At 44.4% G+C, this 66,307-nt stretch overlaps 4 protein-coding genes and 1 pseudogene across 7 annotated transcripts in view; 2 read left to right on the top strand and 3 right to left on the bottom strand.

Annotated features, from left to right (window-relative positions):
• The window catches only part of LOC144497046 (uncharacterized), a 780-nt gene extending 559 nt beyond the window's left edge, over positions 1 to 221 (bottom strand). Inside the window, exon 1 of the mRNA XM_078217773.1 lies at positions 1 to 221. This exon is cut by the window's left edge and continues 559 nt beyond it. Within this exon, the coding sequence (XP_078073899.1) occupies positions 1 to 221 (221 nt within the window).
• Positions 222 to 6,282: 6,061 nt separating this feature from the next.
• LOC144497011 (uncharacterized) lies at positions 6,283 to 15,011 on the bottom strand. 3 transcript variants are annotated; one of them, XM_078217694.1, is made up of 5 exons: positions 14,964 to 15,011; positions 12,499 to 13,977; positions 11,630 to 11,786; positions 11,381 to 11,539; positions 6,283 to 8,578 (listed from the first exon to the last, which is right to left on the bottom strand). In XM_078217694.1, exons 2-5 carry the CDS (start codon positions 13,531 to 13,533, stop codon positions 8,529 to 8,531), a joined length of 1,401 nt encoding a protein of 466 aa, XP_078073820.1. In that variant the 5' UTR covers positions 13,534 to 13,977; positions 14,964 to 15,011; the 3' UTR covers positions 6,283 to 8,528. The 3 variants fall into 3 exon arrangements, with proteins under 3 accessions (XP_078073820.1, XP_078073819.1, XP_078073818.1); XM_078217693.1 differs by having other exon boundaries at positions 6,290 to 7,369; XM_078217692.1 differs by having other exon boundaries at positions 6,290 to 11,539.
• Positions 15,012 to 16,549: 1,538 nt separating this feature from the next.
• On the bottom strand, positions 16,550 to 44,731 carry LOC144497721 (uncharacterized). Its single transcript, XM_078219162.1, has 6 exons — positions 44,710 to 44,731; positions 42,404 to 43,519; positions 41,524 to 41,674; positions 40,746 to 41,433; positions 26,700 to 26,827; positions 16,550 to 19,891 (listed from the first exon to the last, which is right to left on the bottom strand). Exons 2-6 carry the CDS (start codon positions 42,848 to 42,850, stop codon positions 18,903 to 18,905), a joined length of 2,403 nt encoding a protein of 800 aa, XP_078075288.1. The 5' UTR covers positions 42,851 to 43,519; positions 44,710 to 44,731; the 3' UTR covers positions 16,550 to 18,902.
• On the top strand, positions 26,366 to 33,770 carry LOC144497043 (uncharacterized). Of its 2 annotated transcripts, XR_013498500.1 has the most exons (3): positions 26,366 to 26,626; positions 27,309 to 30,676; positions 31,860 to 33,770. XR_013498500.1 is itself a non-coding variant. In XM_078217770.1 (2 exons), exon 2 carries the CDS (start codon positions 27,744 to 27,746, stop codon positions 28,533 to 28,535), a length of 792 nt encoding a protein of 263 aa, XP_078073896.1. In that variant the 5' UTR covers positions 26,366 to 26,626; positions 27,309 to 27,743; the 3' UTR covers positions 28,536 to 33,770. The 2 variants fall into 2 exon arrangements, 1 of the variants encoding a protein (XP_078073896.1); XM_078217770.1 differs by having other exon boundaries at positions 27,309 to 33,770.
• Positions 44,732 to 61,347: 16,616 nt separating the features above from the next.
• Positions 61,348 to 62,050, top strand: LOC144497720 (uncharacterized; annotated as a pseudogene).
• The last annotated feature ends 4,257 nt before the right edge of the window (positions 62,051 to 66,307 follow it).

Raw genomic sequence — 66,307 nt, 5'->3', positions numbered from 1 at the left:
GACTGCAAGAATGATTTGTTGCACACATCACACTTGAATGGTTTCTCCCCTGAGTGAATCCTCATATGCGTTTGGAGATTGGAGGATTGAGTGAAAGCTGCCTCACAGACATCACACCTGAAGGGTTTCTCCCCAGTGTGAATCCTCTGGTGTATCAGGAGGCTTGAAGATGTCACAAAAACTTTACAGCAAACCTCACACTTGAATCTTTTTCCTTCCATGTCGCAGTCCTGATCTTAGCAGTGTCTGGAGAAGGTAGGATTCTGTGGAGCCCACCTCAAACTTGAACAGCCTCTCCCCTGCAGGAATAAGTCAGTGGTTAATGAGGCTTGGGGAATGAGTGAAACTCTCACCACACTTGGAGCCCACTCACACTTCTTCCCAGTCTCGCACACCGATCATCCACAGCCGATCCTTCGGAAAGGTTGGTTCTGATGGAAGGTGCCACACCACTGACCAGTTTCAGATTTGACGATATGTCAAAGCTCTCCTGACCTGACCGATTTCCAGATGATGGTTTCACTGTCCAACTTTCTCTGTGCTGAGCAGTGCTGTGAAGGGACTGGATGTCTTCCCACAGTTGTGCAGTTGTTTCTTGGGTGCTAGTCAGGATCTATCTGCAGTGACTATCCTCTCTGTATTCTCTTGTGCAGTACGGTACCATCCTTCTGTAAAACAGGAAAAAGAAACATGATTTCCTCCAACTCCCTCTTCTCCTTTGCTGAAGGGGCTGACTCCACAGTTAGAGACTGTTCCACAGTGAGTGACAGTCTGCTAATACCCTGCTGGGGGAATCAGATGCAAGTATTTTCTTTTTTGTTACTTGACTGTCACACACCCCCTGTTTCCAGTAGGGACACTGGATCGTGACCAGGAGCAGACAACATGGCTACTTTCTTTCCTCTGCCCAGACCCCCATCTTCCCAGGCACCATGAGTGCAATGGAAAAGAGAGTCGGGTGGAGCGTAAAACATGCTTTAATTCACTATGAGCTTGAATTGTGCTGACACAGGCCAGTTTTATCCTTAGACTATTTCTTTAATGTACAGAAACTCAGAAGAAATGTTAATTCAATGGAGATTTTTAAATTTCTCCCCTTGTCTTCCAAAATTATTTGAAGAAAATACACTGGGCAGGAAATGCTTGAAGCTAACGAAAATCACACTTCAGTGCAGCTGAATGAAGGGTTCTGGTTTATCCTGGGAAATTAGATACACTGCACTCACTCAGACTGCACATCCCAAATTCAGCTATCAGACACAGCACTGGGCAAAACTATCAGATTGAAGCCGAGGTTTCTCGGAAATGCTGAGGCCTTCAGGTAAAGTATTTAAAGAAGACGTTCAAAGACATTTCAATAAATGTGTTTCTGCCTCTCTCAGATAATAACATCTCACGTTCTCATATTCAGTAATGAGACATCAACAAAACTCAGCCTGCAAATCAGAAGGGAAATGCTTCCAATAAATACACTCAATATCCAACACACAGCTCCAATCAAACAGCTCAGCACAAAGCACCGAGTAAACAGGTCTCTCAGCTGGATCTTCTCACACAGCATAAGGGCCATTTCCACACCTGATTCCCCACAGAATTGTCTGACTGCCTGAACATTAGTGTGGATATTATGCACTGTAATTATTATGAATTCTGCTTTTTCACTCACCATCTCATTTGGTTTTCAGTCCCTACAGGAAGTGAAGCAGCTGTGAAAGAGGAAGAGGAGGGAATGGGCAGAGTGGGTGGGCTCTCTGATTGACGTCTCTCACAGCCAATCCAAATATTTCTCGAGTAACATGAGTTTCCTGAAGCTTGGGAAACTGACCGGTGAAACGGAGGCGACTTTGAGCAGCAGATCAGGTGGGGATTTAAACTTGTCATTGTCCCATCTGAATAAAACCTTACTTATTGCAGCTGCTGTCTCAGTTCCCCCGGTAATGGCCTCTAGTGCTGTTATCGCTAGACTGTTAATCCAGAAACTCAATTAATGTTCTGGTGACCTAGGTTCGAATCCCGCCATGGCAGATGGTGGAATTTGAATTCAGTGAAAAATACCTGGAATTAAGAATCTACTGATCATGAAACTATCATCAATTGTCAGAAAAAAACCATCTGGTTCACTAATATTCTTAAGGGAAGGAAATCTGCTGCCCTTATGTGGTCTGGTCGGCATGTAATTCCAGATGAATTCCTCTGTGTTTGCTGCGAGACTGGTTTTGGTGGTGGTGCAAAAATTGAGCCTTCGGCTGAGAACTTCGATTTCATCTGGTTGAAGTGTGTAGTCTGACAAGTTGACAATGGACTTCCCTGCAGTGGTACTGTTTTCTACTGTGGTACCGGGGGAGGCTTGGTTGCTGCTGGTGGTGATGCTGAGTTTCTCAAGTTTCCTGTTCTTGGTGTGCATGTGGGTGGTGTAGTTCCTTTGTCTCATCTGCTTGGCAGACTTTTGCAGCTAGTCTGAGTGCTGAGCGCAAGTTGAGAATATGGATTCTATCTTGGTTTCCAGGCTGCGGCGTTTTCTGTAGAGCTGGTGTATGAGGTGGTTGAGGAGGGTGAGAAAGGTACGATGGCAAAGTCTCTCAGCATAGTCTGTGTTATAGGTTGACCTGAGTGGGTTTGTGATCTCCACATCATGTAATTCCAGAACTGAGTGGGTTTGTGATCTCCACATCATGTAATTCCAGAGCCACAGCAATGTGGTTGACTCTCAACTGCCCTCTGAACAAGGGCAACTAGGGATGGGCAATAAATGTTGATGTGGAGATGCCGGTGTTAGACTGGGGTAAACCCATTAAGAAGTCTCACAACACCAGGTTAAAGTCCAACAGGTTTATTTGGTAGCACAAGCCACTAGCTTTCGGAGCGCTGCCCCTTCATCAGGTGAGTGGGAGTTCTGTTCACAAACAGGGCATATAAAGACACAAACTCAATTTACAAAATAATGGTTGGAATGTGAGTCTTTACAGGTAATCAAGTCTTAAAGGTACAGACAATCTGAGTGGAGAGAGAGAGTATGTCACACTATCTGTAACCCCCACAACTTGACTGGGCTTGCATTATTAAGTGCTTCAAAAGATTAGTCATTGCACAAATATGGGGGTAGGGCCTGGGTGGGATTGTGGTCGGTGCAGACTCGATGGGCCGAATGGCCTCTTTCTGTACTGTAGGGTTTCTATGATTTCTATGAAATCAATTCTCGCCTCTCAGACTACCTGGATCCACTACAGTTTGCCACAACAGGTCCACAGCAGATGGCATTTCCCAGGTCCTGCACTCAACTCTGGAACACCTAGATGACAAGGAGACCTATGTCAGACTCTTATTTATTGACTACAGCTCAGCCTTCAACACTATTATTCCCACGAAACTCATCTCCAAACTCCCTGGCCTGGGCCTCAGCATCTCTCTCTGCGACTGGATCCTGAACTTCCTAACTCACAGACCACAATCAGTAAGAATAGACAGAACAACACCTCCACAATAATCCTCAACACCGGTGCCCCACAAGGCTGTGTTCTCAGTCCCCTACTATACTCCTTATACACCTATGACTGTGCAGCCAAATTCCACTCCAATTCGATTTTCAAGTTTGCTGACGACACCACCATAGTGGGTCGGATCTCAAAGAATGATGAGACAGGGTACAGGAATGAGATAGAGAATCTGGTTAACTGGTGCGGCAACAATAATCTCTCCCTCAATGTCAACAAAACGAGGGAGATTGTCATCGACTTCAGGAAACGTAAAAGAGAACATGCCCCTGTCTACATCAATGGGGATGAAGTAGAGAAGGTCGAGAGCTTCAAGTTTTTAGGTGTCCAGATCACCAACAATCTGTCCTGGTCCTCCCATGCCGACATTATAGTTAAAAAAGCCCAGCAATGCCTCTACTTTCTCAGAAGTCGAAGGAAATTTGGCACGTCAGCTACGACTCACCAACTTTTATAGATGTACCATAGAAAGCATTCGTTCTGGTTGTATCACAGCTTGGTATGGCTCCTGCTCTGCCCAAGACCACAAGGAACTACAAAAGATCGTGAATGTAGCCCAATCCATCACGCAAACCAGCTTTCCATCCATTAACTCTGTCTACACTTCCCACTGCCTCGGCAAAGCAACCAGCATAATTAAGGACCCCACACACCCCGGACATTCTTCCACCTTCTTCCGTCGGGAAAAAGATACAAAAGTCTGAGGTCACGTACCAACCGACTCAATAACAGCTTCTTCCCTGCTGCTGTCAGACTTTTGAATGGACTTACCTTGCATTAAGTTGATCTTTCTCTACACCCTAGCTATGACTGTAACACTACATTCTGCACTCTCTCGTTTCCTTCTCTATGAACGGTGTGTTTTGGCTGTATAATGCGCAAGAAACAATACTTTCCACTGTATGTTAATATATGTGACAATAATAAATCAAATCAAATTTTTAAAGATCACTGTACGGAGTCTGCACGTTCTCCCCATATCTGCATGGGTTTCCTCCAGGTGCTCCAGTTTCCTCTCATAGTCTGAAAGACGTGCTGGTGAGGTGCATTGGCCATGCTAAATTCTCCCTTAGTGTCGCCAAACAGGCGCCGGAGTGTGGCGACGAAGGGATTTCCACGGTAACTTCATTGCAGTGTGAATGTTAGTAAGCCTTCTTGTGACACTAATAAATAAACTTTAAACTTAAACTTTAAACAGATTCAGTGATGACCTATCACCAAAACTCAGCCTGTAAATGCTTCCAATAAACACTCTCCATATCCAACATACAGCTCAATCAAAAAGCTGAGTGCTCTGATTGACGTTGGTCACAGTCAGTCAGCGAGAGAGAAAACAAAACAGGCAAGTCAATCAGTGTGATTTTGACTTTGTGGGGGCAGGATATTAGTGGCACCGCGCTCCGCCCAGTTCTGCCCAGCGGCTTTTCCACGTAGACTTTCATCCAGTCGGCACTACATTCGTCGGCTGCATGTAGCCCTGGGCCTGCGCAGTGAGGAGCGGCAGTATGGAATCGGGGGAGAGCCAGCCCGCGGTGCCTGATGGGAGTTGTAGTTCTGCCGCGCGCAGCTGCGGTTGGCTCCGAGCGTTCGGGAGTTGGAATGTGAGGAAGCGCGAGCCCGAGCGGTTGAATCGAATTGAAAAGCAGAGATTGATCCTTGGTAGGAACCAGAGCGATAGCGGTGGGAAGATTCACCATTGCAGGAGATTCTCTGTATACAACTGAAGAGGAAAAAGTCACACAAGTCACAACTGTCCCACTGACTGGAGAACATAGAAGAGTTGCAGCAGAAGGATAGTGTGGTCGGTCATGTCAAAGGCTGCAGAAAGGTTGCTTATCTCTCCACAGAAAAAAAAATCAAACAATAATAACAATGGGGTCCATTTTTGGAGGAATAGAATTGAAAAGCAGAGAAGTGATGTTAAACTTGTCTCGAACCTTGTTTGGACCACAGTTGGGAGAGCTGTGCACAATTCAGATCAACATATTGAATAAAAAACAGAAAGGGACTGGAGGAGTTGCAAAAAGCGTTGATAAGGATGATATTGAGAGATTTTTTCCTTGTTATTTGTCACTGCTAGGTGAATCATAGAATCTGAACAGTGCAGAAGGAGGCCATTTGGCCTCAGGTCTGCACCGACTCTCCGACAGAGCATTCTATCCACGGCCAACCCTATATCGCTCCACATATTTACCCCGCTACCTCCCCTAACCGACACATCTTGTGACAGTAAGGGACAATCTAGCATGGCCAATCTACCACCCAATCTTTGGAGTGTGGGGGGGAAACCAGAGCACCCAGAGGAAACACACAATGACACAGGAGAATGTGACAGTCACCCATGGCCAGAATTGAACCTGGATCCCATACGTTGTGAGGCAGTACTGCTCACCACTGTGTCACCTCTGTAACTATCAGAAAAGGCTGAACAGGCCAGCACACTTTCTCTACAAATAGTTGAGAAGGAACATCATAAGAAATACTTAAAATTAAGAATTTGGGGTAAATGGAGAGATGTTCCCAGTTGCGTGAGGAGTCCAAGACTAGGGTTCCAGAAATATAAGTGGTCAATTATAAGTCCAATGAGGAATTCAGAAGAAACTTATTTCCCAAGAGAACTTCCTCCCACAGGGAATGGTTGAGGCAAATAGTTTTGATGTATGGGAAGCCAGGCAAGTTGATGGGAGAGTAAGGAATAGAAAGATCTGCTGATCAGCTGCGATAAAATACTTGATGTGGAGATGCCGGCATTGGACTTGAGTGGGCACAATAAGAAGTCTCACAACCAGGTTAAAGTCCAACAGGTTTATTTGGAATCATAAGCTTTTGGAGCGCTGCTCCTTCATCAGGTGAGTGGAGAGGTAGGTTTCACAAACACGTCATATATAGACAAAGACACAATAGCAAGATAATGGTTGGAATGTGAGTCTTTTCAGATAATCAAGTCAGGTACAGACAATGCGAGTGGAAAGGGGGATAATCACAGGTTAAAGAGGTGTGAATTGTCTCAAGCCAGGACAGTTAGCAGGATTTTGCAAGCCCAGGCCAAATGGTGGGTGTTACATGTAATGTGACATTAACCCAAGATCCCGGTTGAGGCCGTCCTCATGCATGCAGAACTTGGCTATCAGTTTCTGCCCAGCAATTCTGCGTTGTGTGTCTTGAAGGCCGCCTTGGAGAACGCTTACCAGAAGATCAGAGGCTGAATACCCTTGACTGCTAAAGTGTTTCCCGACTGGAAGGGAACACTCCTGCCTTGCGATTGTCCTGCGGTGTCCGTTCCTCGTTGTCGTAGCGTCTGCATGGTCTCGGCGACGTACCACGCCTCGGGACATTTTTTCCTGCAGCGTATGAGGTAGACAACGTTGGCCGAGTCGCATGAGTATGTACTGTGTACCTGGTGGGTGGTGTTCTCACGTGTAATGGTGGTAGCCATGTCGATGATCTGGCACATCTTGCAGAGGTTGCCGTGGCAGAGTTGTGTGGTGTCGTGGTTGCTGTTCTCCTGAAGGCTGGGTAGTTTGCTGCGAACAATGGTCTGTTTGAGGTTGTGCAGTTGTTTGAAGACAAGTAGTGGGGATGTGGGGATGGCCTTGGCGAGATGTTCATCTTGATCGATGACATGTTGAAGGCTCCGAAGATGTCGTAGTTTCTCTGCTCCAGGGAAGTACTGGACGACGAAGGGCACTCTGTCGGTCATGTCTCGTGTTTGTCTTCTGAGGAGGTTGGCATCTATCTTTGAGTCAAGTGTCATATCCCGCATCTTTCAGCGCCTGTAGATATCTGTTGCGTTGCGTTCCTCCTTGTCTGAGCAGATCCTGTGTATACAGAGGGCTTGCCCGCAGGGGATGGCTTCTTTAACATGTTTAGGGTGGAAGCTGGAGAAGTGGAGCATTGTGAGATTATCAATGGGCCTGCTGTAGATACTTGTAACACTAGTAAATAAATAATAGGTAGGGAGAAGCTCATGTGGAGCATAAACACCGGTAGAAAGTGGGTGCGCCAAATGGCCTGTCTCTGTGCTGATTGGGTGCATTTTTGCCAGAACAGTTTTCGTCTTTTATTCCGTTACCATATTGCCACTGACGGATTAGGCAGCAACCAGGAACAAAGATGGTGCTGCTCAAATAATCACAGCTGTGTTTTAGGCAGCATTGTTTAATTCCGAATTGAAGCAGGTTGTCCAAAGCGTCTGTCATCAATGGCGAGGGAGTCAGTTTTCCGAGTGGGGCCACAGTCAGACTTGGGCCTCGGGCAGTGAATTTGGCCTGAGAGGGAGTCAGCTTTTTGTTTGTCGGGGATGGGAATTTGTGGATGTGAGACAGAAATTGTTCAGCACAAGAGATTTATATTGATTCATGTTCCAAACAGTGAAAATGCCTCTTAAAACCCTTAGTTTCTAACCTGTGCCCTGACTACAACTTCAATGTGACAAGAATTGCGGCAGAATCATTGACATATTGGCCTTTCATTGCTGCTTCTTTCAGTCTGATTTGTACAACAGCTCTCATTCCACTCAGCTTGTCGACCTCCAGCATCTAGTACTCAGAATAGTATTAATGACCTGTAAAGTTTTTTCATCCTTCAGATTGTTTACAATCAAACCGACCCCAGATGCTGTAATTCAGACTTTCTTTTGGCATTTTGTTTTGACTGCGAGCAGCAAAATGTCAGTTTGTAGAAACAGAGGATGCTTCCCATGAAATGGAACTTGCCACCTCTGTCAGTGTTTAGTTACTTCTCTTCCCGCACCTAGTGCTGCTGAAGACAGACTTTCATCTGTTCCCAAAACAAGATTCTTCCTGGAATAGGTCACTATCCTATCACCAGAGGCCTATAGCTTGAGGGGCGCCACTCCACACGAAGCATGGCTGACCAGGAGTCTCTTCCGCTCTTACCGCTAGCCATTTGGTGAGTTGGCAGAATTTTCCAGTTTAATACTCAACTTGTTCGGCCACGTTATAAATGCACTTTCCTTGGCCATCAAATTCAGGGGTGGGACTCGAGCCCAGAGCTTCTGGCTCAGAACCAGGGGTGCTACTCACTGCACCACAAGGTCACCTCAATCAGTGCTTCATAGGATGAACCTATCATGAATGGATTTACAATGCCTCAGAAACCATGTACGTGAGATGCCTTTCACTTTCCCGTCTCATTTTAAAAGCAATAAATATCACACCATCAAATCATTACAAAGTAAAATCAATATATTTATCAATATGTAAGATTTTATACATGAGCAGAAAAGCACTGCCAGAAACTAAAGGTAATAAAGTAAACAGAGTATTTACAACACAGAATCAGGAAGGTGGTGCATGTGCATGGTGATATCACTGACCTATGTGCAGAGGGTACCAGCAGACTGGGCGCAACGGAGTGACATCATTGGATTTCAGCGTAATCACAGACTCGTGCGCATGTGCTGTGCAGACAGGTCTGTTGATAATATGCCTTTAAGAAATGCATTTACATCATGTTTCTTGTGAGAGGTATGTTTAAGATTCAGCTCTGTTTACATAGTGCCGATTTGTCTGCACCAGACTGCTCACTTGCTGAGAATGAAGACGGTAGAGGTACAGATGGTGAAGGCAGTTGGCCTGAAAGCCGGGGGAAGGGGGCAAGAAGGAGAGCTGGAATGGAGAAGTGCCTTAAATCTGATATGAAAATGGAGGAGAGAAAGAAGGACGATAAAAATTGTTGAATGAGATGAAAAGAAGAAACAGAATGAAATAAATGGAAATGGGGTGAAGGTGGAGGGGAGCGTTCATGCTCAGAAGTTGTTACTCTCCCTCCAACTTCACCCCATTTCCATGTGTTATTTCATTCTGTTTCTCCTTTTCATCTCATTCATCCATTTTTATCATCCTTCTTTCTCTCTTCCATTTTTCCTCTTCTCCATTCCCGCTCTTCTTGCCACCCCCCACCCCCTTCAGGCCAACTGCTTTAACCATCTGTATCTCTGTTCTGCCATTCACATTCTGATCTCTTAATGGACACTTTTAGCCCCTCTCTCAGCCTTCTTTATCCTCATTTACATTCCCTTTGTCTTCTTACAGGTCCCCACCACCCTTATAACTATAAATCTTTTCTGATTTTCTTTGCCGTTAGCTCTGATGAAGGGTCATCCAGACTCGAAACATTGGCTCTATTCTCTCTCCACAGATGCTGTCAGACCTGCTGTGATTTTCCAGCAGTTCTGTTTTAGTACATTTATATTCCTTGTAACAAACATATCATTCAATTGCATAATCCTGTCTGAAAAAAATTCATAGTCCCACTTGAAGTGCTGCAATGACATGGAGCTGTCAATCAAAATTATATGGGATGGAATGCATCCTAATGTGATAACGGATAATTGTGAAATGTGTCATGCAATATCAATCCAGTCAGTCACTGATGCTTACATCAGAGAGTGTGAAAGGTAATAACTTTTAACATTCCACATTCTTCAAAGGCAGGAGATTTAAATGTCTGGAGAGTTTGAGAGCTCCATTTGTTTAAAGTTTATTAATTAGTGTCACAAGAAGGCTTACATTAACACTGCAATGAAGTTTCTGTGAAAGTCCCCTAGTCGGGAGAATTTAGCATGGCCAATACGTGCTTAACCAGCATGTCTTTCAGACTGTGGGATGAAACCAGAGCATTCAGAGGAAACCCATGCAGACATGGGGAGAGCATACAGACTCCATACAGACAGTGACCCAAGCCAGGAATTGAACCAGGATCCCTGGTGCTGTGAGGCTGCAGTGCGAAACACTGTGCCACCGTGCCGCCCATTCACCTTGACACTTCTGACAATTGTTTTTAACAGTTCCTTGTGCTCTCAGTTCCAATGAGTTTGTGAACTTTTAATTCATATTTGTTTCTACTTTCAGGAAACTCAAAGGACAGCTTACTTCCACAAAGATGCCTGGGGACCATATCCTCTGCAAAAGAGTACCAAATCCACGGAGTTCAGACCTGATCTTACTTGGTCTAGTCTGCACACATCAGATTTAAGGCACCTCTCACCCAAAATTACACAAGTGGATATAGCTGCTTATTTCTATGGACTGTTGACTCCGTGAACCCAACAAATCCCAACCTAGCCCATTCCTGATCCAACAAAAATGGGAGCTGCTGTAATCGGGGAGCAGGATTCAGAGATTCAGGCATATTGTGCCATTGTCCTCAAGATGGAGAGGCGCTCTGTCATGGCAAAAATTCAGACAGAAAAATATCCCTCAGGAGGGAGAGATAATGGGGCTGAGGAGGGGGTTTATGGGTTTGAGAAGGCAGTGTTGGAGGAAAGGATCCTGATACCTTCTGTGTCTCCCCAGTTCCTGTAAGGTGGCCTGTAGCAGAGGCATGTCCAGCAACAGATGTCTATGCACTGGGCTGCTGCTGGCCAGAAGGTGCAGGCCCAACAATCTGAGACAGAATCTGCCTCATTTCATTCAAAGTTTCATTGCTTCTTTGCAGAAGATGACAAAGAAACTCATTCTGCTGCTGAAGAATCTCATTGTTTCTTTGTAGATGCTGCTGAAGAATCTCATTGTTTCTTTGCAGATTCAGACTAACATCTGTCTTAAATTCAGTCAAAGTTTGCTGAAGCAAGTTAGAAGTGATCTGATAACTCTCCAATCTTTGAACATGTTCTTGATGTAAGTGTGCAAAAGGTTTCAGATCATCTTTATTTTCTTCACCAGCAATATGGGCCTGTTGTTGTCCATATGCTCCTGGAGGTGGCAAGGCTTCTGCTCCCAAAGCAGCGGGTTCCTCACCTCCAGAAGATTCTGAGTGCCCTCCCTCCACCACAGCAGCCAGAGAATCACAGGCCTCCTCCTTCACATAAGCCACAATATTTAACTTTAACTCACCAACATTATCCTCCAAATCAGACATCTTACCCTCCTGACTCTCCTCTCCCTCCTCCACTGCCGTTGCTATGTCACACTGCTGTGATGTATTCACCTCCGTCCCTTCCTCATCAATCCTTTCAGGAATCTCGGACGCTGCTGCCAACTCTCCTCCATCACCATCTGATGTGCCCATGGACACCTGTGTATCTGTCAGAGGAAGAAAATCACAATTATTATCTTTTATCAAATAAATTAACTCTCCTCCTGATGGTTTAAACACTCAGCTGCTGACATCACCTTCGCTCATCCCCATATCTGATCCGCCATTGGTTATTGTGGGGTTGGAGAGGCCAAACTGCTTCCTCGTGAACTCCTCCTGTTCCGTCAGCTCCTTGATGTACGGAACTCCTCCTCCAGTCAATGAGCGCTCCTGGATATTATGGGCCAGCTTTACCTAAAGGAAGGAATGAAAATGAAAAAGTCATGGTCCAGACTTCACTGTGCTGTCTTGTGACACATTTTCCGAGCGATGGAGACAGCTTTCAGCCTGCACCCAGGGGGACTTCTGATTACAGATCAACCTGTAATTTCAACTCAAAAACTATGATTCAAAGTTTCAAAAATTATCATATATTTATGTAATTAATATTCAGCTATTGCCCTCTTGTCCATCGTAGGGAAACTTGTGCTTAAGCAGCAATTTCTATACATATAGATGTCTTCTTTTGGAGATGTTTGGCAAGCGGGTCAAAGGTTAAATGGACCTTTTTGAAACAATTGGACTGATGGTGGGAGAGGTTGGAGACAGACACTGCTGAGACAGACAGTGCTTTGGAAGGACAGCTCCCCTGTGAGCACTGGAGGGTAAGCAACACAACAACTCTCAGTGTAAGGGAAGCAGGTGAGCTGCAGTATGAATGTGTTGGTGTCTGTGGATGTCTGATGACCATGAGAATGATTTGTCATACCTCATATGTGACTAGTTTCTCACCAGTGTGCAGAGGACTGATTAGTCCGAGAACGATTTGTTACATACCATAAATGGGAATGTGTTGCTGTGTGCAGAGGGAAGATGACAAAAGAGGGAATGATTTGTCACATACATACATGTGAATATGTCAGTATACACAAAAAGCCAATAAGTCTGAGAATAATTAGTCACATACCTTGCATGGGAAGGGTTTCTCCCCTGTGTGAGTGCGTTGGTGTTTGCGGAGGGTCGATGATTCCGAGAATGATTTGTCACAAACCTCACATGTGAAGAGTTTCTCCCCTCTATGAATCTTCTGGTGTGATAGAAGATGGGCAAATTGGTTGAAAGCTTTCTTACAAAAGTCACATTTGAAAGGTTTCTCAGCTGCATGAGTGCGTCGGTGTTTACAGAGAGTTGACGAATCTGAGTATGATTTGTCACACACTTCACATGTGAATGGCTTTTCCCCCGTGTGAATGCGTTGGTGTACACGAAGGGTCGATGACTTTGAGAATGATTTATCACACACCTCACACGTGAATGCTTTTTCCCCTGTGTGAACACGTTGGTGTTCGCGGAGGGTCGATGACAACGAGAATGATTTGTTACACACCTCACATGTGAAGGGTTTCTCCCCCGTGTGAATTCTCTGGTGTGACAGAAGATGGGCAAATTGGCTGAAAGCTTTCTTACAAACATCACATTTGAAGGGTTTCTCCCCTGTGTGAATGCGTCGATGCTGTCGGAGGTTTGATAACTTTGAAAATGATTTGTCACACACCTCACAAGTGAAGGGTTTCTCCCCTGTGTGAATCCTCTGGTGTGATAGAAGGCTGGCTTTTCGGCTGAAAGTCATCTGACAAACATCACAGTTGAAGGGTTTCTCCCCTGTGTGAAGACGTCTGTGTTCACTGAGGCCAGATGACTGTGTAAATGATTTGTCACATACCTCACATGTGAAGGGTTTTTCTCCTGTGTGAACACGTTGGTGTTTGCGGAGAGCTGATGACCATGGGAATGATTTGTCACACATTTTGCACATGAAGGGTTTCTCCCCTGTGTGAAGGTACTGATGTTGAAGGAGAGTCGATGATTGTGAGAAGGACTTCACACAAATATCACATCTGAATGGTTTCTTGCCTGTGTGAATCACCTGGTGTCTCAGGAGCTTTGTAGAATTTACAAAATCTTTATCACAAACATCACACCTGAATAGTTTCTCTTCCATGTCGCTGTGTGGTAACAGTAGTTGTAAAAAATGCAACTTAGATGATCTTAAGAAACTGTGGATCACCTGCCACACAGCTCACAGCTGAACAGCATCTCACCTCGAGGACGAGTCCATGCTTCATGAGACTCAATTAATGATTGAAGCCCTCCCACAATTGGAACTCACTCACACTTCTTCCCAGCCTCACCCTGACCAATCAGCCACAGCTGAACCTTCAGAAAGGTTCGTTCTGATGGAAGATTCCACACCACTGACCAGTTTCAGATCTGATGATAAGTCAAAGCCCACCTGAGCCGAACAATTTCCAGCTGATGGTTTCACCTTCTCCGAAGGGTCTATTTGTCTTCCCACAGTTGTGCAGTTGTTTCTTGAGTGATGGTCAGGATCAATCTGTGGTGTCTATCCTCTCTGTATTCTCTGATGTAGTACAGTGCAATCCTTCTGTAAAACAGGAAAAGGAAACATGATTTCCTCCAACTCCCTTTCCTCCTTTGTTGAAGAGGCTGACACCTCAGTTACAGACTGTGAGTGCCAATTTGCTATTGCCCTGTGTGGGGATCAGTTGCAGATCCCTTTTCCTCACTTTACTGTCACACATCCTCTGTTTCCAGAAGGGACACTGGATCGTGACCAGGAGCAGACAACATGGCTACTTTCTTTCCTCTGCCCAAACCCCCATTTTCCCAGGCACCATGAGGGCAATGAAAAAAGACAGTTGGATGCAGTGTAAAATGGGCTATCAGTTCACTGAGGTTGAGCTGTGATGGCAAAGACCATTTTAGCCTTTGAGTATGTGTTTAATATAAAAGCAAACAAGAGAAATGTTAATTCTTTAAAATTAACATTTTCTTTAGAAATTTTTGAATGTTTCCTCTTGTTTTCTCCAATTATTTGACGAAAACACATTGGACAAGAAGTGCTAGTTGCTAACAAAAATATGGCTTCACTGCAGCTGATTGAAGGGTTCTGGTTTATCCTGGGAAATTAGATATACTGCACTCACTCAGACTGCACATCCCAAATTCAGCTATCAGACACAGCACTGGGCAAAACTTGCAAATTCAAGCCCAGGATTTTTGGAAAGGCCAAGGCCTTCAGGTAAAATCTTTAATGAAGACATTTCAGTAAATGTGTCTCTGTCCCAACCAGATAATTACACCTCACCTTCTCATATTCAGTAATGACCCCTCAACAAAACTCAGCCTGTAAATCAGAAGGGAAATACTTCCAATAAACACTCAATATCCAACACACAGCTCCAATCAGCTCAGCACAAAGCACTGAGTAAACAGGTCTCTCAGCTGGATCTTCTCACACAGAATAAAGGGCATTTCCACACCTGATTCCCCACACTATAATCAGACCGCCTGAACATTAGTGTGGATATTATGCAATATAATTATTATAAATTCTGCTCCTTCACTCACCATCTCCTCACTTGGTTTTCAGTCCCTACAGGAAGTGAAGCAGCTGTGAAAGAGGAAGAGGAGGGAATGGGCAGAGTGGGTGGGCTCTCTGATTGACGTCTCTCACAGCCAATCCAAATATTTCTGGAGTAACCTGAGTTTCCTGAAGCTTGGGAAAGTGACCGATGAAACGGAGGCGACTTTGAGCAGCAGATAAGGTGGGGATTTAAACTTGTCATTGTCCCATCTGAATAAAACCTCACTTATTGCAGTTGTTGTCTCAGCTCCCCCTGGCAAATGTTTGACAGAGATTCCTAGTGTGGGAATAGCATTCTTCATCCTCGGAGGCTTTTAAACTGACAACATCAGTGTGGGATGTGTAGCCTGGGATATGTTTGGCAACAGATCAGAAGAGGAAGACGCACAGCATCCAAAGCAGAGATGATGAGCAGTGATGGAATCGGAACAGGCAGAGGAGAGACAGACACAGGAGAGGAACAAAGCCGCGACAGGGTCCTGGGAGGAATACAAGCCGAGGAGATGACGTAAACAGGAGTTGTAAAGGAGAGAAGGGGCGCCTGGGAGGAAGAAAAAGAAAATCTCGTGTTTGTAGAATGTCTTCCGAGCGATAATGGCATCAGTAAACAGCAACACCTCAGTGTGCGGTACAAGAAATGGTGACATCAGTCACAGAAGGGATGAACATAGCTGATTAGAGACAATCAGGTCACAGCTTCTTCCCCCAATATGAATGTGATGTCCGAGTTCGTGACAATTAAAGTCTTGTAGGATGATCCAGTGTGAGTGAGGTTCACATGGAGTATTCTCAGACAGTCATAACACACCACATGAAGGAGGGGAATTGTTTTCTGTTTAGGGAGCTCTGAGTCACCTCAGGTGACCTTCAATGCCGTGTGAGTGTTATCAATCCCTCCAACACCTTGGGAAGGAACTATTCCATAAAACTCCAGTGACGTCTGCTGGTGCTCTCTGAATGTTGTATTCAATTTTATGAGATTGGAGTAATGTCTGCGGAGTAATTTATTCTCCTTCAATCATCTCCCTTATCTTTCCTCTTTCCTCCTCCTGTCCTGTTTCTATCTTTCCACTTTCATTCTCCTATCCCGCTTCTCCTACCCCATCCTCTCCTCCATCTCGCTCCTCATTCATCACAATAAAGCAATACAGAGAAAGTTCACCATTTTATTGGTCCCTTCAATATAATTTTAAAACAAAGCAGAAACTTTGTACAATATTACTGGGGTAATTTCATTATGATTATCCTCATTATTCAAATAACATTAGATGTAGGAGCAGGAAAAGGCCATTCAGCCCTTCGAGCTCCTCTGCAATTTCATAAGATCATGAATTATTTGATTATGGCCCCAACTCCACTTTCACATTGACCCTCATAACCCTTGACTCCCTTGTCCGTCAAAAATATGTTTATAGGAACCTAGGAGTTCAGACAACATGGGTTTGTGAAAGTTGACATATAAATGCAAATCTTTCTTTCTTAGGGAAATGTTATGCTTCCTCTGTATTGGAAATTATAAACCTATTGATGGAGAAAATATACCAGCCCACAGTGACATTGACCAATATATTGTATACAGGACTCCTACGTAGGCTCCTGAATATTTCAGTGATTAGGAACACACCATGCTGACTAATCAGGTAGTTTTGGTTCAGCTTAAAAAATGAATTTATTGCGAGTTCAATACAGAAGATTGATGAAACAGCAAGGAATACAATATTCAGCTTACAACAAACTTTGAATCAACTAAAATAACAAAGCATTTAAAAATGATTCAAGATTTTTCCCACAACATGAAATGAATCTTAGAAAAATGCAAGGTGGACACACCATTATTACATCGAGGTACGTTGGAGGGACTTGGGCGTCCTTGTCCATAAGTCACTGAATCATAGAATCCCTACAGTGCAGAAGGAGGCCATTCGGCCCATCGAGTCTGCACCGACCACAATCCCACCCAGGCCCTAACCCCCACATATTTCACCCGCTAATCCCTCTAACCTACGCATCTCAGGACTCTAAGGGGCAATTTTTAACCTGGCCAATCAACCTAACCCGCACATCTTTGGACTGTGGGAGGAAACCGGAGCACCCGGAGGAAACCCACGCAGACACGAGGAGAATGTGCAAACTCCACACAGACAGTGACCCGAGCCGGGAATCGAACCCGGGACCCTGGAGCTGTGAAGCTGCAGTGCTAATCACTGTGCTACCGTGCTGCCTGAAGGCTAGCATGCAGGTGCAGCAAGCTATTAGGGAGGCTAATGGAATTTTAGCATTTAACGCAAGCACTTTTGAGTCAGAAATAGTAAGATCTTGTTTCAATTGTATAGGAACTTGGTCAGACCCCACGTGGAGTAATGTGTGCAGTTTTGGTCCTTTACATCAGAAAGGATATGAAGACACAGATGAGTGCAAAGGTTCACTAGAATTCTTCTGGGGATGGCGGGACTGTCTTATGAAGAGAGATTAGGCAAAATGGAACTCTAGGGTTTCAAAGAATGAGAGCCGATTTCATTGAAACCCACAAAATACTGAAAAGAATGGACAGGCTGGATGTAGGAAAGATGTTTCCCTTGGTTGGGTAGTCTAGAATCAGGAGCACAATTTCAAAATAAAGGAAGGTCATTATGACTGAGATGAGGCCAAATTTCTCCACACAGATGGCTGTAGATCTTTAGAATTGCCTACCTCAGAGGGCTGAGGAAGCTGAGTTATTGAGTATGTTTAAAGCAGAGACCGATAGATTTCTGATTCACAATAATGCAAAGGATTATGGGGGATCATGTGGGCATAAGGCATTGAAGTGTCCGAGTAGCCATGGTTCTATTGAACGGCGCAGCAGACTTGATGAGCTGAATGCCCTGTTTCTATGTTCCATTCCGTGGCTCATTCCTCAGGGTAACACCTTGACCAGAATCAGTGCCTTGGTTTGAACTTAAGCAAACCAATGTCAGTTGTCAGTTACTGGTGCATTCTCCATGGCAATGCTTCTACCAATCAGTGTCCACTTGCCATCCTATCAGCACACTCTTATGTAGTATAAATTGTTGTTTGCTTTATTATTTGGCATTCTTGTGAATTGACCTGATGAGATACAAGAGACAGAGAATCTCTTTTTCAGCAACACAGTAAATGTTGTGAGACAATGGAAATTGACACAGTTGAGACACATGCTGCCCTTCCCGACTTCCCAGCTGGATTCACTGATGAAGAATGGGATTCCTGACTGGATCAGAGATGTTGAGGCTAACTAAAATATCTCCATGAAGACACAAGGAACTCACACCAACAGGGTTTCTCCCCTGTGTGTGTGTGTTGATGGATCAGGAGATACACTGACTGTGTGAAAACCTTGTAACACACCGCACACCTGAATGATCTCTCTCCAGTGAGCATCTGCTGGTGCTTCAGGAGATTAAGATGAATGGGTGAAAACTGTCTCACAAACATTGCACCCGAAGATTTTCCCTCCTGTGTGAGTTTGCTCCAGTTCCAAGAGGTGCAAAGACTTCAAGAGGATTTTGCTTAGAAATTTCAAGACATAGAGTCACTCCCTGTCTGAATCCTCTGAGGGTCCAGGTTTGATGAGTTTGTGAAGGATTTGACACAGAGCTCATAGCTGAAGATTTCCTTTCTATTGTGAATATGCTGCTGATCGTCAAACACGATGATTGTGCAAAATCTGTGTTACACGCCTCACACTTGAATGGATTCTCCCCACTTGTGAATGGATCATTATTTCATGAGTGTCACTGACAGTGTGAAGGCTCGGTCACATACCTCACAATTGAATGTTTTCTCTATTCAAGGATATCAACTTTGTGAAGGTTTTGTCACACGTTTCACACTTCAACAGCTTTTCCTCAGTGAGGATATGTCATGTGTGTTGCTGACTGTGTCAGGCTGAGTCGTCACACACCTTATGTTTGAATATAGGGCTTCTCCCCTGTGTGAACACGCCAGTGATTTAACAGTCCTGATATTTGTGCAAAGCCCTTATTACACACTTCACACGTGAATGGTTTCTCCCCTGTGTGAACACGGTAGTGCTCATGAAGAGTTGATGACTGTAAGAATGATTTGCTGCACACTTCGCAAGTGAATGGTTTCTCCCTAGTGTGAAGGCGTTGGTGTTCGTGCAGGGTCGATGACTGTGAGAATGATTTGTCGCACGCTTTGCAAGTGAATGGCTTCTCCCCAGTGTGGATGCGTTGGTGTACACGGAGATGAGATGAGCGTGAGAATGATTTGTTGCACACCTCACACTTGAATGGTTTCTCCCCAGTGTGAATGCGTAGATGTGCACGGAGGTTTGATGACTGTGTGAATGCTTGGTCACACATCTCACACTTAAATGGTTTCTCCCCCGTGTGAATCCTCTGGTGCCTCAGGAGAAGGGATGACTGGATGAAAGACGTTTTACACACCTCACAAGTGAATGGCTTCTCCCCTGTGTGAATGTGCTGGTGTAAACGGAGATATGATGATGATGAGAATGATTTGTCACACACCTCACATATGAATGGTTTCTGCCTTTTGTGAGTGCGTTGGTGTTTATGGAGAGTCCCTGATGTTGAGAATGATTTGCCACACACCTCACAACTGAATGGTTTCTCCCCTGTGTGAATCCTCTGATGCTGCAGCAGATTTGATGACTGCGAGAATGATTTGTCACACACCTCACATGTGAATGGTTTCTCCCCTGTGTGAATTCTCTGATGCTGGAGGAGATGCGATGACTGTGAGAATGATTTCTCGCACACCTCACACTTGAATGGTTTTTGCTCTATGTGAGTGTATTGGTGTTTATTTAGCTTCCCTAACACTGAGAAAGATTTCTCACACACCTCACACTTGAATAATTTCTCTTCCATGTGACTGCCCGTGTTACAGGAGGTACCACAGTTGTCTGTTAGGAAATCTTTTCAGGTTGTGGTTCCCTCCTTGCACTTAAACAGCCTTTCACCTGCAAGAATGAATCAGTAGTTCATGAGGCTCGATGAATGATTGAAGTGCACACCACACTTGGAGCCCACTCACACTTCTTCCCAGCCTCACCCTGACTGATCACCCACAGCTGAACCTTTGGAAAGGCTGGTTCTGATGGAAAGTTCCACACAACTGACCAGTTTCAGATCTGATGATATGTCAAAGCTCCCCTGACCCGACCGATTTCCAGATGATGGTTTCACTGCCCAACCTTCTCTGTATTGAGCAATACTGTGAAGGGACTGAATGTCTTCCTACAGTTTTGCAGTTGTTCCTGGGTGATGGTCAGATCTATCTGCGGTGTCTATCCTCTCTGTAATCTCTGGCGTAGTAAGATGCAATCCTTCTGTAAAACAGGAAAAGGAAACATCAGCACCTCCTGCTCCCTTCCTGAAGGGTGACTCAGATGTAGGCTTCACTGGATAGGACAGCTTTGATTGCCCTTTCCTAATTGCCTAAGAGTTATGATGAACTGCCTTCTTCAACCACAGTACTGTTTGGAAGGGACTTCCAGGATGTCGACCCAGTGACAATTGTTAAGGCCCAGACTGGAAACTCGAGGGTATATTATGCAGTTAGCCAAGACCACAAGTTTTGCATTTGATTTTTGGCATTAGGGTGAGCATAAGGTGTTTCACTCCAGGTTATGATTCAAGTGATCCACTGGGAAGCTTTTATCAAAACAAACTTGAAGAACACTGTTAGAATATAATAAAAATAATTAGCTTAACTTTTACCAATTAAAATATTTAGACATGATCCTGAACAGCTAGCTACTTCCGTTGTTCCAGTTTAAAGCAATACCCCATAGACATAAATCCCTTCTGTAGAACCAGTTAACATGGAAACCAAAGATATCACGTGATGCTAGACCCTCAGCTCCTCAACATTCCGCACAGAGATCGAGACAGCAATCTTCAGAGATGGATTTATCCTCAGAACAGCAAAACCTCAGAAGCAAACCCAGCATCCAGCAGCTCCCAGTCTCCAGACCCCAGAGAGAGCAAAAGGATACCTCTCCCTCTGCAGTTTCCAATGCAGCAACTCTCAGAGAAAGATCCACTCTCAGAGAAGAATCTCCAAAAAAGACTTATCTCTTGGCAGATTCCAGTCTCTAACTTCAGAGGGGGAAAAAGAGACACTGCTCTCTCTCTCTCTCAATTCCAAAAGCAGATCTGAACTTGAATATCCTGTGTAAGCCCAACTTTTCAATCACATGACCATACCTGCCATTCATCCCAATTAAGCCCTCCTCTGCAAAATTCCTGGGGTAAACAGAACAGCATCAGTTCGAGCCATTAGAAGCAATTATGCTGTTGCAGCAACAGTACAGGATGCCAGTAGACTGAGTGCATAAAACAGCTACAACAGACCCTGCATAAGAACATGACTCAGAAAGACATTTCTTAAAGGCACAGAATCATCACACAACAAAGGAACAGTTTTATATTTCCAAGTCAAGATGGTGTGACTTGAAGGAGAACTTGCAGGTGGTGTAAGTCCCGTGTATCTGCTGGCCTTGTCCTTCTATGTGGAGAGGCTTCCAGTTTGCAAGGTGCTGTAAAAGCAGTCATGGTGAGCCTTGATATTGGAAAACCAGCTATCACTTCACAATGAGACTGGTTTTACCCTTAAAGGATGTGTTCAATTAATTAAAAAAACTCAGGAGAAATGTTAATTCAACTGATATTTTGAAATTTCTCCCTTTGTTTTCAAAAATTATTTGAAGAATGTACTGGATAGGAAGTGCGAGAAGCTAAGGAAAATATTGCTTCAGTGTAGATGATTAAAGGGTTCTGATACACTGCACTCACAGACTGCACATACCAAATTCAGCTATCAGACACAGCACTGGGGAAAAATATCAAATCCAAGCCCACGCTTTGGGAAAGACCGAGGCCTTCAGGTAAAACCTTTAAAGAAGGCATTAAAATACATTTGAAGAAGTGTCTCTGCCCCTCCCAGTTAGTTACGCCTCACCTTCTCATATTCGTAATGACCCCTCAACAAAACTCAGCCTGTAAATCAGAAGGGAAATGCTTCCAATAAACGCACTTAATATCCAATACACAGCTCCAATCAAACAGCTCAGCACAAAGCACCGAGTAAACAGGTCTCTCAGCTGGATCTTCTCACACAGCATAAAGGGGCATTTCCACACCTGATTCCCCACAGGATAGTCAGACTACCTGAACATTAGTGTGGATATTATGCAATGTAATTATTATAAATTCTGCTCCTTCACTCACCATCTCCTCACTTGGTTTTCAATCCCTACAGGAAGTGAAGCAGTTGTGAAAGAGGAAGAGGAGGGAATGGGCAGAGTGCGTGGGCTCTCTGATTGACGTCTCTCACAGCTAATCCTAATATTTCTGGAGTAACAGGAATTTCCTGAAACTTGGGAAACTGACTGATGAAACGGAGGAGACTTTGAGCAGCAGATCAGGTAGGATTTAAACTTGTCAATTGTCCCATCTGAATTAAATCTCACTTATTACAGCTGCTGTCTCAGTTCCCCTGGCAATGTTTGACAGAGATTTCTAGTGTGGAAATAGCATTCTTCATCCTCGGAGGCTTTCAAACTGACAACATCAGTGTGAGATGTGTCGCCTCGGATGTGTTTGACAGCAGATCAGAAGAGGAAGACCCACATCATATCATCCAAGGCAGTTATGATGTACGCTGGTGGATCAGCACATATACAGCAGAGAATGACAGAGGAGAGAGGGATATGAGAGAGGTGGACATCAGGGACTGGAGCCCTCGAGACACAGGAACATGGGAGGATGGGATGCTGCAGGGAGGGGGAAAGGAGAGAGGGGTACATGCGATAGGATGCCTGGAAGGGAGAGAAATCATGAAGTATTTGGAGAGTTTCCTTGAGAGAGAGAGACGAGTATTGATAAAGAATACCTCCTCCTCAGTGTGGTTGATTTGATTTATTATTGTCACACGTATTAGTATACAGTGAAAAGTATTTTTTTCCTTGCATGCTATACAGACAAAGCATGCCATTCATAGAGAAGGAAAGGAGAGTGCGCAGAATGTCGTGTTACAGTCATAGCTCGGGTGTAGAGAAAGATCAACTTAGTGCAAAGTAGGTCCATTCAAAAGTCTGATGCAGCAGGGAAGAAGCTGTTCTTGAGTCGGTTGGTATGTGACCTCAGATTTTTGTATCTTTTTCCCGACAAAAGAAGATGGAAGAGAGTATGTCCGGCATGGGTGGGGTCCTTATTTATGCTGGCTGCTTTTCTGAGGCAACGGGAAGTGTAGACAAAGTCAATGGATGGGAGGCTGGTTTGTGTGATGGACTGGGCATCATTCATGACCCTTTGTAGTTTCCTGTGGACTTGGGCAGAGCAGGAGCCATACCAAGCTTTGATACAACCAAAAATAATGCTTTCTATGGTGCATCTGTAAAAGTGGTGAGAGTCGTAGCAGACATGCCAAATTTCCTTAGTCTTCTGAGAAAGTAGAGGCGTTGGTTGGCTTTCCTAACTATAATGTCGGCATGGGGGGACCAGGACAGGTTGTTGGTGATCTGGACACCTAAAAACCTGAAGCTCTCGACTATTTCTACTTTGTCCCCATTGATGTAGACAGGGCCATGTTCTCCAATACGCTTCCTGAAGTCAATGACTATCTCCTTCGTTTTGTTGACATTGAGGGAGAGAATATTGTCATCACACCAGTTCACCAGATTCTTTATCTCATTCGGTATGTGCTTGGCAGAGGAGCCAATGGTGTGAAGCTACCATCTGTGGGATTATGACTGAACGCTTCTAAGTCAGAATTCCACCTAAAAGCAATGTGTGTTGTACATGAAATGGTGACATCAGCCACAGAAGGGATGAAAATTATCCCTAATCAGCTGACCATCAGGTCACTCGCCTTCCTGAATATGGGTGAGATGCCTGAGTTCCTGACAATGAAAGAATTGTGGGATGATCCAGTGTGAATGATGTTCACATGGACTATTCTCACAGTCATTACACACTATGTTAACAAGAGGAATTAATTTCTGTTCCGGGTGCCCTGTGAGTGTCTTCGGGTGACCTTCAATGTCATGTGAGTGTTATCAATCATTCCCAACACCTTGGGGAAGCAGCTATTCCATAAAACTCCAATGACTCCTCTCCTAGCATCTGCTCCTGCCATTCCTCTTTCTATCTTTCCACTTTCATTATCTAGTGCCCCCTCCTCTTATCTCTCTTCCTCTTTCCTGTACCTCTATCCTCTCCTGGCTCTCTCCCTCTCCAGCATTATAAATATGAGAGGGATTGAGAGAACGTTCACCATTTTAAACGTATCATAAATGAAAAATAATGCAGAGACACCATCCAATATTATTGGACTAATAATGTCATTGTGATTATCACCAGCATTCTCTAGGAACATAGGACTTCGGAGCAGGAGAAAGCCATTCAGCCCTTCAAACCTGTTCTGCCATTCAATAAAAGCATGGCTGATCTGGTTATGGTCTCAGCTCTAGTTTCTTGTCTATCCCACAAACCACAATCCCCTTCTTTGTCAAAAATCTATCTATAGGAACAGACGACTTCGGTCCAAGTTCTTTTAGCCAACTCAGGTTTGTAAAAGTTTATATAAATTCAAGTCTTACTTTTCTTGTCAGGGAAATGTTTTGCTTTCTGTGAACTGGAAATTCTAAACCATTAATGGAGAAAGTATTCCAGCCCACAGTGACATTGACCAATACATTGTGTACAGGATCCTCAATGTAGACTCCTGAGAGTTTCAGTAAATAGAACACACCATGCTGACAAATTAGGTAGGCTGGGTTAACTTTAAAAAAGTGAATTAATTTGAGCTATCAATCTACACTGATAAAACAGCATGTGATGATATTGTACTATTAATATAATTTCTGTTTCTATAGAATTATTTAAGAATCATAGAATGCCTACAGTGCAGAAGGAGGCCATTTGACCCACCGAGTCTGTACCGACTCACTGACAGAGCATCTTACCCAGGCTCACCCCCGCCCTATCCCTGTAACCCAAATTCCCCAAACTACACGCATTTAGGTACACTAAGAGGCAATTTAGCATGACCAATCCACCTCACTTGCACATCTTTGGACTGTGGGAGGAATGATGTGGAGATGCCGGCGTTGGACTGGGGTAAACACAGTAAGAAGTTTAACAACACCAGGTTAAAGTCCAACAGGTTTATTTGGTAGCAAAAGCCACACAAGCTTTCGAGGCTCTAAGCCCCTTCTTCAGGTGAGTGGGAATTCTGTTCACAAACAGAACTTATAAAGACACAGACTCAATTTACATGAATAATGGTTGGAATGCGAATACTTACAACTAATCCAGTCTTTAAGAAACAAAACAATGGGAGTGGAGAGAGCATCAAGACAGGCTAAAAAGATGTGTATTGTCTCCAGACAAGACAGCCAGTGAAACTCTGCAGGTCCACGCAACTGTGGGAGTTACAAATAGTGTGACATGAACCCAATATCCCGGTTGAGGCCGTCCTTGTGTGTGCGGAACTTGGCTATCAGTTTCTGCTCAGCGACTCTGCGCTGTCGTGTGACGCGAAGGCCGCCTTGGAGAACGCTTACCCGAATATCAGAGGCCGAATGCCCGTGAGACAATACACATCTTTTTAGCCTGTCTTGATGCTCTCTCCACTCCCATTGTTTTGTTTCTTAAAGACTGGATTAGTTGTAAGTATTCGCATTCCAACCATTATTCATGTAAATTGAGTCTGTGTCTTTATAAGTTCTGTTTGTGAACAGAATTCCCACTCACCTGAAGAAGGGGCTTAGAGCCTCGAAAGCTTGTGTGGCTTTTGCTACCAAATAAACCTGTTGGACTTTAACCTGGTGTTGTTAAACTTCTTACTGTGGGAGGAAACCAGAGCACTCGGAGGAAACCCACGCAGACACAAGGAGAATGTGCAAATTCCACACAGACAGTAGCCCAAGCGGGATTTAACCCAGGTCACTGGCGCTGTGAGGCAGCAGTGCTAACCACTGTGCCACCGTGCCTCCCCAAGAAATAATGTGAAAGGACTGGATGTCTCCCACAGTTGTGCAGTTGTGCCTTGGGTGATGGTCAGGATCTATCTGTGGTGTCTATCCTCTCTGTATTGTCTGGTGTCGGACGTACAATCCTTCTGTAAAACGGGAAAAGGAAACATGATTTCCTCCAACTTGGGACAATGACAAGTTTAAATCCCCACCTGATCTGCTGCTCAAAGTCGCCTCCGTTTCACCGGTCAGTTTCCCAAGCTTCTGGAAACTCATATTATTCCAGAAATATTAGGATTGGCTGTGAGAGACTTCAATCAGAGAGCCCACCCACTCTGCCCATTCTCTCCTCTTCCTCTTTCACAGCTGCTTCACTTCCTGTCGGGACTGAAACTGTGAAGGAGCAAAATTTATAATTACATTGCATAATATCCACACTAATGTTCAGGCAGTCTGACTATCCTCTGGGGAATCAGTTGTGGAAATGTCCCTTATGCTGTGTGAGAAGATCCAGCTGAGAGACCTGTTTACTCGGTGCTTTGTGCTGAGCTGTTTGATTGGAGCTGTGTGTTGGATATTGAGTGTGTTTACTGGAAGTATTTACCTTCTGATTTGCAGCCTGAGTTTTGTTGACGGATCATTACTGAATATGAGAAGGTGAGGTGTAATTATCTGGGAGGGGCAGAAACACATTTATTGAAAAATCTTTGAACGTCTTTAAATACTTTACCTGAAGGCCTCGGCCTTTCCGAGAAACTTAAGCTTCGAATTGCTAGTTTTACCCAGTGTTGTGTGTAATAGCGAAATTTGGGATGTGCAGTCTGAGTGACTGTGGTGTATTTAATTTCCCAGGATGGACTAGAACGCATCAATCAGCTACACTGAAGCAATTTTTAAAAATCTTCCAGCACTTCCTGCCCAGTGTGTTTTCCTTCAATAATTTTTGAAAACAATGGGAGACACTACTACATTTCCATTGAATTAACATCTCTCAGTGTTTTTATATTATAAAGATATAAAGAAATCCCAGGCATTTATAGTTAATTAATTTACTCTTCATTTGGCTGTATTTTCCATTTCCCTCATGTTGCCTGGGAAGATAGGGGTCTGGGTGTCGGAAAGAAAGTAGCCATATTGTCTGCTTCTGGTCACGATCCAGTGGCCGTGCTGGAAACAGTGGGTGTGTGACAGTCAAATGAGGAAAAAGAAAGGACTTGTGTCTGATCCCCCACACAGGGAAATAGCAGACTGGTACTCACTGTGGAACAGTCTAGTCAGCCCCTCAGCAAAAGAGGAAAGGGAGTTGGAGGAAATCATGTTCCCTTTTCCTGTTTTACAGAAGGATTGCACCTTACTACACCAGAGAATATAGAGGATAGACACCGCAGATAGATCCTGACCGAATCAAACAACAGCTGCACAGCTGTGGGAAGACATCTAGTCCCTTCACAGCATTGCTCAACACAGAGACGGGCAGTGACACCGACATCTGAAAATCGGTCGAGTCAGGGACTTTGATGTATCATCAGATCTGAAACTGGTCAGCGGTGTGGAACCTTCCATCAGAACCAACCTTTCTGAAGTTCAGTTGTGGATGATGTTGAGGCTGGGAAGAAGTGTGAGTGGACTCAAAATGTGGTGACAGTTTCAATCATTCATCGAGCTTCATAGACCACTGACTCATCCCTGCAGGTGAGAGGCTGTTCAAGTGTGTGGTGTGTGAGGAAGGCTCCACAGTATCAGGTATACCAGCTGTAACCACAGGGACTATCACATGGAAGCAAAACTGTTAAAGTGTAAGTTGTGTGACAAATCATTCTCATGGTCATCCCACTTTCGTAACCACCAACGCACTCACAGTGGTGATAAACCATTTTCGTGTGAGGTTTGCAACAAATCATTCTCGCGGTCATCGCATCTGCACACACACAAACGCATTCACACAGGGGAGAAGCCGTTCCGCTGTGACGTGTGTGAGAAATCTTTCACACAGTTATCGAACCTCCAGGTCCATCAGACAATCCACACAGGGGAGAAACGCTTCAAGTGTGAGTTTTGTGATAAAGCTTTCCCAACATCGACAGAATTCCTGATACATCAGAGCATTCACACAGGGGAGAATCCCTTCAGTTGTGAGTTGTGTGACCGAGCCTTCACCCGTTTATCAGCACTCGTGGAACACCGACACGTTCATACAGGGGAGAAAGCATTCTCCTGTGAAGTGTGTAAGAAATCATTCTCCCATTCATCGACCCTCCGTCAACACCATCGCACTCACACTGAGGATAACCAATTAAGGTGTAAAGTGTGTAAGAAATCATTCTCCCGGCCATTGAGACTCCAAGAACACCAACGTCTTCACACTGGGGAGAAGCCATACAAGTGTGAGGTATGTCATAAGGACTTTACACGGATATCAGGCCTGGCGATTCACAGGAGGAGTCACACGAAAAAGAAGAAAACATTCAGATGTGATGTGTGTGATAAGGACTTTGAACAATTATGGGGCATGTTGGATCATCGTCGCATTCACACAGCAGGGAAGCCAAGTGAGGCCTGTGATTGAGTCTCACACAGTCAGCAATGCTCAAGAAACTGAGACATCCACATTGAGGAAAGGATGTTCCAGACTTCACAGTCAGCATGGATGAGGATTTCAACAGCAGGAATGTCGGAATTGGAGTCATCTCTTGAGCCTGTGACACCATTCAGTTAGATCATGGCCAATCTGTCTCTTAACTCCATCTACCTGCATTAGCTCTGTAACCCCCCAATTCCCCTGTCTAACAATAAACCGAGCAGTAGTCAAATTTTCAATTGACCTCCCCCAGATTCGGCAGATTTTTGTGGAGAGAGAGTTCCAGATTTCCAATGCCCTGTTTGTGAAGAAGTGTTTGCTGACATCATCCCTGAACAACCTAGCTCTAATCTTTTAATACTCTGTCCCCTTGTTCTGGACTCTCCCAACAGAGGAATAGTTTCTCTCTGACTACTCTATCAACTTGTTTAATCATCTTAAACACCAAGTAAATCACCCCTTAATTTTCTACATTCAAGGGAATGCAAGCTCAGTCTGTACAACCTGTCCTCATAATTTAACCCTTTTAGCCCCAGAAATATTTTGTTGAATCTATGCTGCACTCTCTCCAAGGTCAGTGTATCCTTCCTGAGGAGTGGTGCCCAGAACAGAACACAGTTCTCCAAATAGGGCCTAAACAGAGTTCTGTACAGCTGGAACATAAGTTCCACAAGGACACAGTTGGTTTTGGGGAAGCGAAGGTGTGGGTAATCTTTTCTCTTCAGGATGGTCATGGAGTAATGAGCAGTTTTGACAGAGGAAAGCAGGGCCCTGCTTGATGTGGTCCCATCAGACCTGGCGATGGATGGCTAAACCATTTGTGTACCAGATACACCCAAGTCTTCACCCCTTGGAATTGAGAAGCAGGGCGAACAACCAGGAAGGGAGTAAAGGTAATTTTGGGAACAAGGGTGTAGAAGGTGGATGTGAGGGAGTGGTTAAACCAGACTGATGGCTACAGAAGCATTGTGGTAAATGAAAGGGCTTAGAGTTGGGGATTAGCAGGCACTGTTGACTAGAGGGAGCTAAAGAGCCTAATGGCTGCCTGCTGACTGTTACTCATCTGTTCACCCCTAACATCAGTCCACCTCCATCCACTAATTAAATCACCCAAAATACTTACCGAATATAGATATAGGCAGAGAATGAGCCAAAATATGAGATGGAAGAGGGATGAATTGTAACTGCTTCAGGAAGATAGAATAAAGAAGTGAGAAGTCGCAGCCCCTCTCCTTATGGTAGCATTGGGGACACCCGAGCACCACATTCAGGTCTGGAAAAGTCTGAGCTGAGCCCTATCCTGATTGAACTGAGAAAATTCAGAAAAGAAGTTAATGACGTCCTTAGGAAAATGAATAATTCAATTGCAACTGGAACAAACTGTCAGCGGTTTGAGAACAGAATTAGTAAGGTTAAGGATAGCAACATATGCATCAACAGGCTACCATCTTAATTACTCCGGAAAGACGGGCAGTTAGAGGACCGTGAAAATTTCAGGAGACAGAATAACGTAAATATATGGGATGGCAGAAAACTGAGAATGCGGGGACTTTATCGAGTGGGACTAAAGCTTTCTCTAAGACCAACATAAACACTCGGTTGGTTTTCCACGACAACTAGATGGCCTCACAGATCACTGCAACAAAAGCCATCGGATGCTAATGTACTCCGAGATCATTTTGGGTGAGACGGTGGCACATTGGTTAACACTGTTGCCTCACAGCAACAGGACCGAGGTTCAATTGCGACCTTGGGTGACTGTGTGGAGTTTTCACGTTCTCCCCGTGTTTGTGTGGATTTCCTCCGGGTGCTCCGGTTTCCTCCCACAGTCCAAAGATGTGCAGGTTAGGTTGATTGGCCATGCTAAATTGTCCCTTAGTGTCAGGGAGACTAACAGCATAAATATGTAGGGTTATGGAGATAGAGCCCAGGTAGGATTGTTGTCGGTGCAGGCTTAATGGGCCATATGGCCTCCTTCTGCACTGTAGGGATTCTATGATTTGTGGTGAAATTTCTTAGCTTTTGGACAAAACACTCTATTCTCACCAAGGCTTGGGGTGAGAAAAACCTCTAAGGAAAGGAAGAAGAATCACACAAGGACTACTCACCGGCTCTGCAGCAGAAAAGATGTGAGTATGCAGAAACTAACAAGCAGCTTAGGGCAAAGAACATAAGATTCTGACATCTTATCCTGCAATGTTGCATGGATGGAAACAAAATCTTTCCATCAGCATTGGAGATTGCAGACGGACTGAAACACCTGGGCATCACTGTGAGCCACTTGGAGGGCGAGCAGCTGGAGAGAGATGGCACACTCCTGGTAGAAATCAGCGACGATGCAATTCCCTGCTTAGCTGCCCAATGGTTCGCGCTGCAGAGAGTCTGCTTCAGAGACATTAATGAGGGAGCACGGTGTTAAAACTATGGAGAGATGTGTTTCAGATATCAATGGGAACAAAATGAAACTGTTTAAATTGCACACTTTTTAATTTTTACATTACCCATGGACTGGGTTAGCATTGCTGCCTCACAGCACGGCCTCAGGTGACCGTCTGTGTGGAGTTTGCACATTCTCCCCTTGCCTGCATGGGTTTTCTCCAGGTGCCCTGGTTTCTTCCCACAGTCCAAAGATGTGCAGGTTAAGCGGATTGGTCATGCTCAATTGCCCTTAGTGTCCAAAAATATTAGGATAGGAGGATTAGCGGGGTTACGGGGATGGGGTGGACCTGGGTAAGATGCCCTGTCAGTGAATCGGTGCAGACTTGTGATTGGCTTTATGTCATTCTGCACTGTCGGGTTTCTATGATTCTGTTCCATGATTCTAATTATCTATTTAACCACTTCGATAGCGAGATGCTAAGCCTCGCTTTTGTTCATTTAAACATTTTGGTTTCGGCCTAGCCCCACTTAGAAATGGGTCAAATCTGCAGTTAAACCTTTTGTGGACATACTACCCCATAGTAATCTCCGGGAACAACATTAAAGCCACTTTATGGATAGTACTAGTTTTCTTTCTTTTTCACTAACCCTCTCTCTCGATGCTCTTTTCGCAAGCTGGGTCACGTCAATTACACACAGATTATTGTGGATGCATTAAAGGTAATTAGCTATAATGTGAAAGGGGGACATACTCTATGAAGAGAAAAAAGATACTCTGTCAGTTGAAACATTAAGCTGCAAAATTGCATTTTTACAAGAAACACATTTATCAGATATAGAACATATTCAGCTGGGCAGATCTTGGACAAACCAGGTGTTCTTTATCTCTCATACATCAGGGAGAAAAAAGGGTATACTAATCTTATTCCACAGATTGGCGAATTTCTGTATCCACTCAACATATGGACAATGAAGGCAGCTTCATGTTGCTTAATGGGGCAGTGGCTGAAAATTTATGGTCCCGCCTGCCACGGGAATCGGAGCGGGCAAGGGACAGACAATGGGTAGACCCGTTGCCCTCGGATGGGATTTTAGAGTTTCAGGATGAGTGAGGTCGTAAAGTCCCCATCCAGTGGGTGGGACAGAGGTACCATTGATAAATATATATGCCCCAAATGAGGATAACCCATAATTTATTCAAAGATCTTCAGCCTTATCTTTAGGATTGCTCTGATTGTGTTTTCTCCCAAATGGCAGACAAGCTCTCAGCATCATCAAACTCCAGGAAATGGGAGGTTGAATTACAACAGGAGATACCGGAGGAAGACTGGAATGAAATTTGTTATGAGTCCCAGCTTGCCACCTGTTCAAATATCTGGAGAGAATATAAATGGAAGCTCATTACTCGGCATTTCAGAACACCACATATTACTGTCAAAAATGACTCCTCCCCCACAAATCCTCAGGTCAGGACACATCTGTGGAGAGAGATGAAACCTCCTCTGCAGCCTTTGACATAGCCGACCACACTATCCTCCTGCTGCAACTTCTCTGTGTTGTCCAGTCAGTGGGACTGCTGTGATTTGTGTGACTTCTTCCTCTTCAGTTGTATACAGAGAATCTCCTGCAATGGTGAATCTTCCCACCGCCATCGCTCTGGTTCCTACCAAGGGTCAATTTCTGCTGTTCAATTTGATTGATCTGCTCGGGCTCGCGCTTCCTCACATTCCAACCCCCGAATCCTGGGTGCTAAACGCCGCTGCGTGCGGCAGAACTACAACTCCCACCAGGCACCACGAGCTGGCTCTCCTCCTGATTCCATACTGCCGCTTCTCACTGTACAGGCCCTGGGTTCGATTCTGGCCTTAAGTGACTGTGTCTGTTTGGGTTTCCTTGGGTGCTCCAGTTTTCTCCCTCAGTCCAAATATGTGTGGGTTAGGTTGATTCCATGCTAAATTGACCCTGAGTGTCAGGGGGACTAGCAGGGTAAATGTGTTGGGTTACGGGGTGAGGGTCTGGATGGGCCAAATGACCCCGGTCTGCACTGTAGGGATTCTATAAGGGAGCAACTTTTATACAAATCAGTTTTCATCAGCAGTTTCTTGTTTATCTGTTATTTCAACACCTGTCTATACATGTAACCTGATTCTCTAAACTAAAAGTGCCTTTGTAATGTTGCTTAATATTTCTGTCAACAACACTGATGATTAATGTGATGTACAATTCTAACTCTTACTGTTTTAATCTTTTGTTTCTGTGTGCTGTGAGAAAATAAAAATAAAAACAACTCAACTGGGGGAGGAGTGTCTTCCAGGAATGGAAACTGGTCCATGGACTCGTGACCACTGGATCTCTGTACTCATTGGTGTGTTTATATGATGGAAACGAGCTCCATCCTGTGTCAGTAATGTTCACTGTCATTTCTGACCATCGGAATTGGGAGCTAGACTAAGGAAAGAGATTTTAAAGAAAGTTCTGTCTGTCATATTCTGAGAGAATTTCCCCTGATGTGAGTGTGTGTTAGTAAAGTGAGTCAGCTGTCAGGAGTGGGTATATGGTAGAGTTGGACCCTGCCTAAGCTGGTGATGTGACTTATAGACAGATCTCTTCAAATGACGGGTGTTTGACTAATACCCTGGGTAATGTTTGTATTCAACTGTCTGGGAGAACTACTATCCTGAGTATGGTGAAGGAGTGGTGGTGAGTCTGCAGACCTGAATTCCCTCAGCCCATCGTACCTTGATGTAATAACAGTGTGATATGCTCACCTTACACTCTTCCAAGATTCATTTCAGGTTCTGGGAAATTTTCAAATACTTTGTTAGTTGATTAAACACTTGGTGTAAGCTGAATATTGTCTTGTTTGTCTTTTTTATCAATCGTGTGTCATAGATTTGTAACTGATTTGCCATATTCACCGAAACAACTGAGAGCTGTTCTCAGAATGCACACTGGCGCCTGAGCCCATGTGTTAGACCATAAGACATAGGAGTAGAATTAGACCACTCGGCCCAGCGTGTCTGCTCTGCCATTCAATCATGGCTGATATTTTACTCATCCCCATTCTCCTGCCTTTTCCCCATAATCCCTGATCCTCTTATTAATCAAGAACCCTATCTATCTCTGTCTTAAAGATACTCTATGATCTGGCCTCCACAGCCTTCTGTGGCAAAGTGTTCCACCACTTTCTGGCTGAAAAAATTCCTCCTCATCTGTTTTAAAGGATCGTCCCTTTAGTCGGAGGTTGTGCCCTCTGGTTCTAGTTTTTCCTACGAGTGGAAACATCCTCTTCACGTCCACTCTATCAAGGCTTCTCGGTAGCCTGTAAGTTTCAATAAGATCCCCCCTCATCCTTCTAAACTCCAATGAGTACAACCCCAGAGCACTCAACCGTTCCTCTTCCGACAAGCTCTTCATTCCAGGGATCATTCTTGTGAACCTCCTTTGGACACTTTCCAAGGCTAACACATCCTTTCTTAGATACGGGGCCCAAAACTGCTCACAATACTCCAAATGAGAAGGGCATCTCTCATGCAGAATGATGCTATGCCTACCGCCTGGGTATGGTCAGCCCTGTGAGAGGTGAATCACAGTTGCAGCTGTGGGATGCAATAATAGTTAATAGTGACTTTCTAAGTGACAACACAACCTAACTAGCGTATGCCTTCACCTGTGTCCTCTTGGTGACCCTACAAGTTCTTAACCTTACAAGTCCTGCTACATCTAGGTGCGCCCCAGGATGCACATCAGAGGTGGAGACAGTCAGCTATATTCCTCGCCTTGTGATGCCCTTGGCAGAAGTCCCTTAGGTGCCAGGACGTGGAGGGCTCCGGCGAACTTTCACGGATGTAGGTGTGCCACCCTGTTCATCCCACTGCCCGTGAGATGCACCGGTGTCAGGAAGGGGGGATTCAGGAGGGCTGGGGACTCCAGCATTGTCTCCAGCCCTTCCTCCTCCCTCAATGTGCCCCTGCGACACTCCATCATACAGAGAGGCAGCTGGAGTGAGCTCCAAAGGCCTCTGCGTCACCTGGCTCTGCCAGTCTTGGAGGCCCAACTGTATCTGCCCATGTATCAGCCACTGAAGGAGCAGTAAAAGCACTTCTCCAGCCAATTCGACAACAACGGCATCAACTGAGGCTGGGAGAGCTGCAGAGAACATGATTTTTTTAAAAAATCTTAAAGGTACACGAACATCACACTGGGGCATCAGCGATATCTCCCCTGCTCATTTACAACATAGTGTCATGGGATCTTTTACATTTACCCGACAGGACAGATAGGGACTTGGTTTGACTCATCTGAAAGATGGTACCACTGACAGTGCAGGACTCCTTCAGTACTGCACTGGAGTGTCAGCCCTCAGTGCTCAAGTCTCTGGAGTGAGACTTGAACTTGCAACTTTTTGACTCAGAGGAGTGTTGTTAAGCGACAGCTGACAATAACACGTAAAATTTCTGTTGTGTTAGATTCAGTTTCTATGGGATTAAGTCCCAAAACTGTGTACCGAATGTTTTCCCCCCTGTAAACTGGCAGCCTGAAAATTTAATTTGATTTAAAGTGTTAACTAGTTGGAACTACAGGTGCCAGTGTTTTCCTTGTGTCTGGGTTTCTGTTTTTTGTTTTATTTTTTGAATGCAAATTCCTGAAGCCGAGCAATCGGCTCATTCATTGAGTTTAAGGTGATTAGTCTGTAGAGGGTCACTCCTCGGTAATGAGCAGCATTGTTTATGTTTCTCCACAAGTGCATGCAAGGGATTTGTACTGAGGCCCCGGTGATGGAAGTTGCCTGCTCGGGGTCTTGGCCTGTCCTGAACCTATTTAGCAAGGAGCACTCTCACTGGGGTAGTTCGAAGCCATTTGATAGTTGGGGTTTGAGACAAGGAATTTGTTAGTGATTTTCCGGGTTTCCTTGATCCAAAGGATGTCCACTGGGCGATCCTGCTCAGGAAGGTTGTTCCATATGGGCACTGAGATGGAAAGTGGGCAGAAGGTAGGTTCACAGGTCATCATGGAGTGAATCAGTGAGGGGTGGCATGGTGGCTCAGTGGTTTGCACAGCGCCATGGACCAGATCTTGGGTGACTGTGTGGAGTTTACACGTTCTGCCAGTAGCTGCGTTAGTTTCCTTTGGGTGCTCCAGTCTCCTCCCACAGTCCAAAGACAGGTGAGGTCAATTGGCCTTGCTGAAATGCTCCTTATTGTCCCAAGATGTGTAGGTTAGAAGAATTAATGGGGTAAATACGTGTGGTTACAGAGTTAGGTTCTGGGTGGGATGCTCTGTTGGGGAGTCAGTGCAGACTTGGTGGGCTGAATGGTCTGCTTCTGCACTGCAGAGATTCTATAGCTTGTGGGTTATGGTCAGTCAGGGAATGTGAGGGGGAGTGATGTTTGTGAGGACAGGAAGCCAGGGGAAAGGAGCTGAGTGGAGGGTTGCAGTTATGATGCATATTGATGTGTTCAGTTGAGTCTCAGCAAGATGTGTGTGAGATGTCCTTTACGAGGTGCTCAGTACTCTGCTGTGGAGTCTGATAGGGCGAATGCTGAGGTCCTGTGTGTTGTGGCAGCAGCTTCCCAACAGAGATCCAGCAAATTTGGTCAGTAGATTGTTTTTGGTTTTGATCTTTGCTGCTCTTTTCTTCACACTATTAACAATTATTTGTTTGATCATAGAATGTGGGCATCACTGGTTAGACCAGCATTTATTGCCCATCCCTATTTGTCCTTGAAAAGGCAGTGGTGAGCTGCCTTATTGGCCCACTGCAGTCCATGTTGTGTAGGTACACCCACAGTGCTGTTAGGTAAGGAGTTTCAGGATCTGACCCAGTGGGAGTGAAAGAACAACAATAAATTTCCAAGTCAGGATGGTGTGTGACTTGGAGGGGAACTTGCAGGTGGTGGTGTTCCCATCTATCTGCTGCCCACTTTTGAGGCGGCTTTTCAAATTAGACTCGGGGGTTTTTGTGCATTCAGATACCAACAGTCTATCATACTCATGATTCCAGTCTACATGCTGTGACCAGCCATTCGTTCAGCAAACTACAGGCCCACAGCGAATATTTTATTTCAGGTGTGTCACATAAACAGGAGAAATAGTTAAAATATGGTCATAATTACAATATTACCTCCATCCATGCCAAACAATGCCCCAATTATATCCATAAGGCCTTTGATATCCTGTCATCCTATGTCTTCCACCCATGACCCCTCAAACGCTCCATACCACCTTCTGTCCATCCACCCAGTCCAGATGGCCCTTTGAAGTCCCTCTGCCAATTCGTGGCAACTCAAACCAACCCATTTTCCCCCATCCACCACCCATTTCCCTGACACCACCAATGTCAATTCTCCCATTATCCCAATGGGCAGACCTCAGGGTCCACGGTGAGGTTTAATAAAGCAAAGTGTCTATTGGAGACTTTTTTCTGATCAACATTTTATTCATTAAAAACTTCATTTTAAAAAAACTAATTGTGACATTTAGATTCCTTCAATTACATTATCCCATAGAACAACAATGTTTTCATTTAATTGCATAATCCCCTATAAAAACAATGAAATTCATAGTCCCACTTCAAAGTGTCCATAACCATTTAGAGCTGTGAATCAAACTGTGAAATTGCAGGCACCAGACTATGACAATGGATGGTTGTAAAATCTGTTGTGAACAACTAATCAGGTCAATGCCTGAGGCTTATGTCAACAGACACAGTGAAAGGCTATTGTTTTAACATTTTAATCAGTTTCTTCCAAGAATTAAATGCAGGAATTTGAGTGCCTTTTGAGCTTGATAGATACCTAGACATTTCATCTAGACATTTCTGGCAACTGTTTTTGAGTTTCAATGAGCTCTCAGTTCCAATGGGTTTATGCACTTTCCAACACATTCATTGCCCACATTTAGTGATCTCAGAGGACATCTTACTTTTCCCAATGGGCAGCTTAACTGTCATAAAGATGTCTGGGGACCATAACCAAAGGGAGACCTTCCTTTCCACAAGGGAACCCTATCTATCCAAACATCCATATCCATGGCATTCAGACCAGCTCCTCATGAATCAAATTTGTACATGTTGAGTTTCAGATGCCTCTCACCCCAAAACCACATGCTATGATCTCAGTTGATGTTATAACTGGACAGAAGATGCTTGAATGGAACCCTGGCTCAAAAACCATAACTTGTACTTGTTTTAAACAAACACAGAGCACCAGAGCCATAGGACCACTAATTATTTTTAACAACAAGAAAAAATCATTTATTAAACATGGAAAATGGATCTTATAATACTGCTTTACTCCCCCTTTTGCTTAGCAATCATACACAGATTTTAATATGGATGACAAAGTACATTTGAAGCTACAATGGTCTCACAAACAGGCGAAGTTAGTGTTTGTGGATTTCTCCTCAGAATCCCCCCAGAAGATGATCATATGAGAGTTTCCAAACTCCATTCCCAAAATAGGCTTCAAAATATTCTCTTGAAGTAATAATTTCACTTAGCAGCTTGCATTCTGAATCCAGTCCAGATTATACGAATGCTTTTCCACAAAGCTTCCACTCCACTTCCACCAGTGAATCAATTCCAATATTTTGTACCAACCACTTGAACATTTCTTTGCCATAACTGTCTTCCATGGTTACACAAATTCTGATATCCAGCCAGTATTTTTTTCCCCATTATTTGAAAATTTGTTTACCAGACAGTAGTAAGACATTCCAAACTTTAGAAATCTTTCTTGTGTGGTAAAAAAATATTCAATTAGGGCATAATACACCAGAAGATACCCCAGGAACAGGGACAACCCAGGATACAACCATCAAAATCAGTTTCAACGTAATGAAGTACAACATCATATATATCTAAGCAAGACCAAATAACAGGAGCAGAGTAACACAGTTCCACCTGAGAACAGAGAAAATAGAGCTCACATAACCGAGTTCACTATCATCCCCACAAATGCCTTGACCATGAGGAGAGGAGTTGTCGAAAAAAAACCCACGAAAACTGGGGTCATATCGTGGAGAGGACAGGCTTCCCTCTCCCAATCCGGGAAAAAAATAATCCCTACTCTCCTCAGTACGAACCACAGAACAACTACTGTCCTTCCCAGCATTACACAAAAAAGAGCCAAGACATTGACGTTCTTCTTTCTTTGTGTCAATGATCCAAGGAGTTAAACCCAGACTGAGCTTCATGATATAACAGATTATGCACCCCAATCCTATCAGAATCACCAAGCAGACCCCACCGCCCACCGGAAAGAAAATGTGAAGCATTTTCCACTCCTAAGCCCCCCACTCGTGTGGAGAAAATTTGTCATGACATCCACCAACAGGATATCTTGGGGGGAGATGTGACCTTTCCCTGTCCCCCAAAGATAAAAGGACACCCTCTGAACTACACCAAGTCAACATCTAATCTGCCCAGATAGGAAGAGTAGTGTCCTAAAAGCTCAGGAATACACCATCACAAGGTACCACCCTCCCGGGGAGTCCAGACCCCAGAGGAGAATCAGCCTTGTCGACTCCATGCAAGACCACATGGAGGGAGACAAGCCCAGTACTCCACCCAGTCTGAACTCCAATTGAAGAAGGAAAATCAACACCAGAGCATAAGCCCAAAAGCTTGTACTCTGGCATCAGAGACAACATGATACCACACCTCAGGATGAACCAATGCTCAGAAGGACAGTAGACCAGAAGGCCCTAAAAAAAAGGGTAACAGGCAAAAAGAAAAACTGCCTGTGTGTGTGCTCATCATATACCCTTATCACGATAAAAGGCAACATCACAAAGGAACAAAGTTCGGGATCAATGATGAACTGCAGGATAATACATGGAGCTAGAAAAGGTTGAGGCCATGACTGCATCATCAAGGAACACACAAGAGTCATCCAGTTTCACCAAACTCTCTGTTCATCTGTCATGTCATCCCAGAGCCCAATGAGCAGGAACCTGGGCCCCGGTGGGTGTTGCAGACTCATTGCGTCCGGCCGCCTCCAACCCTTCTTGACAAACATTGTCAAGACAATGCAAGGCCAGGGTTGAGGTCTCGGACCGACCCCAGGTCTCGAAGCCCAGATGAAATATGCTTGACCAAACTGAAGATGCCCAGCCCTCAGATCGAGATTGTGAAAGCATGGCAGCCAGTTCTCAAAATCAGCCAGGAATCTCACCACGGCTCTTCTCAGGTGATCTAGCTCATGGACAGCCCTCACTTGACACTGTCGCCCAAACTCCTGCAGGATGTCTCAACATACCATGCAGCAGAATTTCCAAGGATGGAAGGAGAGGCCCTACCTCTGACAGGATTCTAATCTCCGCTTCATCCATGCTCTGTAGGATATCTCACAATTCATCATGGTATCAATAATCTGTGCCGGGGCGCTGAAAACTTTGTCCACATTTTAACGCACAAGAATGGCCTTCATCATGGGGGCAACAGTATCACCAAAGTGCAAACTCGCTAACCAGTGAACAACCGCCATGAACTGGGCCCCACCCCAGCCCTCTCTGACACGGACGAGGATTTCTTTGACTAAATTCGGCTCCCCGGTGTTAAAACATTTACCAGGATTTCACAGATTATGCACATCAGAATCAAATAATTATGGGTCTTGCATCAGGATTTTAAAAAAGGATTCAAAGATGAGTAGCGCCAAATCTCACAAAAATGCGGCCACTCATCATCTCTCAAAATTTTAATTTGTCTACTTATTTTGTTAGATAAGCAAAGAAAAAGTTCTCCCTTTGAAACAAAATATCCAGAACCTCCAATTGCCTGACTTTCTTCACCATTCCTCAAATAATTCTCTGAACTATCTTGAGATCTGTCCCCCTTTCTCATGGATTTTGAAGGACCATGCTACAACTCGAGACAGAATCGGCCTCATTTCATTCAAAGTTTCATTGCTTCTTTGCAGAAGTTGACAAAGAATCTCGTTCTGTTGTTGAAGAATCTCATTGTTTCTTTGTAGATGCTGTTGAATAATCTCATTATTTCTTTGTAGATGATGCTGAAGAATTTCATTGTTACTTTGAAGCTTCTGGTTAACATCCGTCTTAAATTCAGTTAAAGTTTGCTGAAGCAAGTTAGAAATGGCCTGATAACGCTCCGTACTTTGAACCTGTTCCTGATGTAAACGTGCAAGAGGTTTCAGATCATCTTCATTTTCTTCACCAGCAGCAAGGGCCTGATGTCGTCTGTGCGCTCGTGGAGGTGGCGGAGCTTCTGCTACCAAAGCGGCAGGTTCCACACATCCAGAAGTTACGAAGTGGCCTCCCTCCACCACAGCAGCCAGAGCATCACAGGGCTCCTCCTTCACACAAACTACAATATTTAACTTGACCTCATCATTGACCACTCCCTCCTCCACTGCAGTTGCCATGCCAAATTGCTGTGAGGTATTTACCTCTGTCCCTTCCTCATCAGTCCTTTTGGGAATCTCAGACGCTGCTGCCAACTCTCCTCCATCACCATCTGCTCTGCCCATGGATACTTTTTTATCTGTCAGAGGAAGAAAATCACAATTGTTATCTTTTGTCACGTAAATTAACTCTCCTCCTGATGGTTTGAACACTCAGCTGCTGACATCACCTTCGCTCATCCCCATATCTGAGTTGGTTATCGTGGGGTTGGAGGGACCAAACTGCTTCCTTGTGAACTCCTCATGTTCTGTCAGCTCCTTGATGTACAGAACCCGCCCTCCAGTCAATGAGCTCTCCTGTGAGTTATGGGTCAGCTTTACCTAAAGGAAGAAATGAAAATGAAACATGAATCATGGTTCAGACTTTGCTGTGCTGCCTGTGACACATTTTCTGAGTGCTGGAGACAGCTTTCAGCCTGCACCCAGAGGGACTTCTGATTAGGTTTCAATCTTATGACAAAGTCAGAGCCAACTACAAGGCAACCGCATTTCACAACACAACATAAAATTAGTTTAAAAAACCGCGATCTTTCTGTATTTTCAACTCAAAAATTACGATTTTAAAGTTTCAAAAATTAACATATATATATATTTAATATTCTGATATTAGCATGCATGTGAATGATTTGTATTCTGCATAAATGTGTTGCTGTATGTAGTGGGAATGTGACCCAGGGATTGATTTGTCACATCCATACATGTCAATGTGTTTGTATACACAAGAAACTAATGTGTCCAAGAATATTTTGTCATATACCTTGAATGTGAATATGTCAGCGTATGCAAGAAGCCAATGAGTCTGAGAATCATTTGCCACATACTGTAATGTTCTTTGTTAGGGGTTGTGGGTTTTGAACAAAAAGAAAATATGTGGTTTGCACATGTGGATTCAAAGTACGCGCAGTATGTTTATTGAAGCAGTGTTATCTGCCCTATACAGAGTACAAACTGAAACGAAACAGCTGCCTGTGAAACACCCTGATGACATCACCAAATCATGTGATCAGCTCCGAAGGCAATGATGCAACCAGTTAAATATATAACACATACCTTGCACGGCAAAGATTTCTCTCCTGTGTGAATGCGTTGGTGTACACGGAGGTTCGATGACTCAGAAAATGATTTGTCACACACCTCACACGTGTAGGGTTTCTCCCCTGTGTGAGTACGCTGGTGCCTATGGAGGTGCGATGACCGCGAGAATGATTTGTCACACACGTCACAAGTGAAAGGTTTCTCCCCTCTGTGAATGCGACGATGTCTGTGGAGGGTCGATGACTGCGAAAATGATTTGTCACACACCTCGCATGTGAATGGTTTCTCTCCTGTGTGAATGCGTTGGTGATTACGGACAGTCCATGACTCTGAGAATGATTTGTTGCACACCTCACACGTGAAGGGTTTGCCCCCTGTGTGAATCACCTGGTGTCTCAGAAGCATCATGGAATTCACAAAACCTTGATCGCAAACATCACAGCTGAATCGTTTTCCTTCCATGTGGTTGCCCTTGTAACAGTAGTTGTAACAAAAACACCTGAGAAGATTTTATGATCTGACACACATTTCACACTTGAACAGCCTCTCATCTGTAGGAATTAGTCAGTTGGCCATGAGGCTCGATGAATGATTAAAGCTCTCACCACACTTGCACTTCACTCAAATGTCTTCCCAGCCTCATCCTGATCGATTGCCCACAGCCAACCTTCGGAAAGGTTGGTTCTGATGGATGGTCCCACACCACTGACCCGTTTCAGATCTGATATGTCAAAGTACCCTGACCCGACCAATTTCCAGATGATTGTTTCACTGCCCAATCTGCTCTGTTGGACAATGCTGTGAAGGGACTGGATAGCTTTCCACAGTTGTGCAGTTGTTCCTTGGGTAATGGTCAGGATCTATCTGTTGTGTCTATTCTCTCGATATTCCCCGGTGTAGTACGGCGTAATCCTTCTGTAAAGCAGGAAAAGGAAACAGGTTTTCCTCAAATTCACTCTCCTCCTTTGCTGAAGAGGTTGACTCCTCAGTTAGAGACGGTTCCACAGTGAGTGCCAGTCTGCGATTCCCATGTGTCACTTGCAATTTTCCACAGTCTGTTTCCAGCAGGGACACTTGGTAGTTGACAATGTGACCACTTTATTTCCTCTGCCCAGGCACTTCACAGAATCCCTACAGGCAAAAGGAGACCATTAGACTCATCAAATTTGCACTCACTCTCTGACAGATTGAGAAAATGCTGGAATTCCTCATTTCAGGAATCATAATATCATAAAAACAATGCAGAAGGAGGCCATTCAGCCCATCAAGTCTGCTCCAAATCTCCAACAGAAGAGAGCATTTTACCCAGGCCCATCCCCTGCCCTATCCCCATAACCCCACACATATCCCGCTATTTTTCCTTAATTTACACATCTTTGGTTACTAAAGGGCAATTTATCATGTCCAATCCACCTAATCTGCATATCTTTGGACCGTGGGAAGTGACCAGAGCGCCAGAGAAAACCCATGCAGACATGGGGAGAACGTGCAAACTCCACACAGAGAATCCCCCAAGGCTCGAATCGAACCTGGGTCCCTGGTGTTGTGAGGCAGCAGTGCTAACCAGTGTGCCACCATGCACATCTGATAGCACCATGAAGTCAATGGAATAGACCTTCAAGCGGGGTGTAAAACAAGTTACCAATGAACTATGAACTCATATTGTCCTGGTAAAGACCAGTTTTACCCTTCAAGTTTGTGTTTAATCCGGAGAAATGTTAATTCAATGGATATTTTCAACTTTTCCCCCGTTTTCCCAAATTATCTGAAGAAATCACAATGGGAAGGAAGTGATATAAGCTAAGGAAAATACAAAAATATTGTAGCTGATTGAAGGGTTCTAGGTTTATCCTGGGAAATTAGATACACTGCACTCACTCAAGTTGCACATCCCAAATTCAGCTATCAGACACAGCACTGGGCAAAACTATCAAATCCAAGCCCAGGCTTTTGGGAAAGGCCGAGGCCTTCAGGTGAAATCTTTAAAGAAGGCATTAAATCACATTTGAAGAAATGTGTCTCTGCACCTCCCAAATAATTACACTTCACCTCTTATTCAGCAATGACCCATCAATAAAACTCAGAATGGAAGTGTAAGTCAGAAGGGAAATGCTTCCAATAAATACACTCAATATCCAACACACAGCTCCAATCAAATAGCTCAAACCAAAGCACCGAGTAAACAGGTCTCTTAGCTGGATCTTCTCACACAGCATAAGGGGCATTTCCACACCTGATTCCCCACAGGATAGTCAGACTGCCTGAACATTAGTGTGGATATTATGCAATGTAATTATTATAAATTCTGCTCCTTCACTCACCATCTCCTCACTTCGTTTTCAGTCCCTCCAGGAAGTGAAGCCGCTGTGAAAGAGGAAGAGGAGGAAATGGGCAGAGTGGGTGGGCTCTCTGATTGACGTCTCTCACAGCCAATCCAAATATTTCTGGAGTAACATGAGTTTCCTGAAGTTTGGGAAACTGACTGGTGAAACGGAGGCGACTTTGAGCAGCAGATCAGGTGGGGATTTAAACTTGTCATTGTTCCATCTGAATAAAGCCTCACTTATTGCAGCTGCTGTCTCAATTACCCTGGTAAATGTGTGACATGATGTGGGGATGCCGGCGTTGGACTGGGGTAAACACAGTAAGAAGTCTCACAGGTTTATTTGGTAGCAAAGCCACTAGCTTTCGGAGCACTGCTCCGAAGAGCAGCAGCAGCTTCTTCCCTGCTGCTCTCAGACTTTTGAATGGACTTACCTCGCATTAAGTTGATCTTTCTCTCCACCCTAGCTATGACTGTAACACTACATTCTGCACCTTCTCCTTTCCTTCTCTATGAACGGTATGCTTTGTCTGTATAGCGTGCAAGAAACAATACTTTTCACTGTACACTAATACATGTTACAAGAATAAATCTAATCCAATCAAATCAAATCTGAGTGTGCTGCACGTTACATTCTAAATCATTTCTCTCTCTCTATTTTTGTATTCAATCAAGGGATGTGGAATGCGATTCCAACCATTATTTTGTAAATTGAGTTTGTGTCTTTATATGCCCTGTTTGTGAACAGAAGTCCTACTCACCTGACGAAGGAGCAGCGCTCCAAAAGCGAGTGGCTTTTGCTACCAAATGAACCTGTTGGATTTTAACCTGGTGTTGTGAGACTTCTAAATGTGTGACAGACATTCCTAGTGTGGGAATAACATTCTTCATCCTCAGAGGCTTTCAAACTGACATCAGTGTGGGATGAGTAGCCTGGGATTTGCAGATCAGAAGAGGAAGACCCACAGCATCCAAGGCAGCGATGATGTGTCGTCGTGGAATCAGCACATGCACAGGACAGATGGACACAAGAGAGAGAGAGAGACACACACTCACAGAACAGACGGATAGAGGAGAGACAGTGACCCGGAGAGGGGAGATTGACCCAGTGATCGAGGAGTGTCTCTATTTCTGGGAGATTGTCTTGGTGACTCAGGGAGTGTGCTGGGGCTCATTGGGTGAGTTGATGCCCTATGGTTTAATAATTCACAGCCCTACCATATCCAGAGGTTGCCTGCTGTGGAACTTCAGCTTCCCTCAGCTCCAAATTCAGCCCTTTTTTAAAATACTTTTCCAATTCAATCAAATCAAATCCAATTCAGAGTCTCAACAAGTTGAAGCATTTCCGATCCAGGCTGACAAGACAGGGCAGGCGACCAAACCACCTTGTCCTGGGCCCGATCTACATGAGCCAAGCTGATTGGAGGAGCAAAGCAACACCTCCTCCAAGACTTGAGCTTATTTGCATCTTAGCCAAAAGGCCGGGATGCCGCTTTTAAAAATTGCTTCATATGAAACATATGAAGCTTCAATGTAACCCAATGACCTCAACCAAGTGCAGCATCCAATCCTACTACACTTGATCTTAGCCAAAAGGCCGAGAAGCTTTTTGTTAGTCACCTGGGATGCCTCGTTACTTTTAATGATTGATGAATCTGTAGTTCTGCCCTTGCACAGCTTGTAAATGTTACCTTTGCTCCTCCTTAACCTCTCCAATTGAAATAAGTTGTCCACATGAAGTCATGAAGACAAATTGTTGTTATTTTCAAAGCTCCATCGAATCAGCCCATAGTCTACACTCCCTGACATGCATACAGCCAGCTCTTGGAATCCAATGGGGCAAAATCCTGTGCATGCAGGAAATCTGGCGGCACGCTGGCACAGTGGTTAGCACTGCTGCCCCACAGCGCCAGGTACAAGCTTCGATTCCCAGCTTCTGTCACTGTCTGTCCAAAGTCTGCACGTTCTCCCCGTATCTGCGTGAATTCCTCAGAGTGCTTCGCTTTCCTCCCACAGTCCGAAAGAAGTGCTGGTTTGGTACATTAGCCATGCCACGTCCTCCCTCAGTGTACCCGAACAGGCGCCAGTGTGTGGCGACTAGGGGATTTTCACCATAACTTCATTACAGTGTTAATGTAAGCCTACTGGTGACACTGACAAATAAATTTTAAAACTTTAGATTCAGAAAATGCTGGAAATCCTCAGGTCTGGAAATATCTGGGGAGAGAGAAGCAACCTCTCAGCAGCCTATGACATGCCCAACCACACTATCCTCTTCTTACAGCTCTACTCTGTTGTGCAGTCAGTGGGACTGCTGTGACTTGTGTGACTTTTATGCAGAAAATCTCCTGCAACAGTGAATCTTCCCACCGCCATCGCTCTGGTTCCTCCCAAGGATCAATCTCTGCTTTTCAATTCGATTCAGCCGCTCGGGGCTCGCGCTTCCTCACATTCCCAACTCCCGAACGCTGGGAGCCAACCGGCACTGTGCGTGGCAGAACTACAACTCCCATCAGGCACCGCGGGCTGGCACTCCCCTGATTCCATACTGCCGCCCCTCACTGCACAGGCCCCGGGGACACATGCAGCATGGATAATGTAGTTCCCACCAGTGAGAGTCTGCAAGGAAAGCGGCTGCTCAGAACTGGGCAGAGCACGGAGACTATGAAGCTCTAACCAAAAGAGAAAATGCTTGAAAATCTCAGCAGGTCTGGCAGCATCTGAAAGGAGAGAAAAGAGCTGATGTTTTGAGTCCAGATGACCCTTTGTCAAAGGGACAATGAAGCTCTGCCTCTCCAATGCGATTTATTGCATAAATAATTAGCATTTCTGTTGTGGGCTGGGCTCCTGTTCCCTCTGTCTCTCACTGGCTGTGAGAGCCATTAATCCTAGAACTGAGCGAAAGCAAAAAAACTGCAGATGCTGGAATCTGAAACAAAATCAGAAAATACTTGAAAATCTCTGCAGGGTCTGACAGCATCGGTGGAGAGAGAATAGAGCCAACTTTTTGAGTCTAGATGACCCTTTGTCAGAGCTGAGCTGTTGGATTGGAGCTGTGTGTTGGATATTGAATGTGTTTATTGGAAGCATTTCCCTTCTGATGTCATAAGAACATAAGAACTAGGAGCAGGAGTAGGTAGTTTAGCCTCTTGAGCCTGCTCCGCTATTTAATATGATCACAGCTGATCTCATCCTGGCATCAACACCACTCTCCTGCCCGTTCACCATTGCCCTTCAAATCCTTACTAATTAAAAATCTCTCCACCTCTTCCTTAAATTTACTCAAATCCTGGCACCCACCACACTGAGGCAGTGACTGTGGGAGGAAAGCAAAGCACTCCGAGGAACTCACGCAGATAAGGGGAGAATGTGCAGACTTCGGACAGTGACTCCCCATTGAGAGAAGCAATTTCTCCTCATCTCTGTTTTAAATCAGCCATCCCTTATCCTAAAACTGTGATCTCTTGTTCTAGATTGTCTTACAAGAGGAAACATCCTCTCCACATCTACATCCCCCTTATCATTTTGTGTACCTCAATTAGATCTCTCATTCTTCTGAACGCCAGAGAGTATCGGCCTCAACTGCCCAATCTCTCTTTGTCAGTCAAACTCCTCATCTCATGCTATATTTTGTTGATGGGTCATTACTAAATTTGAAAAGGTGAGATGCAGTCATCTGGGAGGGACAGAGACACATTTATTGAAATGTATTTTAATGCCTTCATTAAAGATTTTACCTGAAGGCCACGGCCTTTCCCAAGCCTGGGCTTGGATTTGATAGTTTTGCCCAGTGCTGTGTCTGATAACTGAACTCGTGATGCGAAGTCTGAGTGAGTGCAGTGTGTCTAATTTCCCAGGATAAACCAGAACCCTTCAAATAGCTACACTGAAGTAATATTTTCCTTAGCTTCTAGCACTTCCTGCTGGTGTGTTTTCATCAAATATTTTCTGAAAATTAGGAGAAATTTCAAAATCTCCATTCTATAACATAACAGACTGGCACTCACTGTTGAACAGTCTTTAATGGAGGAATTAATCCCTTCAGCAAGGACGAAAGGGAGTTGGAGGAAATCCTGTTTTACAGATGGATTGCACCGTACTACATCAGAGAGTACAGAGAGGATAGACACCATAGATAGATCCTGACTATCACTAAAGGAACAACAACATAATTGTGTCCCTTCACAGCATTGCTCAACACAGAGAATATTGAGCAGTAAAGCCATCACCGAGAAATCAGTCGGGTCAGGGGACCTTTGACCTATCATCAAATCTGAAACTGGTCATCAGTTTGGAACCATCCATCAGAATCAACATTTCCAAAGGTTCGTCTGAGGAGCATTTATTAGGGTGTGACTGGGAAGCTGTCTGAATGGGCTCCAAGTATGTTGAGAGCTTCAATCATTCATTGAGCCTCATGAACCACTGACTCATTCCTATGGTGGGAGGTTTCTCATATGTGAAGTGTATGAAGAAGGCTCCACTTCGATAAGAACTCCTAAGACACAAGATGCATCTGTTGTAAAAGAGTTATCAGAAGAAAAGCTACATGGAAGAGAAATTATTCGAATGTGAGGTGTGCAACAAATCATTCTCACACTCATCTTACTACAATGTACATCAAAGCTTTCATACTGGGGCGAAACCGTTTACGTGTGAAATGAGTGACAAACCATTTGTGCAGTCATCATACTATCGCAGTCACCAATGCGTTCACACTGGGGAGAAGGCATTCAAGTATGAGATGTGTAACAAAGGCTTTGCAGAATCCTCCAGCCTGTTGTATCATCAGGTCATTCAGACGGAAAAACCATTCATATTTACGGTGTGTGTCAAATCATTCTCAGTGTCATCAAATCTCTGCACATACCAACACATTCACATGGGGAGAAGTCATTCCACTGTGACGTGTGTAATAGTAGCCTTACAGAATTATCGAACCTTGTCAATCACCAGCGTACTCACAGAGGAGAAACTATTCACAGGTGAGCTATGTGACAAATCATTCTTAATGTCATTGCACTTTGTTGCATATCAACCAAATCACACAAGGAGAAACCATTAAAGTGTGAGGTTTGCAATACAGCTTTTGTAAAGTCTTCAAACCTTCAGGTACATTGGAACATTCACACAGGCGAGAGATCCTTCAACTGTGAGGTGTGAGAGAAAGCTTTTCCTCGCTCCTCAAATCTCTTAAAGCACCAGATGATTCACACAGGTGAGAAGCCCTTCAAGCATGAGGTGAGTGACAAACCTTTCACACTGTCATCGATGCTCAGGAATCATCAACACATTCACACTGGGTAGAAACTCTTCAGATGCAATGTTTGTGAAAAGGCTTTCACCGACTCCTCCACCAGCAGATCCACACTGGAGAGAAAACATTCAGGTGTGAGGTGTGTGATGAATCATTCACTCACTCAGCAACCATCCGCACACACCAGTGCATTCTACGGGAGAACAGATGTTCATGTCTGAGGAGTGCGACAGGTCCCTTGTGAGATAATTGAGCGCACTGCTTCATCAGAGAATCCAAACAGAGCAGTTAATCCTTCACATGTGAGGTTTACCATTAAGCTTTTAGAACATAGAACATTACAGTGCAGTACAGGCCCTTTGGCCCTCAATGTTGCGCCGACCTGTGAAACCAATCTAAAACCCATCTAACCTACACTATTCCAATATCATCCATATGTTTATCCAATGACCCTTTAAATGCCCTTAATGTTGACGAGTCCACTACTGTTGCAGGCAGGGCATTCCACGCCCTTACTACTCTCTGAGTAAAGAACCTACCTCTGACATCTGTCCTATATCTATCACCCCTCAATTTAAAGCTATGCCTCCTCGTGCTAGCCATCATCATCCGAGGAAAAGGGCTCTCACTATCCCCTCTATCTAATCCTCTGATCATCTTGTATGCCTGTATTAAGTCACCTCTTAACCTTCTTCTCTCTAATGAAAACAGCCTCAAGTCACTCAGGCTTTCCTCATAAGACCTTCCCACCATATCAGGCAACATCCTGGTAAATCTCCTCTGCACCCTTTCCAATGCTTCCACATCCTTCCTATAATGCGGCGACCAGAACTGTACGCAATACTCCAAGTGCGGCTGCACCAGAGTTTTGTACAGCTGCAACATGACATCATGGATCCGAAACTCAATCCCTCTACCAATAAAAGCTAACACACTGTACGCCTTCTTAACAACCCTATCAACCTGGGTGCCAACGTTCAGGGATCTATGCACATGGACACCGAGATCTCTCTGCTCATCCACACTACCAAGTATCTTACCATTAGCCCAGTACTCTGTATTCTTGTTACTCCTTCCAAAGTGAATCGTCTCATACTTTTCCGCATTAAACTCCATTTGCCACCTCTCAGCCCAGCTCTGCAGCTTATCTATGTCCCTCTGTAACCTGCAACATCCTTCTGCACTGTCCACAACTCCACCGACTTTAGTGTCATCCGCAAATTTACTAACCCATCCTTCTATGCCCTAAACCAGGTCATTCATAAAAATGACAAACAGCAGTGGCCCCAAAACAGATCCTTGCGGTACACCACTAGTAACTGAACTCCAGGATGAACATTTCCCATCAACCACCCACCCTCTGTCTTCTTACAGCTAGCCAATTTCTGATCCAAACCGCAAAATCACCCTCAATCCCATGCCTCCATATTTTCTGCAATAGCTACCATGGGGAACCTTATCAAACACTTTACTGAAATCCATATACACCACATCAACTGCTTTACCCTCATCCACCTCTTTGGTCACCTTCTCAAATAACTCAATAAGGTTTGTGAGGCACGACCTACCTTTCACAAAACCGTATTGACTATCCCTAATCAAATTGTTCCTTTCGAGATGATTATAAATCCTATCGCTTATAATCCTTTCCAAAACTTTGCCCACAACAGAAGTAAGGCTCACTGGTCTATAATTACCAGGTCTCTACTGCCCTTCTTGAACAAGGGGACAACATTTGTTATCCTCCAGTCTTCTGGCACTATTTCTGTAGACAATGACGACATAAAGATCAAAGCCAAAGGCTCTGCAATCTCCTCCCTAGCTTCCCAGAGAATCCTAGGATAATTCCCATCTGACCCAGGGGACTTATCTATTTTCACACTTTCCAGAATTGCTAACACCTCCTCCTTATGAACCTCAATCACGTCTAGTCTAATAGCCTGTATCTCAGTATTCTCTTCGACAACATTGTCTTTTTCCTGTGTGAATACTGATGAAAAATATTCATTTAGCGCCTCTCCTATCTCTGGACTCCACACACAACTTCCCACTACTGTCCTTGACTGGCCCTAATCTTACCCTAGTCATTCTTTTATTCCTGACATACCTATAGAAAGCTTTAGGGTTTTCCTTGATCCTACCTGCCAAAGACTGCTCATGTCCCCTCCTGGCTCTTCTTAGTTCTCTCTTCAGGTCCTTCCTGGCTAACTTGTAACTCTCAAGCGCCCTAACTGAGCCGTCATGTCTCATTTTTACATAAGTCTCCTTCTTCCTCTTCACAAGAGATTCAACTTCTTTAGTAAACCACAGTTCCCTCGCTTGACCACTTCCTCCCTGCCTGACAGGCACATACTTATCAAGGACACGCAGTAGCTGTTCCTTGAACAAGCTCCACATTTCAATTGTGCCCATCCTCTGCAGATTTGTTCCCCATCCTATGCACCCTAAATCTCGCCTAATTGCATCATAATTTCCTTTCCCCCAGCTATAACACTTGCCCTGCGGTATATACCTATCCCTTTCCATCGCTAAAGTAAATGTAACCGAATTGTGGTCACTATCACCAAAGTGCTCACCTACCTCCAAATCTAACACCTGGCCTGCTTCATTACCCAGTACCAAATCCAATGTGGCCTCGCCTCTTGTTGGCCTATCTACATACTGTGTCAGAAAACCCTCCTGATTTCACACAGAAGAGAAACTCTTCAAGTGCGAAGTTTGTGACAAAGCTTTCACATAATCAGTGTATCTTCTGGTCCAACAACACATTCACACAAAGGAGAAAACCTATCAGTGTGAGAGATCTGTACTGAAGTCTTCATACAGATGTTGGATCTTTGGGAACATCTGTGAGCCCATACAGGAGACAAACCGTTCCAGTGTGATGTGGGTCAGGATTGTTTCACCGACTCCTCCTGTCTTTCCAAACACCGACATCGCCACACGGACTTGGAGCCTGCTCACCTGTTTCCCTTACACTGAGAATTGTCTGTGTTGTTTACTCTCCAGTGCTCACACAGCGGAGCTGTCCTTCCAAAGCACCGTCTGTCTCAGCAGTGTCTGTCTCCAACCTCTCCCACCATCAATCTAATTATTTCAAGAAGGTCAATTTAACCTTTGACCAGATCACCAAATATCACCAAAAGAAAACATCAATATGTATAGATGTTCCTGTATAAATTCAGCATCTTTTCAGTGCAGGGTCAGTACAAGTCACACTGACCGAGAAGGCAATCAGATGCTCAATGGTTAGAAAGGCTTCAGCTTCTGATCCATCAGCAAAAGCACCTGGGGAAGGAACCATTTCTGGGGTAGTAATGGTGGGACTTCAATTAGCCTCAGCATCTCTGGTCGATGGAGGGGAGAATCAACCAGGAATCCCGTTCCTCATCAGTGAGCCCAGCTGGGAAGTCGGGGGAGGGCAGGATGTGTCTCGGATGTGACAGTCTCCATTGTCTCACAACATTCACTGTTTGGGTCTACACATGCTGAATGGCCACTCGAACAGAGCACTAGAGGCCAATCAATGTCCACAGTCTGTACTCCAGGACAGTACCTTGAGGATTGGAGGGAATGTGAGAGGACAACAACTTGTATTTATAGAGCACTTTAATATAGTCAAACATCCCAAAGTGTTTCATAGAGATGTAATCAGAGAAAAATTAAAACTGAGACAAAGAAGGAGATATTGGGAGGAGATGACTAAAAATATGGTCAAAGAGGTGGGATTTAATAAGGGTCCTAACAGAGGGGAGAGAGAAAATGATGCAGAGAGGTTTAAGAAGAGAATCCTTCAGGTGTCTTAACAAACCAAGATGCATCCAAACTCCTCTTTCACCATGACCTGGGCAGCATCTTCTTCCTTGGTAAAGACAGATGTAAAGTATTTTAATACCTCAGCCAAGCCCCCTGACTCCATGCAGAAATCACTGTTTGGTCCCTAATTGGCCCCACGCTTCCTTTTAGCGCCCTTTCACTATTTATATCCCTACTGACTTTTGGACTCCCTTTCATGTTACCTTCCAGAATCTTCTCATACTGTCTATTTACTTCTGCAATTTGCTTTTCCAATTCCCCTCTAAACCTTCAATATTCAGCCAGTTTCTCTGTTGTATTCTCTACCTGACAACGGTCATAAACACATTTTATCTCCTTCATATTAACTTCTGCCTCTTTTGTCATCCAGGGAGCTCTGGATTTTTTTGCTCTGCCTTTTCCCTTTGTGAGAATACACTTGATCTTTAAATGTAGTCCACTGTTCAATTACTGTTTTTGTGCCAACCCTTGATTCCAATTTATGTGGATCAGATCCATTCTTACCCCATTGAATTTGGCTTTCCCCCAGTTCATTAATCTTACTCTGGATTGTTCCATCTCCTTTTCCATAGTCACCCTAAACCTTACGATACAATGATCACTGTCCCTAAATGTTCTGCTGATACTTGATCCACTTGGACCCCTCATTCTGAAAAACCAGGTCCAGCAATGCCTCCTTTCTCATTGGAGTGGAATCATACTTCAATGTAATCTTCTCATTAACACACTCTGGGAACAGTTACACCTCTCTGCCCTTTAACCATTATTATCCCACTCTATATTCAGATAATTAAAGTCTCCCATTATAGCTACTCTATTCTTATTGCACCTGTCTGTAATTTTCTTGCAGTTTTGTTCTTCTACATCTTTTCCACTAGTTGGTGGCCTATAGACAATACTGAGCAATGGAACTGCACCTTTATTGTACCTGACCTTGAGCCATTTAGATTCTGTCCTTTATCCTTCTGGGACATCCTCTCTATCCAGCTCTGTAACATTCTACTTCATCAATCTTACTACCCTCCTCCTCTCCTTCCCTATTTTTCCTAAACACCTTATAATCTGAAATGTTTAATACCCAGTCCCAGCCTCCTTTCAGCCACAACATCATATTTCCCCATGGGTATTTGCATCGGCAACTCAGCAATATGTTTGCTTATTATTTGCTCAGGGGATGTGGGTAATACTGTCTGGGCCAGCATTAATCACCCATCCCAAATCACCCTTGAAAAGAGTGGTTTGCTGTTGCATTTCAGAGGGCAGTTAAGAGTCTGTGGATCTGGATTCACATGTACACCAGACCAAGTAATAATGAAAGATTTCAGTGCCTGAAGCACGTTAGTGAACCAGATGGGTTTTTAAGACAATCGACAATGGTTTCATGGTCATACATTCAGAAACATGCACTGTGACCATAATTTAGACATTGATTATTTCCTTTTTTGCTCTGAACCCAAATAATATCTCACTACTTCCTACTCTGGTGCGATTTGCCTCTCCCAATACTATTGGTGTTCCTCTCCAGTCTGATCTCCTGCTTCCCACTCCCTTGATAAGTTTGAACTCTCCCCAACAGCACCAGCAAATCGCCCTGTGAGGAGTTGGTCCCGGCTCTGTTTAGGTGTAACCTGCATGGCCCATCTCCCCCAGAACTGATCCCAATGTCCCAGGAATTTAAAGCCCTCCATCTTTCTCCATCTTTCCAGCCACAAATTTGTCTTTTTTATCCTCCCATTTCTCACTTGTATCTGGTACCAAGAGAAATCGGAGGTTATTATTTCTGAGGTCCCAATTGCTAATTTTCTGCCCTGCTCTCTAAATTCTGACTGCAAGCCCAAATCTCTCTTCCTATCTGTGTTGTTGGTACCAATGTGGACATTGCCCCCGGCTGCTCACCCCCTGACCCCCTCAGGATTCTTTGCAGCCGTTCTGTGACATCCTTGACCCTGGCATCACACCATCCTGGATTCACATCTGCATTTGTAAAGATGGCTGTTTGTTCAGCTAGCTATCAAATGTCCTATCACTATTACTCTTCCAGTCTTCTTTGTGTTCTCTGTACAGTTGAACTAGCTGCGGTGCCATGGCTCTGGCTGCATTCTCCCAGATCAACCATCACTTTCATAAGAACATAAGAACATAAGAAATAGGAGCAGGAGTAGGCCATCTAGCCCCTCGAGCCTGCCCTGCCATTCAATAAGATCATGGCTGATCTGACGTGGATCAGTACCACTTACCCGCCTGATCCCCATAACCCTTAATTCCCTTACCGATCAGGAATCTATCCATCCGCGCTTTAAACATATTCAGCGAGGTAGCCTCCACCACCTCAGCGGGCAGAGAATTCCAGAGATTCACCACCCTCTGGGAGAAGAAGTTCCTCCTCAACTCTGTCTTAAACCGACCCCCCTTTATTTTGAGGCTGTGTCCTCTAGTTTTAACTTCCTTACTAAGTGGAAAGAATCTCTCCGCCTCCACCCTATCCAGCCCCCGCATTATCTTATAAGTCTCCATAAGATCCTCCCTCATCCTTCTGAACTCCAACGAGTACAAACCCAATCTCCACAGCCTCTCCTCATAATCCAAACCCCTCATCTCCGGTATCAACCTGGTGAACCTTCTCTGCACTCCCTCCAATGCCAATATATCCTTCCTCATATAAGGGGACCAATACTGCACACAGTATTCCAGCTGCGGCCTCACCAATGCCCTGTACAGGTGCATCAAGACATCCCTGCTTTTATATTCTATCCCCTTCGCAATATAGGCCAACATCCCATTTGCCTTCTTGATCACCTGTTGTACCTGCAGACTGGGCTTTTGCATCTCATGCACAAGGACCCCCAGGTCCCTTTGCACGGTAGCATGTTTTAATTTGTTTCCATTGAGATAGTAATCCCATTTGTTATTATTTCCTCCAAAGTGTATAACCCCGCATTTCTCAACATTATACTCCATTTGCCATATCCTCGCCCACTCACTCAGCCTGTCCAAATCTCTCTGCAGATCTTCTCCGTCCTCCACACGATTCACTTTTCCACTTATCTTTGTGTCGTCTGCAAACTTCGTTACCCTACACTCCGTCCCCTCCTCCAGATCATCTATATAAATGGTAAACAGTTGCGGCCCGAGTACCGATCCCTGCGGCACGCCACTAGTTACCTTCCTCCAACCGGAAAAACACTCATTTATTCCGACTCTTTGCTTCCTGTCGGATAGCCAGTCCCCAATCCACTTTAACACACTACCCCCAACTCCGTGTGCCCTAATCTTCTTCAGCAGCCTTTTATGGGGCACCTTATCAAACGCCTTTTGGAAATCCAAAAACACCGCATCCACCGGTTCTCCTCCATCAACCGCCCTAGTCACATCTTCATAAAAATCCAACATGTTTGTCAAGCACGACTTTCCCCTCATGAATCCATGCTGCGTCTGATTGATCGAACCATTTCTATCCAGATGCCCTGCTATCTCCTCTTTAATAATGGATTCCAGCATTTTCCCTACGACAGACGTTAAGCTGACCGGCCTATAGTTACCCGCCTTTTGTCTCCTTCCTTTTTTAAACAGCGGCGTAACATTAGCCGTTTTCCAATCAACCGGCACTACCCCAGAATGCAACGAGTTTTGATAAATAATCACTAACGCATCCACTATTACCTCTGACATTTCTTTCAATACCCTGGGATGCATTCCATCCGGACCCGGGGACTTGTCCACCTTCAGTCCCATTAGTCTACCCAGCACTGCCTCTCTGGTAACATTAATCGTATTAAGTATTCAAAACTGAATAGTGGTTGGAGAGTGAGATACAGTCAGAGATTCCTGCTCTACCTGCCTTCCTGTCACTTCCTGACATCATCCCTGAAAACCTGAGCTCAAATTTTAATGCTGTGCCCCCTGTGCTCTCAGGAGTGGGTATAGGATAGAATCAGACCTTGCTTTAGATAGTGAATTATAGACAGATCCACTTCAGTTGACAGGTGTTTGACTAATACCATCAGTAACGTTTGAACTTTTCTGTCTGGGTCTGAGTGTGATGAGGGAGTGGGGGTGAGTCTCTACAGAACCTGAGTTCCCTCAGCCCACCGTGCTTCGCTGTGATAACCGTGTAATATGAAAACCATACACTCTTCTGAAACTCATTTCATGTTCTGGGAAAGATTTTGAGTAATTTTCAAATTTTGGTTGATTCAATGTTTGGTGCAAGCTGAATATAGTGTTGCTTATCTGCTGTTTTATGTAGCTTTTGTATATATTTATATCTCACAACAAATTCACTTAAAAAAAAATGTTTTATTCATTCGTGGGACATGGGCGTCACTGGCTGGCCAGCATTTATTGCCCATCCCTAGTTGCCCAAGGGCAGTTGAGTGTCAACCACATTGCTGTGGTTCTGCAGTCACATGTAGGCCAGGCAAGGACAACAGATTTCCTTCCCTCAAGGACATTAGTGAACCAGTGGGTTTTTCCGACAATTGATAACAGTTTCATGGTCATCAGTAGATTCTTAATCCCAGATTTTTAAAAATTGAATTCAAATTCCACCATCTGCCGTGGCAGGATTCGAACCCGGGTCCCCAGAACATTAGCTGAGTTTCTGGATTAATAGTCTAGCAATAATACCACTCAGCCAATGCCGCCTCTAAATTTAACCCAGAGTCCCTGATTTGTCAGCTTGGTGTGTTTTTATCCACTGAAACACTCAGGAGCCTACAGTAAGAGTCCTGTGCACAATACGTCAATTGTCAATGTCACTGTGGGCTGGTAGACTTTCCCATCAATGGGTTTAAAATTTCCAGTGCACAGGAAACATAACTCTTCCCTCCGAAAGAAAGAACTGCATTTATATATCAACTTTCATACGCTTGGTACCTGAAAATATTACAGCCAGTGAAGTGCTAATTAAGTGGTGGTGACTGTTGTAATTTACAGCAGCAAGATCCCACAAACAGCAATGTGATAAAGACCAGAAAATTAGTTTTTGTACATTAATTGCGGGATTATTTTGACGTGGACATCGGGAATAACCTGCTCTTCTACAATAAAATGTCATGGGATGTTTTATATTCACCAGAGGGCAGAGGTTTAACTAATCTGAAATATGATATCTCTGACAGTGCAGCACTCCCTCAGTACTACACTGGAGTGTCAGCCTCAGTGCTCAGCACTTTGGAGTGAGACTTGAATTCACAACGTTCCGACTCAGAAATGAGAGTGCTAACTAAGCCATGGCTGACAACTTGTAATATTTATGTTGTATTAGATTCAATTTTTAAGGGGTTAAGTCTCAAGGCTGTTTACAACTGGGGGGCTTCAATGGCCTTAAGTCCCACTGGTAAGGGAAAGACCGGGCCTATAAACTGACAGCCTGAAAGTTTACAAAGAACAAAGAACAAAGAAAATTACAGCACAGGAACAGACCCTTTGGCCCTCCAAGCCTGCACTGACCATGCTGCCTGATTTAACTAAAACCCCCTACGCTTCCGGGGACCATATCCCTCTATTCCCATCTCATTCATGTACTTGTCAAGACGCCCCTTAAAAGTCACTACCGTATCCGCTTCCACTACCTCCCCCGGCAACGAGTTCCAGGCACCCACCACTCTCTGTGTAAAAAATCTGCCTCGTACAGCTCTTTTAAAACTTGCCCCTCGCACCTTAAACCTATGATTTAAAGTGGTAACTAGTTCTAACTTCAGGTGTTAGTGTTGTCTTTGGGGATGATCTTACTGGCTCATCACACCGGTTGATCGGTGTGGCGAGCCAGTAAGGCCAGAGAGAGGAAAAAAAATCAGATCCGGTTTCCCACCTCTCGCGATATTACTGGCCCTATTCTGACGGCAAAATCATGATTTAAATATTCATTAGAGAGTCCTGGACGCAATTGTCCAGGCTTACTTGAACTTGCGTGCTCGCCGGTGGTGTTCCTAACCCGCAAGGATCATGTATGGTCACCACCAATGAGGATCTGACGTGATGGCGTACCAGTGGGACCGAAGGGCATTGAACCGCCCCCCTCCCCCCGGCAACCCCCCGGGTGGCCAGGGGAAGGCAGTTGCACCTTCAACCTGCAAAATGGCGCCCTGGAGCTCAGCAGCCAGTTTCCCGGTGTAATTAGGTTCCACCCATTCCCCTTACTGGCAAGAATCATACATTGCCTCATTTTGTTTTCATGCTTGTTTGACACATGGAATATTTGGTAAGATTGCCCCTTTTATGTCTAGGTTGCTGAAGAGGTGTTGTTTATTGGTGCCTGTGTCTCTCTGAGGCAGCTTACAGACAGAAGCTTGTGGGAAGTTGAAGAACTGTTTCAAGAATTGGTTACACCCGGGCATGGATCACAGTATTCCCCAGAGAGAGAGAGACAGTGATCACAATCATCCTAGCTTACTGCACGCTGAACAATATTACCATCAAACATGGTCTGGACTGCCACATCCCGGGAGAGGTGAATGGACTGGGACATCCTGGGAGAGGTGAATGGTCTGGGACATCCCAGCAGAGGTGAAGACATCCCGGTACAGGAATCAAATTTGGGGAATGCTGAGTCTCATAAGTTAGAGCTGAGGAGAGCGGAACCTCCCCTGGACAGGACTCACTCCCTGAGCACTGTCAGTTTCTGACTCAGCTGTAACCCTTGCTCCTGTCCATGTGCTCATCCCACCACTGCACATCATCGCTGCCTTGGATGCTGTGGATCTTCCTCTTCTGATCTGCTGTCAAACACATTCGAGACTACACATTCCACACTGATGTTGTCAGTTTGAAAGCCTCCAAGGATGAAGAATGCTATTCCCACACTAGAAATCTCTGTCAAACATTTACCAGGGGAACTGAGACAGCAGCTGCAATAAGTGAGGTTTTATTCAGATGGGACAATGACAAGTTTAAATCTCCTCTTGTTCTGCTGCTCAAAGTCACCTCCGTTTCACCGGTCAGTTTCCCAAGCTTCAGGAAACTCATGTTACTCCAGAAATATTTTCCTCAGCTTCCAACATTTGCTGCCCAGTGTGTTTTCTTCAAATAATTTTAGAAAACAGTGGAGAAATTTCAAAATCATGATTGAATTAATATTTGTCCTGAGTTTTTTAAATATTAAGCACAAACTCTGAGGGCAAAACTGGTCTTGGCCATCACAACTCGAGCTCAGTGAATCAATCATGTGTTTTACACTCTGCCCAACTGTCTTTTCCATTGCCCACACAGTGCCTGGAAGATAGGGCTCTGGGCAGAGGAAAGAAAATAGCCACGTTCCCTGTGCCTGGTCACTATCCAGTGTCCCTGCTGGAATCACAGGATGTGTGACTGTCAAGTGAGGAAAAAAGAAAGGGCTTGTATCTGATCTCCTACACAGGGGAATAGCAGATTGGCACTCACTGTGGAACAGTTTCTAACTGAGGAATCAGACCCCTCAGCAAAGGAGGAGAGATACTTGGAGGAAATAATGTTTCCTTTTCCTGTTTTACAGAAGGATTGCACCGTACTACACCAGAGAATACAGAGAGGATAGATACTGCAGATAGATCCTGACCATCATATGAAGAACGACTGCACACCTACATGGAAGAGAAACCATTCCAAAGTGAGGTGAGCAATCAAGAATGCATACAGGCACCAACACTCTTGAATCAGCAAAACGTTCACACAGATGAGAAACTGTTCAAGTGCGAGTTGTGTGACAAGTCATTCACGAAGTCATGGAATCTCCACACACACCGACGCATTTATACAGGGGAGAAACCATTCACCAGCGAGGTGTGTGATAAATCCTTCTCTCAATTATCGAACCTCCACACACACAGGACACATTCACACAGAGGAGAAACCATTCACATGCGACATGTGTCACAAATCATTCTGGCATACATCAACCTTCCGCGAACACCAACGCACTCACACTGTGGAGAGTCCATTCAAGTGTGAGGAATGCAACAAATTATTCTCAAACTCATCAAACCTCCGTGCACACCAACGCATCCACACTGGGGAGAAACCATTCACATGCAAAGTGTGCGATAAGTCATTCTCCCACTTGACAGCCCTCGGAGTACACCAACGCATTCACACAGGGGAGAAACCATTCACATGCAAGGTGTGCGACAGGTCCTTTGCACAGTTATCATCCCTCCGTACCCACCAACGCATTCACACCGGGGAGAAACCAGTGAAGTGTGAGTTGTGTGACAAAACCTCCTGGTCCATCACAAGATCCACACAGGGGAGAAATCCTTCAAGTGTAATGTGTGTGATAAAGCTTTTGTGACATCCTCGAGCCTCCTGATACACCAGATGATTCACACTGGGGAGAAACCCTTCAGATGTAAATTTTGTGAGATGGCTTTCATCCAATCTTCCGATCCACTGAGGCACCAGGAGATTCATACAAGTGGAGCGACCAAGCCTTCACACAGTTATCGATGCACGGGGAACACCGACTCATTCACACTGGGAAAAAACATTCCCCTGTGATGTGTGCAACAAATCTTCCTTTAGGTCATTATACTTAATGGTCTGTCCAAGAATTCAAACAACGCAGTAACTCTTCAGGTATAATGTTTATGACAAGCCTTTCATCCACTTCTGAAGGATCAGCAGATCCACACAGTTGAGAAATTATTGATGTAAGCTGCGTGACAAGGCTTTTATAGTTGGTGTATTTCCAGATCCATCCATGCACCCATGCAGGAGAGAAACACTATCGGAGTGAGTTTGTACTAAATCCTTCACACACTTCTGCATCCACATGGAATAATGAATGCACGAGGAAGACAAACTCTTCCAATGCGTCGTGTCAGGATTGTTTCACCATCTTCACTCTCGCCAAATACAGTTATCGCTGCTTGAGGCCCGGTCACCTGTTTCTGTTACACTGTGAATTTTTCCCGAACAGTTTTTTAATGCTTTATCCCCTTGTTCTGGACACTTCCCCAAGAGGAATAGTTTCTCTCTAACTACTCTATCAACTCATTTAATCATCTTAAACACCTCAATTAAATTGTCCCTTAATTTTCTACATTCAAGCCCAGTCTGTACAACCTGTCCTCATAATTTAATCCTTTTAGCCCCTGGAACATTTTGGTGAATCTACACTGCATTCCCTCCACGGACAATATATCCTTCCTGAGGTGCAGTGCCCAGAACTGAACACAGTTCTCCAGATAGAGTCTAAACAGAGCTCCGTGCAGCTGGAACATAACTTCCACAAGGACACAGTTGGTCTCGGGGAGGGTTGTCGGTTATCTTTTCTCTTCAGGATGGTCCTGGAGCAATGAGCAGTTTTGACAAAGGAAAGCAGGACCATTGGTTCTTGATGTGGTCCAGTCAGATCTGGCAGTGGATAGCAAAGATGTGGCGTTGGACTGGGGTAAACACAGTAAGACGTTTAACAACACCAGGTTATAGTCCAACAGGTTTATTTGGTCAAATAAACCTGTTGGACTTTAACCTGGTGTTGTTAAACGTCTTATAGTGGATAGCAAAACCAGTGTGTGCCAGCTACACTAATCTTTATCCCTTGGACTTGAGAAGCAGGAAGATCAACCAGGAAGGAAGAGAGTAAAGGTGATTTTGGGAACAAAGGTGGAGAAGGTGGATATGAGGGAGTGGTTAAACCAGATTGATAGCTACAGAAGCGTGGTGGTGAATGGAGGGTCAAAGAGCAGAGAGTTGGGAATTAGTATTGAGAGGTAGTGGGGGGTGAGTCTCTACAGACCTGAGTTCCCTCAGCCCATCATACCTTGATGTAATAACAATGTGATATGCTCACCTTACACTTTCCAAGATTCATTTCATGTTCATAGAATCATAGAAACCCTACAGTGCAGAAAGAGGCCATCTGGCCCATCGAGTCTGCACTGACCACAATCCCACCCAGGCCCTACCCCCATATCCCTACACATTTACCCGCTAATCCCACTAACCTATGCATCTCAGGACACTAAGGGGCAATTTTAGCATGGCCAATCAACCTAACCCGCACATCTTTGGACTGTGGGAGGAAACTGGAGCACCTGGAGGAAACCCATGCAGACACGAGGAGAATGTGTAAACTCCACACAGACAGTGACCCAAGCCGGGAATCGAACACAGGTCCCTGGAGCTGTGAAGCAGCAGTGCTAACCACTGTGCTACCGTGCCGCCCGTTCTGGGAAAGACCTTTCAAATATTTTGTTACTTTGGTTGATTTAAAATTTGGTGTAAGCCCCCAAACATTTTGTTGGTGTTTGTCTGTGTAGATTTATAACCCAATAAATTCACTATTTCAAGTTATCAAAACCGACCAATTACTCGACATGGTGTGTTACTATTCACTGCACTCAGGAATCTACAGTAAAAGTCCTGTACACAATATATTGGTCAATGCCACTGTGGGCTGCTATACGTTCTCCATCAATGGGTTTATAATATCCAGTTCACAGGAAGCAGAACGTTTCCTGAGAAAGAAATAATTCAATTTACATCGATACCTTCATGAATACAGCACATCCAAAAACACTTAATAGCCAATTAAGTGTTTTTTTGAAGTGTACTCACTGCAAAATGGCAGCCAATTTTGTTCACAGCAAGATCTCCCAAACAACAGTGTGATAATTACCAGATAATCTGTTTTTCTGATGTTGAATGCAGGATCCATATTGACCAAGACGTCAGCAATAACTCCCCTGCTCTTCTATAATGTGGTGTCATGGGATCTTTTACATTCACCCGCAAAGGCAAATGGGGCCTTGGTTAACACATCTGAAAGATGGTACCTCAGTGCAGCACTCTCTCAGTACTGCACAGGAGTGTCAGCCTTGGTGCCCAAGTCTCTTGAGTTTGACTGAACCCAGAAGTTTCTGACACAGAGATGTGTGCTAACTAAGCCACGGCTCACAACGTTTCTTTTTCATTTACGGGATGTGGGCATCGCTGCCTGAGCCAACATTTATTGCCCATCCCTAATTGCCCTCCAGTTCAAAGGGCATTTGAGAGTCAACCACATTGCTGTGGATCTGGAATCACATGTAGGCCAGACCAGATAAGGATGGCAAATTTCCTTCCCTAAGGGCATTAATGAACCAGATGAGTTTTTACAACAAATAACAATGGTTGCATTGTCACCATTAGACTCTTAGGATGGAGTTTTCCCAACCCGCATGCCACGGGAATTGTAGTGGGTGGGACACAAACGATAAAGGTCCGTTGACCTCGGGTGGAACTTTCCGGCATTGGGGCGAGCGCGGCCGTAAAATCCCACCCTTAATTCCAGAATTTTTTTATTGAATTCAAATTTCACCAACTGCCATGGCGGAATTTGAACCCGGGTCCCCAGATCCTGTCGGATTACTAGTCCAGTGACAATACCACTACTCCACTGCATAATGTTCCTGTTGTATTAGATTCAGTTTCTAAGGGATTAAGTCCCAAAGCTATGTACAAAATGCTTTTCCCCCTGTAAACTGGCAGCCTGAAAATTTGATTTAAGTTGCAACTAGTTGGAGCTGTAGGTGTCAGTGTTGTTTTTGTGTCTGGATTTGTGGCGCAAACTGGAGGAAGAGCATCTCATCTTCCAATTAGGCACTTTTATAGCCTTCCGGTGAGTTCAACAAGCTGTGAAAGATGGTAAAGTAACAAAAACGGAAAATGCTGGAAAATTCAGCAGGTCTGACAGCATCTGTGGAGAGAGAATAGAGACAATGTTTTGAGTCTGAATGACGGTTTGGATTAAAGTTGTTGTCAGGGCCATACAAATAATTCCTCAGACTCTGGGCTCCCTGTTAAAGCCCCACCCATCATTTATTGAACACAAACATGTAAAATAAGTGAAGAAATTATCCTGTAGATGTTTACACACTGCATTGATCATGAAGTCAATCAGATCACAATGCACCACCCTTAAATAAAACTGCTTCAATTGGTCACACAATTTTTAAAGAAGTTTGCTTTAGTGAAAAAAAATCCTTTAACAAATGTGCAACAACCTCAAATGGATACGTTTGTGCCCGAGTGTTTACACTAGTTTGCATTGGTTTTATCAGCGCAAGCTGGCTAAAATTGGCCATATCAGGGACTTAAAATGTAAGTCTTAACGTCTTTAACACTAGCTTATGAAACAACACCTAGGAAGCTGGAAACAACCACAGGACTGATCACAGCCCCAGATGGGAAGAATGAGAGGAATGATTTTATGCCAATTACTGAATGTTGCAGGCTTTGAGGTTCAGCCTTTTAATTGGTCACACTCTTTTTACCAGTACAAAGTGTGTGATTAATTAAGTAACCAGACCAAGTCACAGAGTTCTCTTAAACAGCTGTTTTTAATTCAAGCTATATAGAGAGGACAGTAGAGAGTCACAGATTAGAGCCAGTAACTATGCAGAGTTCAGAATTCAGTAATACACAAGTAGTTATAGTTTCAAATTCGATTACAAGTAATCAGCATATACCAATTGATCCATAGCAATTGGTTAAGGTTAACTTCATTGCAGTGTTAATGTAAGCCTACTTGTGACACTGATAAATAAACTTTAAAACTTTAAAC

This window comes from Mustelus asterias, chromosome 8 (assembly GCF_964213995.1).
Source record: "Mustelus asterias chromosome 8, sMusAst1.hap1.1, whole genome shotgun sequence".
Taxonomy (NCBI): Eukaryota; Metazoa; Chordata; class Chondrichthyes; order Carcharhiniformes; family Triakidae; genus Mustelus; species Mustelus asterias.
This window is presented reverse-complemented; position numbering and strand designations above follow the sequence as displayed.

Bases quoted from the DNA above. Each gene is read 5' to 3' on its own strand.
- LOC144497043 (XM_078217770.1), top strand. From the start codon at position 27,744: ATGGAAGCAAAACTGTTAAAGTGTAAGTTGTGTGACAAATCATTCTCA.
- LOC144497011 (XM_078217692.1), bottom strand. From the start codon at position 13,533: ATGGAAGAGAAACTATTCAGGTGTGATGTTTGTGATAAAGATTTTGTA. The intron at 11,787-12,498 runs GTATGTGACTAA...TCCTTCCTTTAG, and splicing joins AGAAACCCTTCCCATGCAAG to GTAAAGCTGGCCCATAATAT. The intron at 11,540-11,629 runs GTGATGTCAGCA...TTCCTCTGACAG, and splicing joins AGATATGGGGATGAGCGAAG to ATACACAGGTGTCCATGGGC.
- LOC144497721 (XM_078219162.1), bottom strand. From the start codon at position 42,850: ATGGAAGGAAAACGATTCAGCTGTGATGTTTGCGATCAAGGTTTTGTG. The intron at 41,675-42,403 runs GTATGTGTTATA...TTCTTCCTTTAG, and splicing joins AGAAATCTTTGCCGTGCAAG to GTAAAGCTGACCCATAACTC. The intron at 19,892-26,699 runs GTAAAGTATTTA...ATTTCCTAACAG, and splicing joins GGAAAGGCCGAGGCCTTCAG to ACAACTGTGGTACCTCCTGT.